Genomic DNA, 72,089 nt, shown 5'->3' with positions numbered 1-72,089 from the left:
AAATTTAACTAGACATAGTGAACATCACTAAGCCTTTAATGTTTTGTTGGTAATAATGTAATGTAGTTAGGTCCGAGGGATCCATTCAAGTACTTAACAACTTTTGAGCATATAATGCACGCCAGAGAGTAATCTAAAGGATAAGAAAAAGAGATTAATATGAAGTAACCCCTCCCCTCAAAGAGCTGATAGAGTCACCAAAAAATAAATTAAACCAAATATTATGGATTTTATGCTGGGAGTACATTCATAGCACAATGAAGTAACAAAAGAAAAATATTAAATATGGAAAGTCCAAAAATGGACTCCATTTATTTATTTATGATGTTTAAAAGCATTAAATAATGATCTCCTGTTTTCATTTAAAACTTTTATGTTAAAGAAACAAAGGACCACTAACATCAATGTGAGTATTGAATATTCAGCTAATCTTCCAAAAATCATCATTCATAAAATGAAACCGTAGCCAGGTTTCAGGAATACAGATAAAAATGTTATTCAAATGTCAGTGGGTATGTTTTAATTTGAAGATCTAGGATAAAATTATAGTCTTATCACTTTGTAGCCTACGAAATGAAGAAAATCACTTATCTTCTCTGAACTCTGGTTATTTGATGAATAAATGTAAGTATTATTTACTTACCTACTTGTCAGTGTCCTCATAAGAAAACTAAGTAAGCTAATGTATGTGAAGCCCACATAAGAATATTTGAATTCTAGTTAAGTCTATTACAGTATCTAGTCCATTGAGGCATATTATATAATATAAGTGTGGGCCTCCTTTTACCGTTAACTATGTAACATTCTTTTTTTATTTTTTGAGATTTCTGGGTTTTTTTGGGTTTTTAAAAAAAATTATTATTATACTTTAAGTTCTAGGGTACATGTGCATAACGTGCAGGTTTGTTACATATGTATACTTGTGCCATGTTGGTGTGCTGCACCCATCAACTCGTCAGCACCCATCAACTCGTCATTTACATCAGGTATAACTCCCAATGCAATCCCTCCTCCCTCCCCCCTCCCCATGATAGGCCCTGGTATGTGATGTTCCCCTTCCCGAGTCCAAGTGATCTCATTGTTCAGTTCCCACCTATGAGTGAGAACATGCGGTGTTTGGTTTTCTGTTCTTGCAATAGTTTGCTGAGAATGATGGTTTCCAGCTGCGTCCATGTCCCTACAAAGGACACAAACTCATCCTTTTTTATGGCTGCATAGTATTCCATGGTGTATATGTGCCACATTTTCTTAATCCAGTCTGTCACTGATGGACATTTGGGTTGATTCCAAGTCTTTGCTATTGTGAATAGTGCTGCAATAAACATACGTGTGCATGTATCTTTATAGAAGCATGATTTATAATCCTCTGGGTATATACCCAGTAATGGGATGGCTGGGTCATATGGTACTTCTAGTTCTAGATCCTGGAGGAATCGCCATACTGTTTTCCATAATGGTTGAACTAGTTTACAATCCCACCAACAGTGTAAAAGTGTTCCTATTTCTCCACATCCTCTCCAGCACCTGTTGTTTCCTGACTTTTTAATGATCGCCATTCTAACTGGTGTGAGATGGTATCTCATTGTGGTTTTGATTTGCATTTCTCTGATGGCCAGTGATGATGAGCATTTTTTCATGTGTCTGTTGGCTGTATGAATGTCCTCTTTTGAGAAATGTCTGTTCATATCCTTTGCCCACTTTTTGATGGGGTTGTTTGTTTTTTTCTTGTAAATTTGATTGAGTTCTTTGTAGGTTCTGGATATTAGCCCTTTGTCAGATGAGTAGATTGCAAAAATTTTCTCCCATTCTGTAGATTGCCTGTGCACTCTGATGGTAGTTTCTTTTGCTGTTCAGAAGCTCTTTAGTTTAATTAGATCCCATTTTTCAATTTTGGCTTTTGTTGCCGTTGCTTTTGGTGTTTTAGACATGAAGTCCTTGCCCATGCCTATGTCCTGAATGGTACTACCTAGGTTTTCTTCTAGGGTTTTTATGGTATTAGGTCTAACATTTAAGTCTCTAATCCATCTTGAATTAATTTTTGTATAAGGAGTAAGGAAAGGATCCAATTTCAGCTTTCTACTTATGGCTAGCCAATTTTCCTAGCACCATTTATTAAATAGGGACTCCTTTCCCCATTTCTTGTTTTTCTCAGGTTTGTCAAATATCAGATGGCTGTAGATGTGTGGTATTATTTCTGAGGACTCTGTTCTGTTCCATTGGTCTATAACTCTGTTTTGGTACCAGTATCATGCTGTTTTGGTTACTGTAGCCTTGTAGTATAGTTTGAAGTCAGGTAGCGTGATGCCTCCAGCTTTGTTCTTTTGACTTAGGATTGTCTTGGCAATGCGGGCTCTTTTTTGGTTCCATATGAACTTTAAAGCAGTTTTTTTTCAATTCTGTGAAGAAACTCATTGGTAGCTTGATGGGGATGGCATTGAATCTATAAATTACCTTGGGCAGTTATGGCCATTTCCACGATATTGATTCTTCCTATCCATGAGCATGGTATGTTCTTCCATTTGTTTGTGTCCTCTTTTATTTCACTGAGCAGTGGTTTGTAGTTCTATTCATGTAGTTTTATTCATGTAAAAAGTTAATCTTTAAAAATAGTTTATTAAAGATGTTAATGGAGTTAATGTTTTAAATTATTGATAAAGATAATATATGTAAAATATAAAATAATAAAAATAGAAAATAAATATAAATTATAATATGTAAACATATTTTAAAATATTTTTTAAAACTATCTTGACCACACCCTTTTCTGCATCCATCGTCTCTGTTTTGCATTATAAATTAATAACTAAAAATATTTGCCTACATTATGATCTTAAAACATTTTTTAAAACAATTTTGAAAAACTATATATCCACCCCTTGTACATTTCAATTGATCTTTAATTTTTTCATCATAAATGTAAGTACTTGTAAAGATCAAAATATGCGCATATTAACATTTTAAAATAAAACACCAATAATTAGACATATTGACATCATGTGCCTCTGGATACAATGTTTTGAGAAGCATGCAGCATCAGTTCTATTATATTCCTGCCCCAAATGCATAACCTGAATTTAATCATGGAGAAATATTATAAAAACCCCAATTAGGAAAAAGTGTAGAAAATAACTCGCCTATGTTCTTTAACAGTGTAAAGATAATGGGAGACAAAGAAAGAATGAGGACCTCTCCCAAATTAGAGGTAACTAGGAACATGTGCTAACTGAATGCAATGCATGATCAGGATTTAGATCCTAAACCAGAAAAAGAATGAGTCAGATAGAGGGAGCTACTTAAATAATATCTGTTGCTTAGTGTTAAATCAATGCTTATTTCTAGATTTTTATGATTGCATTTATGGTTATGTATTAGGTTAACATTAAGAAAGCTAAGAGGATACACAAGATTTGTATTTACTATTTTTGCAATATTTGTAATGTCTAAAATGATCTTAGAATAAAAAGTTAGAAAATAAATTTTGAATAATTTTAGTTTCAATTAATGTTTGTACACAATTGATTATTAATTATAAATATATTAGACATTTTGATAAATATTTTAAGAAGAGTAAAATTATTTGGAATGCAATAAAAGGAAATTCTTTTTCAATGTATATATTTTCAAATGAATAGGTTTTAAAACTGTAGGTTCAACATCAATTTTTCTGTTTTTGTTTTGTTTTGATTTTGTTGTGGTTTATAAATGCAAGCATGGACACATCATATTTAAGTAAATTAAAGGATGGGAAAAGAATTTTTTAAATCAATGAGAATTTACAAACTTTTTACTTTTTATGTCCAAAATAAAGAAGTGTTTGTTATAAAAGTATTTTTTAATAAATTAATAGCCGACAACTTTATTTTGGTTCTCCTTAAACTTGGCTAAAAACAAATAACTGAAAACACAGCATTTGGATCATTCACGCTCTCATTTTCTGTAAAAAATATTAAAAAATTTTTTATTGAAATATATCAAATTACTGATAATGAAATTCTTTAAAAAATTAAAGACAGTGTTTAAATTAACATAATCAGAAAGTGTTAGGAGAATTAAAAAGTTATTAATTTCTAAACATCAGCAGTATGTGTTTTTAATAAAATACTTTTATTGCGTGTCTTAAAATATTTTTCAATCTTGAAACTTCAGATTTAACTAGGTCAATTTTGGAAAAACATCTACAATATAACATACTTCCTAAAGCTGCTTTTTGTTGTCAAACCAATCAACCAGATCAGACTTACTTTCTGTCAGGACAAAGCAAGCATATAAAAGCAAACAAACATGTAATGTCTCAATTACATTATTGAAATTTTCAAGGAATATTATTAAAAAGTTAAATTAAGGATTGAAAATATTACATAAAATAGATTACTAAAGGCAATTGATATAATGTAATTAAGTAATGAATGTTTATTACTAGTTTTAAAACGTTTTAATAATTTAATGTTTTATGTGAAACTGTATCTTCAGTTATTTAGTAGGCAAAAGTATGATAAATAATATTTTTTATGAATATATGTACATTTATATTTTGAATTCTAGTTTTAAGTTTTGGAGGAATAGTTAATTAATCATGTATAAAGTTCAGAAATATCTCCATCAATTACATTAAATATTGTGGCAATCTTTCCTGCTTATTTAATGAAAATAAAAATGTTAATAAAATTTATTTTATTACCATGTAACTTTAGCTACCATGTAACTTTAATTTTCAGTTATAAGAAGTGAAAAAACCTAGAATTTTATAGATTAAGTAAGATGACTATTGACTGTGATTGGAATAAATATCTTACATAATTGAGAAAACAGGTTGAAACCTCTGTATTGAGTAGAACATATGTAACCTGAAAAGATCTCAGTAAAACTTTTCTATAAATTTTTACCTATTATAAATGGACATTTTTTGCCTTTTATTGTTTAGTGATCTCTATCATTAAATTGCCTGTCAGAAAATGTTTGCCAATTTTCATATCAAACATGTGTTAAGTGACAACTTTTCTGATACTGATATTAAAATTATTTTTAAACCTCATCAACTGATAAATATGTAATAGTAATGCATTGTCATACTTTTAAACTTTTTGATTTTTCTGGACATTAGATCTATTTTCTTATGTTTATTCTTCAATTTGATTTACATATATATGATAACTTGCCTATCTATGTCCCTTGCCCATTTAGTGAGTGGTTTGTTTTGTTTCTTTATTAATTCTTACGTCTCTCTCTTTGTGTGTGTGTGTGTGTGTGTGTGTGTGTGTATGTGTGTAGGCAATTAATCCTTTGTTAGTCACGTTTGTTTCAAAAAGTTTCCCCAGTTTTTTTTTAAACTTTTAATTTAGATATTACTGTGCAACTTGTATTAAAGCAATTCAAGAAATTGCAATTAATTGCTTCTATTAAAGCAATTAAAGAAAGAAGAAAGTTATATGACCAGCTGACTCGTGGTTAACTGCTACTTCCATGAGTCTCTATTAACATTTAAATTTGTCATCCCAGTTTTCTAGATCTCAGTAGGCAGTTTTGAGATGTGAAAACATTAGTTTGCTAAAGATTTTTAAATTCTGTTTCTCTTTGATTTTCTCATGCTCATATAAGGGAAGCAGTCTCGAGAAAGCAGAACTCTAGTCAATGGTTAAGAAAGTTCAGAAGCAATCAATGTATATCACAGATTCCTCCAAAGCACAATTATTGGTCTAATATCACCAGTATTAGGAGACCAAGAAGCTGTCAGGAATCCGTTCCTCCTTCTCCACTCTTCCCAGTCTAACAACTGCTTCTGTTAGAGCCAGCAGAACACCAGGGGTTCCTCATTCTCTGGAGTGAGTGAGACAGAGACACTAAGCACGGCTGAGCACAGAGACACGGAGACACTTTACTGAAAATGATGGATTTTAGTCAAGGTTTATAAACTAAATGTTTTGCTCTCAGTCCTCAACCCCCATACAGATACCAGACTAAGCCCCATGATAGTATATTTTTGAGACTTCTCTAGGGACTGACCAGCCCAAGTGGAAAAACTCTAAAACTAAAATCAGAGGTTCTGCATAGAAACGGATCGGAAAAGTCTGTCTACAGTAAAGAATCATACTCAGTCAGCACCCCCACCCCACAACACAAAGGAAGTTTCCATACATTGTTTTAGTGCTACGTTTATAAATACAAGCAGGCCGTCAAGAAACATCAGAAAATTAAGAAGACAATCTGACCTGAAAGTTTGCCTTAAGGTAGTCAAGCAGAAAAACAACTTTCAGAAAAGAGAGGCCATGCAATCAGAAACTTGGATAAAATACATTTTTGTTTTTAAATTGAGAGACAAGAAATACTGCATTCAAAAATGAAAACTGTATGAATGAATTACCAGAAAAAATAGCTTTTGGCAATTAAAAATACAAGAGCAAAAATTAAATAACTGTACAGAAGTGATGGAATATAAAGTTGAAGAAATCTACCAGAAAGTAAAATTTTTAAGAGACTGAGAAAATAAAAAGATAAAAAATTTAAAAATTAGTCTAGGAGGCCTCATAACTGAATAATATGAGTGTAAGAAAGGGAGGACCAAGAAGAGGAAGAAATTATCAAATTACTAATTCAAGAATTTCTCTTTTTCTTTTTTTTTTTTTTTTTAGACGGAGTCTCACTCTGTTCCCCTGGCTGGAGTGCAGTGGCGCGATCTCGGCTCACTGCAAGCTCCGCCTCCCGGGTTCCTGCCATTCTCCTGCCTCAGCCTCCCAAGTAGCTGGGACTACAGGCGCCCGCCACTGCGCCCGGCTAATTTTTTTGTATTTTTAGTAGAGACGGGGTTTCACCGTGGTCTCGAACTCCTGACCTTGTGATCCGCCTGCCTCGGCCTCCCAAAGTGCTGGGATTACAGGCGTGAGCCACCGCGCCCGGCAGAAGAATTTCTCATAATTCTGATATGAGTTTTCCAATTAGATGGCCCATTGATTACCCAGTAAAATGTATAAAAATAGACACATGCTAAGGCACATCATTGTGAAATTTCAGAACACTGTGGACAAATATTTAAGTCTACGTATTTCCAAACTGGAAAAAGAAATCGTTTTCATACAAAGGATCAAGAAACAGAATAGCATCAAACTGCAATGGCAGCCAACACTAGAAGCTAGAAGACAGTGGGACATTGCTCTAAAATTCTGAGAGAACACTAAATTAAATACCTAGTTAAGACATCAACTAAAAATGAGGGTAGTAAAAGATATTTTCAGGCATAAAGGCTGTCAAAGAATATGATTTAAATGAGCCCTTTTCCAGAAAGCTAGTGGGAGATTTCTTTCTCTGATAAACTTAGGAAAAGGGACATGGGATCCAGGAAAAAGGAGGCTTTACACAGGGGAAGTCTAGAAAATCCCAACATGATGGTGAAGGGACATCCCAAGACCATAATCACACCTTACGCGGTGGGAGCAATGGTGAGAGATACGTAAAAAGGATTACAAATGATAGAACATTTGTAAAAGAGGATTAAAATGATAGAACAACTAATATATTTGAAGATATTGAAAAAGAATGTATTCAAATTGGTGAGCATTTGAGATTAAATTGAAAACAATGCAAATGCATAAAACAATACAATTTACTTTGAAAAGTTTGACAGAAGAAGAAAAGTATAATATTCTGCATGGATCGGCTATAAATACATATTTCCTTCCAAGAAAGGCAGATTGCCATATACAGTACCTCATTGCTTGTCTGAAGTCTTGGAAGCTGGACTACTCTGTATTCTACAGACAGACCTAGAGAGTTTGGAGGTTCTAGCAGCAGAACGCAGAAGAAAGATCTGCATCGCTCAGGAGGGAGGGCGTCCCAGTTTCTGGAGGGGAGCATGGATATCGGTGAGGGAAAAAGGAGACACCGGCCTAGCCAGCGAGGTCATTGTAAATCTACCCTGGTGATCGCTGGAGTGACAGACATGGCAGCCAGAGCGCCTTCACATCCAACTATAAATATTCTTCAATGGAGTAAGCTGTTTCAAACACTGAATAATAATCTAATAAAAATGAAATCAGCACTATTATTTGGGGAGGATTTTGTGCCTAAGACGGGGATGGTGAAAATGTTAAATCCTAAGCTTTTATATATTTAAAAAAATCAATGAGTAATACGTAACAGAAAATCAAGAGGTACTGATATAATCAATGTTTTTAGAGAAAAAGAGGTAAATATTTTAAAATTTGTTAATAGATATGAGAAACAGGAAACTAGAGAGGCTGAATTCATAAAAGGTATGCCAACTATCTGACTTGAAAAAATTCATTGTAATCTTGACAAAATTATGACTTTTTAAAAATAAAACATAATTTCAGTAAGAGTAAGCTAAAGATAGTACTGAAAATATAAGAGAGTTTAGGATAATTTCAGGCTGAAGCTTTTGGAGGAGGAGAAATACAGAATGATACCAGAATCAAACTGTAGCTTTCATGGTGGACAGCAAAAAGCAAATGCAGTTGAAGCTGCAGGAGCTGAAAAGGTTGCGAGACTGATGACACCATGTTGGAAAGGTCAACACGCGGAAAATGGCATGAGCTCCTCCATTCTTTTGGGAGAACGCTAATGAAAAAATCCAAAGGAAAATTCAGTTTGCTGATTGATAGCTCTAATGCCTGAGGGGGTAAGAAAAAGAATCACATGATTTAAAGTTAAGGCAGTGAGGCAAATGAAAGTTGAAAATCGGTACTAAATTGTAAAAACACCTGAACTAGCAGCCCGTTGAAGTATTAAATTCTAGCATTCAAACACATTTCCCCAGGTGTCTGCTCCTCTCACTTGTATGCCCACGAGTTTATGATTCTCAGAAGAGGAGTTCTCAGGGAGAGGGAAGATTTCATCGTGGTTTACAAAACTGAAATACACTAAATAAAAGTTGGGTTTACTTTTGCATCAGATTTCATACATTTTGTGCTAATATCCTGACTTCTAAGGTGGAGACACAGCCAAGATTCAGAATTTTGAAAAAGGAAGTGACTTCCGGTCCCAGAGGGTTCTGTCTGCTCATATTTCGTAAGAGGGGACTGAGGCTCAGTCAGGTTACATAATTTGACTAAATTCACATAGTTAATTAAATAATTATGTTTTGGAGATATACATGTCACAAAAATTGAGATTCCATTAGAATCTCAAACCATACTAAATAAATAGTTTGAAATTCTTTGCCTCACACTTTGTATGCCGCATTCATGTTTTTATCATACTGATTACAATCAGAAGAAAGTATGAGATAAATGTTTTTTTATCATGATACATTTGGATAAAAATAATGAAAACTGAATAACTCACTGTAAAGCTTCATAGAACAGTCCAACTGTAGCAAAAAGAAGGCTACCGTAGGTGGATTTTCAGAGTCACTTAACTCTGTGGCTAATGTTTCTGTGGCAGCCATAATATTATGTGGGGAGAAATTATTTCCATCTTTTCTTTTTATTAATTTTTAGCATTTTAGCAAACAAGTGTAGCAAATTGCCATGGGACTAGGAAAGAGAAAAGGAGAAAACAGGATGATTTTTAGATTCTATCTTGTTTTGCATCCTGAAAATATAAACCAAAAAAAATGGTTTAAGGAGTCTTTGAGGGAAACCATATATGGAATTCCACTGTGGAAATTTTATAATCACTTCCCTAAAAATAACAACACTTTTATTGCCTATGGAAAGAAACTACATGCATAAGAACCACTGTGGAAAGAGAAGCATTGTGATGAAGAAAACAAAGAGAAATTAAATTCAAATCAGAGTATTTTCTTAATAGCTTAGGCAGTTGCTAATGTTTATATATTATACTGTGAATTATAATGCTTAGATAATGAATTTGTTGCTTTTTGAAAAGTCATGAACATTTCAACTCACAACTTCTCATACTAAACAGATATGCAAATACTGTTAAGAGGATTGTCTATTTTACAATAAGGTTAATTTTGGTAAAAGGCACATTAACTCCGTAATCATAATAGGGCTAATCAAGGCTGGATTTGATAAAGAAAGCAACAAAGGTAAATGTTAAAGAAAAAAATAGCCAATTTGGATAATTTAGGCCAATGTAATAATTTTTGTTTTTAAATAGAAGGGCTAGATTCTTTTGACCTGACCTGAAATGAAAAAGAGATAATTTCTTTTCACTTACCTTCTTTTGCAGAATTTATTAAATATATTCTGATTGTGTATTATTATAGACTTGAAGATGGTAAGGAAATCTTGAAAGTATATTACTGCTATCGAGCTAATATTGAATATATATTTTGCTCAGGAAATGTGATAAAACTTCTATAGACTATTTTCACTTCAGTTCTAATTTATTTCTAAAAGTATTTGAAGATGCTTGTATATTATAGTCTATAAAGTATTTGAAGATACATGTATATTATATTCAGTACACTAATTAGATGCTAACATTAAATGTTTATTTTTAACATTAGAAACAATTTTATTTCTTAAAAATTTAAAAAGTAATCTGTTTAAGACATCACTCCTTCTAAATCTGAATATATGATCTATTTCAAACATAGATTCAGAATTTTGAAAAAGGAAGTGACTTCTGGTCCCAGAGGGTTCTGTCTGCTCATATTTCATAAGAGGCGACTGAGGCTCAGTCAGGTTACATAATTTGACTAAATTCACATAGTTAATTAAATAATTATGCTTTGGAGATATACATGTCACAAATATAAAATCATTACATGTATTTATAAATGAGAAACAGACTCAGAGTGATAATGTGACTTGTCTTAGGACGGTAACTAAATGTTGGAAGATCTGAAAATCAATCATGAGTGTGTATGTGTATATATATATGTAAATTTTTATTTCAATAATTTTTGAGGTACAAGGGGCATTTGGTTAAATGGATGAATTATAAAGAGGTAAATTCTGACATTTGATTTCACTTGTCACTGTAGTAGTGTATATTTCCAGGAATTTATCCATTTCCTATAGCTTTTCTAGTTTGTGCATGTAAAGGTGTTCATAGTAGCCTTGAGTGATCTTTTGTATTTCTGTCATATTGGTTGTAATAGCACCCATTTTACTTCTAATTTAGCTTATTTAAATCTTCTTTCTTCTTTTCTTGGTTAATCTTGCTAATGGTCTATCAATTTCATTTATTTTTTCAAAAAAACAGTTTTTCGTTTCATTTATCTTTTGTATTTTTGTTGTTGTTGTTGTTTTTCTAACTTTATTTAGTTCTCTTCTGATCTTTGTTATTTCTTTTCTTCTTCTGGGTTTGGGTTTGATTTTTTCTTGTTTCTCTAGTTTCTTGAGGTGTCACCTTAGATTGTCCATTTGTGCTCTTTCAAACTTTTTGTTGTAGGCTTTTGATGCTATAAAATTTCCTCTTAGCACCATTTTTGCTGTACCCCAGAGGTTTTGATAGTTTGTGTAACTATTATCATTCAGTTCAAGGAATTTTTAAATTTCCATCTTGATGTCATGTTAACCCATATATCATTCAGGAGTAAATTATTTAATTTCCATGTATTTGTATAATTTTGAAGGTTCCTTCTGGAATTGATTTCTAGTTTTATTTCGCTGTGTTCTGAAAAGATACTTGATATAATTTTGAGTTTTTAAAATGTATTGAGACTTGTTTTGGGGCCTATCATGTGATCTTTCTTGGGAAATGTTCCATGTGCTGATAAGAATGTATATCTGCAGTTCTTGGGTAGAATGTCCTGTAGAGTTTGTTTATTCTAGCATGTCATTTAAGTCCATTGTTTCTCTGTTGACTTTCTGTCTTGAAGATCTGTCTAGTGTGGTTCAATGGTGTATTGAAATCCCCCACTGTTATTGTGTTGCTGTCTGTCTCATTTCTTAGGTTCGGGAGTAATAAATCTATGAATCTGGGAGATCCAGTGTTTAAAGCATATAAATTTAGCATTGTAATATCTCTTTGTTGAATTGATCCCTTTATAATTATATAGTGACCATCTTTATCTTTTTTTGCTGTTGTTGCTTTGAAATCTATTTTGTCTGACACAGGAATAGCTACTCCTGCTCGATTTTGGTTTCTAGTTGCATGGAATATTTTTTTCTACCATTTAACCTTGAGCTTATATGAATCCTTCCATGTTAGATAAGTCTCTTGAATACAGATGGTATTGGGGTTGTGATTTTTTACATTCATTGTGCCATTCTGTATCTTTTAAGTGGAGCGTTTAGGCCATTTATATTCACTGTGAATATTTAGATGTGAGGTACTGTTCTCTTCATCATATTTATTATCACCTAGATATTGTTGTTGTTATGTTATTGTTTTATAGGCCTTGTGAATTTTATGCTTTAAAAATGTTCTATTTTGGTGCATATCTGGCTTTTGTTTCAAGGTTTAGAACTCCTATTAGTATTTCTTGTAGTGCTAGTTTGGCAGTAACAAATTCCCACAGCATTTGTTTGTCTCAGAAGATTTTATTTCTTCATTTATGCAACTTAGTTTTATAGGATACAAAATTTTTGGCTGACAGTTGTTCTGTTTAAGGAAGCTGAATATAGGACCCCAATCCCTTCTAGCTTGCAAGATTTCTGCTGGGAAGTCTGCTGTTAGTCTGATAAGTTTTCCTTTGTAGGATACCTGGTGTTTTTGTCTTACTGCTCTTAGAATTATTTCCTTCATGTTGACTTTAGATAACCTGATGATGATATGCCTTGGTGAGGATCTTTTTGCAATGAATTTCCCAGGTGTTCTTTGAGTTTTTTGTATTTGGATATTTAGATCTCTAGCCAGACCAGGGAACTTTTCCTCAATTATTCAAATAAGTTTTCCAGACTTACTATTTCCTCTTCTCCCTCAGAGGCACCAATTATTCTAAGGTTTGGCCATTTTACATAATCCCATATTTCTTGAAGACTTAGTTCATTTCTTTTGATTGTTTTTTTCTTTATTTTTGTCTGATTGGGCTAATTCAAAAGCCTTTTCTTCGAGCTCTATAATTATTTCTTCTGTTTGTTCTAGTCTTGTTAAAACTTTTCACTGTATTTTGTAATTCTCTAAGTATGTATTTCATTTCCAGAAATTCTGATTGCTTTTCTTGATGATATCTCTAAAAAAATTTTAATTCATATCCTTAACTTTTTAAAATTTTTATTCAATTAAATTTATTTATTTATTTATTTATTTATTATTTATTTTTGAGATGGAGTTTCACCCTGTCACCATGCTGGAGTGCAGTGGCACAATCTCCGCTCACTGTAACCTCTGCCTCCTGGGTTTGCGCCATTCTCCTGCCTCAGCCTCCTGAGTAGCTGGAACTACAAGCACACACCACCACACCCAGCTAATTTTTGTATTTTTAATAGAGACAGGGTTTCACCATGTTGGCCAGGATGGTCTCAATCTCTTGACCTTGTGATCCGCCTGCCTTGGGCCTCCCAAAGTGCTGAGATTACAGGCGTGAGCCACCATGCCACCTGGCCATAAACTGCTTTTTAAATGTCTTTATGATGGTCTTCACCTTTCTCTGATATCTCCTTGAGTAGCTTAATAATCGACCATCCGAATTTCTTATCTGGTGTTTCACAGATTTCATCTTGGTTTACATCCATTGTTGGAGAGGTAGTGTGATGTTTTGGGTGTGTTGTAGAGCCCTGTTTTGTCATATTGCCACAGTTACTTTTCTGGTTCTTTCACATTTGTGTAGACTATTTCTTCTAGTTGTTCTTGAATTTATTTTTGATTTGCCTGTGCTTATTTGTTTTTAATTTCTTTTTTCCCCTTAAGGATAAGACTTTACTGTTTGTAGTTCATCATAGCCTAGTTTGGTTCTTGGTGCTTTCAGAGGTGAAGACTCTGTACAGAGTTCCTTGGTTATAGAGAATTTTTATATAATGTCTTTCTCACATGATGGTAGCAATGTGCTCAGTGTGTGCACAAGTTTACTGTCTCCTATGGGGTTAGAATAGTAGACGTCTATTAAAGCTTTTCTCATTCTTCCATGGCACGCACTTTTATATCTATTTATTTTCCCGCAGTATTTTATTTACTGGTTTGATGGTTCAGGCTTCAGTCCAGTAGGGGAGGTGGCAGGAACTAGTTGTGGCTAAGGCAGGTGGGTAAATGCAATACTCAATGGTGGGCAGAGGTCTCAGCCTTGATGGAGGTGGCTGGAGAAGCTCTCATGGAGTCCCACTACGGTCTTATCAGGGGGAAGGGTTGGGTCCGCCTCAGCTCCCTTGCCAGGTCAGACACTTCTATCCCAGAGCTCTAGCTATTCAGATCAGATCGGCACTTCTTTTCATCTGCAGGAGTGTTGATGTTCCAAGTAGAAACAAATGTGACTCTGTCTCTCATGCAAGCCTGTACTTGGAGGGTAGTCCTCTGGGGATGCAGTCACCCTGATGTGTCCCGGAAAGGATGTCTATGGTCATGCCCATGCCAAGCTCACATGAAAGAAGCCTCAACTGTGCCAGTGGTCGTGGGTAAGGGGGAAATACATCCTCCTCTCCAAGACCCTTCATGTGAAACAGGGTTGTCTGAATGTTGGGTTAGAGCTGAAGACTTTCCCTGCTGAACCCAGCACTGCAACTGTGGCTCTGGTTAAAGAAAATTCTCACCAGTGAAAAGATCTGGTGCTTAAGGCCTGCCGCCTAGATTCTTTTGTCCCCCAGGGTGTTCCCTTGATGTGGTGTGCTCCCTTTTCCCCTAGGAGTGGGAGTCCTTGGGAGCCAGACTACTCTGAGTGTTATTGCTCCTCTGGGTCTAGAGGCCCAGGGAATTTGCCACAGTCCAGGCTAGTGCTTAGAAATGTCTGCAGGGGATCTGGTGCTGTGACAAGTTCTCAAGTTTCCGAGCAGTGGGTGGCAGAATCAGCTCTAACTGAGATGGCAGGGGCATGACATAGACTTTATGAGATTTCTTGGTTATTGATAGCCTTAGTATGTTGGCTTTCTTGAATGCCAGTTATAATAGTAGCGAACTGGTCATGTGGACGGACTCAGGACCTCCTGGTTAGCCAGAGTGGTGCAAGCAGTGGTGATAGCTGAGATTGCACAGTCATTTTCTCCTTCCTGGGCACAGTGTTATTCTACCAGGAGATGCTGTAATGGACTGTGTTGGTTGGCCTCCAGCCAGGAGGTGGTGCTCGCACAAGAGAACCGGCTGTGGTAGTAGCAGTGGGATTTTTGCTTGCCTTATATTGCCCAGGGAGAGTATTCTAGTTTCTCAGATAATGGTCAGGGCCATATAGCACCCAAGAGTTTCTGTCTTTTGTGTGAAGCTACCAGGGCAGGTGGTGGGGCAAAGCCAGGTGGGGGCTGCATCAGGAAGGTTTGTGCTGGGAGTCTCTGCCTACAGGGCAAGCAGCAGCCCCTGTGGGTCTCAAGGGACAGGAACATTTCTCGGGCCACTGGGTTGATATTTCAGAGGGGAGTGTTGCTGCCTCTGCTGCCCTGAAGAGTTTGCACAGGGAGTGGGGAGCAGTGGTGAGTGGTAAGCCCCACATGGTTCCCACACATTTGAGGAGGCAGATACTCTCCTGTGGTGTTCCACTGGCAGAGGTGAGCTGAGTTCCAGTCAGCCTGTACTCAGAACTCTCAAATGCCCTGAGTCATAAGCTTTCCTCTGGGGACAGCAGCCACCGTTTTCAGGTCACACCCTTCCCTGTCCACTGCCAAGCTGGGCCCCTGGCGCCTGTACCCACAACTGCACCCTTGACTTATGCTCTCGCAGGTGCAGCTGGCTTTTCACTCTTTGCTGCCCCGGCCCTGTCCAAGGGAGTTTGTCACCACAGGAGGTTATGTTGTGAAACCCCATTCAGGACTTCGTTCAACCTGCGACCACTGCCTGCACTCTTTTGGCTGTCCTCTGCAGGGTCCCCTGTGAGGAGCAGTAAGGAATGGTTATGGGTTTACTTGATCCACACTAGAATCTGGGAGTGTCTGCAAGGGTCTTCTGATGCTGCTTCTATTTTTAAATTCTACAACCCTCTACAAGTCAGTTCCTGTGCTGGGTGGAGTTAGGGTTTTCCTCCATGGCCTGGACTCCCAGGGTCCTTGGTTTGGGGGGTGTATCCCAGATGCAGTCTCTCCCCCTGTCACACTGGCGACTTGCAGCCCTTCGCCTGACTCACGGTGTAGGCTGCAGCCGCCTGCTTCCGTCAAAGGGTCTGTAGATCCCTTCAGTTTTCTTGTTCAGTTCCTGTGTTGCTTCTTGAAAAAAAGTTCACAGTGTGAATTTCTAAACACTATTTTGTCCTTCCAAGTGGGAGAGGTATGCTAACAATGCCTCTAATCTGTCATCTTAAGAAAAAAGATTATCAAATATATATGTATATATACATATCAAATATATATATATTTAATAGTGCATTATCCTCTAGAGTGATTATGTGTAAAATTCATTAACATCATGCAGATAAATTTGCAACATGATCTTTTGTCTGAGTTTCAGATTATTTCCCACTACCTATTTGACATCTCCACTAGAAGTCTTACAAACATCTCAAATTTAACATGTCCAAAATTAAACCTGGGATTTTTTTCTGGTCAAATTGTGTTTTCATTCCCACTCCACAGTCTTGTGCATCTCAGTTAATAATACAATCAAGCTGTTTATGCCAGAAATTTAGCAGCAATTAAATTCCCCTTTTCCTCACCTGTCGTACTTAAGCCAGGTTGGTTCCACTTCTAAGATACAACTTGAATAATGTCTCTTCTTTTATCACTTGCCTCTGTCACCTCACTCAGTCCAGAATAGTCTCAATTATCTTGTCTTCATTACCATCTCATTACCACCACTACTGTGACATCCTTTCCATTTTTCACACAACAGCCTCAGTTATCCACTTAGCAAGTAAACGAGATCATGCAACGCCTCTGCTAAAAACCGTAAATAGATTTCCTCACACTTGGAATAAAACTAAACTGTTTACCATCGTCTAAGAGGATGTTCATGGCCTGACTTCAGCTTGTCTCTCCAATTCATCTTTTAACACTTTCCTCATGATTTATAATTTTCTATTATTCTGTCTTATTTCAATTTCTTGAACACTAAAGAGTATTTATTTATTTAAATCTCAGGACTTTGGTATTTCCTGTTGCCTGGGATTCTCTTTCTCTTACTTTTCCAAGGGTCAGGTTTAGGTGGCATCTTCTGTGGTAAATTGTGTCTAATATGGCCCCACATGATCCCTGCCTTCTGGTATGCATGGCCTTGTGTTATCTCCTTCATTTTAGTAACTTTCTTCTAGCCAATAGGATATCTCATCCCAGAGAGGTTGTCACTACTGCAATGAGATTACAAAGATCTGACTTTTTCTTGCTAGCAGATTCTCTCTCTTGCTGGCTTTGATGAAATAGGTTGTTATGTTTGCAATTCCATGTGGGAAGGATGGAGCAGCCCCTGGCCAGCAGCCATTGGATGAAGCCCTCAGTCCGGTAACCCAAATGAAACTGAATCTTGTAAACAACCACGTAAATGAACTTGGAAGAAATTCCTTTCTCAGTCGAGTTTCCAGATGGGACCCTACATCTGGCTGAAACTTTGATTAGAGTCTTGTGAGATACCCTAAATTAAAAGGACCAAACTAAGCAGATCCCAGATTCCTGACTCAGGATTGCATAAATGGTGTTGCATTAAGCTACTCGATTTGAGGTCATTTGTTATGGAATATTTGAAATACCTAATACATCTCAGGGGGATTTCACTGACTACCCTAAAGTAGATCTCTCTGTACTCAGCCTTTCATCTGGTTCCATTGCAACATATTCAAAACTTGAATTTATTTTATCTCCTCCTCTTTGGATATTTTATTTGGTTAGGCTCCCCTACGTAAGTGTGAGTTTTCTGAGATTGAAGTGAGACATACATCACTGATTTATCCATGGCCTCTACTCTATTATTGACCTAACTTCGTACTTCTTTCTAGCCTAGGGTGCTTATGAAGACTATGTGGTCATTAGAGACATAGCATTCTCGTTCGCAATGTTGGAATGCCCCTTCATCTTCATCGGATTTCAATATGTGCTAGGTCTCCTGAAATAAACCTTTCCTTCATCTCCATGTTATGGGAAGAAATGTAGGCACACTTAAGGTTTGAGGTTAGCTATCTTTCACAATATTATTAGGTTATTTAAATTGTCTACACAAACAATGTAAAGTAAAATAGTGTTGTTTGATGAGTTTGGCCAACATATATAGTATAGTAAAGCTGGATAATTCATGCTTCACCAATTGCCTGTTTCTGACTTGCAGGGAATTATTTTTTGCTTGGTTAATCAGGATAATTGCTTTACTTCTTCACTTCACTTTGCTTTTGTAGACACAGTCAGAGTCCAGAAGGGCTAAACCTGCCTTGAACCCTTCAGGTAGTTCAGAGGGCTTCCATCTTGCATGCAACTCCACAGAATATTAATTTTTTTCTTCTTTTGGGAATATTTTCAACTGAAATGACTCAATAGTTCAAGTGAAGCAGCTGTCAAGGTTGTCTGATTCTACATTTTTAAGGCATAGTCTAATTGTCATAATGCATTCAAGTCTTTTGCTCACAATTAGTTTAAATAATTATGAGCAAATTTATAGCCTTAAATCTTGATGGAAGATGATGAATTATTTGACTTACTTCTTTTGTGGACTTTTTTCTCTGAAAAGTTGTTTTTCAAGTGTGGCTTAATGACTGCTAGCAACTGCCAATTTCCATAACCCTCTGTTGACCTGTTTGTTGAGATTCTCTCTCTCTCTCTCTCTCTCACACACACACACACACACACACACACGTACACAATGCAAATGACAATGTCATTGGCTCAGTGAACATCTGAATTTAATTTAAAAACTTGGATATTGGCTCATTGATATCTCCTTTGAAATATTATACTTCTCCACATTAATTCTTATATTTTCCTTTTTTAATCTATTCGCAAGTTTTAGCAAGTGGAGTGAGTTGAATATGGACTTGACCTTTCTCTCCTTGGTGATAGGTCAGTAACTGAGGGGTAGAAATGCACATCTACCAAAATTATAGATAGTTTATTTCCAGACCCAACCATTTATTGCTTCCTATGCTTCTATTGTAAGAGAGAATGTTATGATTGCATTTGTGTTTTGATTTCATAAGTAGATTTCTGAGAAACTGTAACTGTTTCCAAGGTAATCGTCGTTAGTATTTCACATAACTAAATTGTAAGTCTGAATGTCTTTGTTGTCAGAATCCACCTAACATGTTAAAAGGAAAGAGGTAATAACTTCAAATTTACATTAGCTTCATTCAAATTTAATTTGGCCTCATTTTTCTTTCTTGAATTGTAATGAAGCATATCTATTTAAAGTTTAGTTTGAGTATATTTAAAGAAATAATTTCCCTCTGTTAAGAAAGTTTCGTATGTAGCTTTTAGGTCAAATTAATTATGTTAATAGTATGATGTGTTAGTTTCCACTAATAAGAGTGAAAAGAAAATTTGAGTCGATTTTGAATGACTTTCTGTGGCACAGCCTCTGATGCCATAAAGTCTCTGGTGCATACAGTGTCAAGAGAATTACAAAAGACGTGTATCCAGGAGCCTCTTCTGTCATGTGGATAGTTGGAATAGTGATCAAAACTATCCCAATACATTAAAAAGTTCTGTCACCAGTTGAAAAATAAATCAGAAAATTGAGACTTAAAATGTAGGGATTTGGAAAGCCAGGCATAATGGCATACACTTGTAATGATAGCTGTTCTAAAGGCTGAGGTGGAAGGATTACTTGAGGATAGGAGTTTGAAGATGGCCTGGGCAACATAGCGAGAGCCCATCTCTAATTTTTTTCTATTAGTGATTTGGGTTAAAATAATAGTGAAAAAATTTATTTTACCTAATGTAGTCATGTAATTGGTCCTGAGAAGTTTTTTGCTGTTATTTATTTATTTATGTGCCTATTATTTTGATGTTGGGAACAGTCTATCTTTTATTTACCTCAATTAGTATGAGACGCAGCCAAGTTGTAGACATGAGAAATGACCTCTAGGCAGTTCCAAAACATAAACTAAGGCACATAGAAATTTTACATAGTTTATTTGAACAGACAGTGATTCATGAATTGTGTAGCTCCAGACCACAGAGAGTTTGGGGATCTAATAAAGGGCCACAGAGGGAAGGCTTTAATAGGTCTCTGCAGAATCAGAACAAAAAAGGAAATTTTTGATTGACTAAAGGGGAGCAGTAGCCTTATTGGGAGCACTCCCAGGAAAAGTTCCTACTTAGAGGTTAATTTGCAGTTTCTGATTGGTGCAACTTCAGGAGTGGAAATTCCTTAGGAGTTAGGTGGCAGTTTCTGATTGGCCTAGAAAATGACTGTTTACATTGAATTGGATTTGGTTTGCTCACATATAAACCCAGGGCACTGGAGCCACCTCAGTCTAATGGCCTCCTAATTAATTATTTAAAAAATAGTCTTTATCCTGGCAAAGGTGGTAGGAAACAGAATATTTTTCTGCTCTGCAGTTGATATTTTTCTGTTCCCTTATGATAAAATATTTTTAGAAGTTATTCACTGTTGAACTCACATTTCCTAACATATCTGAATAAATTACTTTTCAAATAGTTTATAGCATGACCTCCAAGGGCAAGTGAGAAATTTAACATTTAGAATTGCTAAATCACTAATGATATATTAAGATAATATTATAAAAATTACAACATCCTGTGTCCTGTGTATGCTGCAAGGCTCACTAACTATAATTTCTTCTTACAGATTATATTTGAACAGGATGATAAGCTTCAATTGTTACTTATTTTTTTTCTGAAATTTTATGAAGAATTACATTATTCCTCTTTTTTTCTTTGTTCATTATAGTGTGAGAAGAGTGTTTTTCCCTCTTTCTTGGTGTTGAAACTTAGAGGGCTAGAAGATATGAGTCAGCAAGCATAAGTGATCAATATCTGGTAAAGGTATAATACTTTATTTTTCTCTCTCGAAGCTACCAGTTTATTCTCCATTTTCATTAAAAAGGAAAGTGAAAACAATACTCCTTAAATCAAACAACCCCCTTTACTTATCATAATGTGTATCCTGTTTAGTGTGTCGTCTTGCTGTCCAATCTTTCCAAGATACTTTCTTCCTACTTTTCATTTTGAAGTGTTTGGAAGTTAATGAAGCCTTCTGTGTGGCTCCCATCTTCAGAAAATGCTTCTATAGATCAGGATTCGACCGTGTCTTCTGAACTCTTTTGGTCAGCAGGGCATTTAGTTTTGCCCTCATGCTTTATTTTTTGAACATTTTTATATAGCTGGAAATGCCTAGACCCCTATGAATCTTATCAAAACACAGCAGAGTGCTTAAATGCATCATATTATTGGTATAAATATAAAAAGTTAACCATTGCAATAGACAGTGGAAAATGTTTCAAATCACAGAGAGGCTTTCTTAAGGATAAAGCTGAAAGAAAATAGGACAGCAGGAAAATAGATCTGAGGAGGCCTTCAAAAGTATGGAAATCAAACAAAGCTTTTGGTGAATGAGAGTTTTCTATTGGATTAAATTGAAATGTGTGGATGTTCGTGATATATGAGTATTGTTTGTGTGTGCGTGTGTGTGTGTGTGTGTGTGTGTGTGAAACAAGTAAAACCAAAAAAGGATAGATACCCATAGGACAATTAAGTTGAGAATTGAAGTAAACTTTGAGGGCAATAAAATTAATAAATCCAAATGGTTATTTTCTTCTTTGAATTCATTGTAAATTCCATCAGTTATTCATTTTTACACCCTGTAGAGTCCTGAACTTAAGAAGTCATGAGTAGATTTTTATCTAACTACATATTAAATTGACAAATATTCAAAATTAGATTTCTAAAGAAAATTAAATAAAGATATAAAGAAAACAGAGATTTTTACTTTAATAATTACTATTAGAATGTTCTTCATTAAAATCTTATGTTTTTAGATTGACTCTGTACATGGCCCAAATATGTTAGGCTGTTGCCAAATTCATTTAATCTAAAGGTGAAAAAAAAGGGAATTGAAGTATTTTTAATAAAATGAAACTAAAATGATAAATAGACTATTCTTTTTTATTCAGCTAGACTGTAAATTCATTAAAGGACAATTTTCTTTTTCCTTCTTGGACACCTCCTTTACTGTTAGGTATTTAGTAAGTAAACTACTATTGGTGAATGAATGAATGAAACTTTTCCAGGAAAATAAATTAAGCATCTTTCTTTCTGTTGACCAAATATAGACCCTAACTAAATGCTTAGTAAAATGCTTACATCATAGTTAAAAATCAAAATATTGTTAGACTATAGACTATGTATTGCTCAGACTTCAAGTTGAGTAAGACAGGGATAGGATTACCAGAGCCAAAATACTGTGAAAAGTGAAACAGAGCAGAAAGAACATCCAATTTTGTACCAACAAATGCAGTGTCTGACTCAGGGGTTGATCTTCTCCTAAAGTCCAGAATAAGTGTAAAGACAGAAATCTAATGGTGTCAAAGGAAAAACAGAAAGTAAAGCAGATGCTGGAGCAAGAGTCTGTGTTCTTGCTGTGCAGCCTTGGCAGAGAAAAAGTAGCGTGAGGCAAAAGACAATGAGTCTTCACAATTAAAACTTAATATTTGCTGAGTGCAGCCAGTGGTGAGCAATTTTAAAGAATTATATGAGAAGGGGGGCCGGGCGCGGTGGCTCACGCCTGTAATTCCAGCACTTTGGGAGGCCGAGGTGGGCGGATCACGAGGTCAGGAGATGGAGACCATCCTGCCTAACACGGTGAAACCCCGTCTCTACTAAAAATACAAAAAACTAGCCGGGCGTGGTGGCGGCGCCTGTGGTCCCAGCTCCTGGGGAGGCTGAGGCAGGAGAATGGCGGGAACCCGGGGGGCGGAGCTTGCAGGGAGCCAAGATGGCGCTGCTCACTCCAGCCTGGGTCACAGAGCCAGACTCCCGTCTCAAAAAAAATAAAAATTAAAAAAAAAAATTAAGATATGAGAAGGATTTTCAAGGCTAGGAGAGAACAGTCTATTAGATTTAGGCAAACATGAAGTTAATATAGGCATTTATGTATCGAGGAAGAAAAGGAGACTGAGTACAATACGTAAGGTGTAAATGAGAAATTGCATTCCTAAAGTCAATGTAGAGGAAGGATACCCGAATTTTTTAACCAGTCATGCAAATTACTTATTCTATTCAATGAGACAACTGCAGGATGCAGCCTTCCCCTTATTTCATAATCTCTATTTCATTTGATGGCCACGTCATCTAACTGCAAAGCTAAGGACCAGCTTCAACTTCACTTTAACTTTATCATTATTCAAATGCTAGTGAGCATATAGAGGTCTTACATTGAAAGATAATTTAGAGTACAAAACACAATCCTAAAATTTATATGGAATGACAAAAGACCCAGAATAGCCAAAGCTATCCTAAGCAAAAAGAATAAAACTGGAAGAATCACATTACCAGACTTTAAATCATACCATGGAGTTATAGTAACCAAAACAAAGTGGTACTGGAAGAAAAACAGACACATAGGCCAATGGCACAGCCTAGAGAACCCAGAAACAAATCCACACCCCTATGCTGAACTCATTTTTGACAAAGATGTCAAGGACAAACACTGGGGAAAAAACAATCTCTTTAATAGATGATGCTGAGAAAACTGGATATCTGTATGCTGAAGAATAAAACTAGACGCCTGTCTCTTACTGTATACAAAAACCAAGATGGATTAAAGACCTAAATCAAAGACCCCAAACTAGGAAACTACTGCAAGAAACGTTGGGGAAAAACTCCAAGCCATTGGTCTGGACAAAATTTTCTTGAGTAAATGTACGAATGAAATCGCATCAAGTTAAAAAGCTTCTGTACAGCAAAGAAAACAATCAACAAAGTGAAAAGGCAGCCCACACAATGGGAGAAAATATTTGCAAGCTATCCATCTAACAAGGAATTAATAAACAGAATATCTAAGGAGCCCAAACAACTCTACTGGAAATAAATCTAATAATCCAATCAAAAGATGGCCAAAAGATTTGAATAGATACTTCTCAAAAGAAGACATAAAAATGGCAAACAGACATAGGAAAAGATACTAACATAATTGATCATCAGAAATGCAAATCTAAACTACAATGAGATGTTATCTTAACCTAGTTAAAATAGTTTACATAGAAAAGACAGGCAATAACAAACACCTGTGAGGGTGTGAAGAAAAGGGAACGCTGGTACACTGTTGGTGGGAATGTGTATTAGTAAAACCATTATGGAAAACAACTTGAAAGTTTCTCAAAAACTAAAAATAGAGCTACCATATGACCCAGCAATCCCACTACTGCATATGTACCCAAAAGAAAGAAAACCAACATGTCAAAGAGATAGCTGAACTTCCATGTTTGTTGCGGTACCCTTCACAGTAGCCAAGATTTGGAAGCCACCTAGTGTTCTTCAACAGATGAATGGATAAAAAATAGTTGTACCTGTACACAATGGAGTTCTATTCAGCCATATAAGAGAATAAAATCCTGTCTTTTGCAACAACATGGATGGAACTGGAGATCATTATATTAAGTGAAATGAGCCAGGCACAGAAAGACAAGCATCACATTTTCTCATTTATTTGTGGGATCTAAAAATCAAAGCAACTGAACTCATGGAAATAGAGGGAAGGATGATTACCAGAGGCTAGAAAGGGCAGTGGGGGTGGGAGAAGGTGGGGATGGTTAATGGGTACAAAAAGATTAGTTAGAAAGAATGAATAAGACCTAATATTTGATAGCATAACAGGGTGACTCTAGTTAATGATAATTTAATTGTGCATTTAAAACTAACTAAAAAAATGTAACTGGATTTTTTGTAGAACAAAGGAGAAATGCTTGAATGGATGGATACCCCACTTTCCATGATATGATTATTACACATTGCATGCCTGTATCAAAACATCTTATGTACCCAGAGAAATACATATCTCTGTACCCACTAAAATTCAAAATTAAACATTAAAAAAGTGAAAAATACAAAAAGGAACCAAATGGAAAATCTATAACTAGAGACAAAAAGAAAATGTCGTATCTACTGCCTATCATAATGTGAATCACTGTTCATCTGTGGAATGGCTTTCCTTTGTTTTATCTCATTTGTTCTTCATAATCGTTCACTGGGTTGCCATGATTAGCTTTATTTTAAAGATGAAGGAATCAAGACTCAGAGAGGAGAGTTTACTTTCCTATGGCAACCAACTAGTAAATATTGTAACCAAGATCACAATCCAGACCAGTAACACCAGAAATGATATTCTTTTCTTTTGTCTATACCTTTCTGATTACTAATAACAGAAATCTTTTTTTCTTTTATTTATTTATTTATTTATTGAGACGGAGTCTTGCTTGTCGCCCAGGCTGGAGTGAGCGGCGCCATCTTGGCTCACTGCAAGCTCCGCCCCCCGGGTTCCCGCCATTCTCCTGCCTCAGCCTCCTGAGGAGCTGGGACCACAGGGGCCACCACCACGCCGGGCTAATTTTTTTGTATTTTTAGTAGAGACGGGTTTCATCGTGTTAGCCAGGATGGTCTCGATCTTCTGACCTCGTGATCTGCCAGCTCGGCCTCCCAGAGTGCTGGGATTACAGGCTGAGCCACGGCGCCCAGCCTAATGATGGAAATCTTTAACTGTAGTCGATCAGAGACCAAAGCTGATAGAGAAGCCACTATCTTGGGCCTTGAACATTATTATGCCATAGGAAAAAGAGAGCTCTGGAACTATCCTCAATGTATACAAGGGTCTAAAATGTTATGAAGTCCCATATAAGAGAATATCATTTTATTAGTGTCAATATATGAGTTTTGCTTAATTTGATTATCTCTAAAATCTACCACCAGAAAAGTGGGGTCGCAAAGCTAGATGTAGTTGAATTAATTATCAGATCAACACATTCTACCAACTATTTCGCAATAGCTAGTCACAAGGAAATAAACAACACCAACTTTGGGGGAAAAAATCACAGAAATGGAAATTCTCACTACAGATAGATAAACCTTGGGCTTTCTTAGATTGATGGCTCTTGTTCCCACTGCAGATGTGGATGCTGTCTCCTGACTTTCCTAGTATTTGAAAAAGGCCAGAACCCTGAGTATCATTCAGATGAGAGTCCTCATATTGCATTCAATTCATGGTGACAATGTAGGCGTCTACTAGAGAAAGAGAGAGGATAAATACTTATCAGGAAACCTTAACACTGATTGAAGGTCTGTGGGAAAAAAGCCTATGGGTTAAGGCACTGTATTTCCCTTACTTCTGGTCCAAAAAAATGTATGTGTTTGTGTATAGATGGAAAAATTTTAGTCTAGTTGATTGGGTAGCTTTTTATATTGAATAACTTTTATATTAAATAGATTTTTGTCATGTCACATAACCCTATAATAAATAAGTTAGACGGAAAGTCTAATTCTGGTTAGTTTCTACTTATTATGTCAAAGGTAGTGTAATCAATGTGACTCAGCATATTGTGGATCTTAGATTCCACATAATATTGAATTGATAATAAAATGCTCTCACTCAAAAGGGAGTAACACACATGAATTTTTGGATACAATTAGTCACCTGTTTCCATCAAACCACAAGATTTCCAGAAAATAAAATCCTATTATGTGTCAGGAAGTGGAGAGAATTGGGACTATTTGGCAAATACCATTAATAACTACAGTGAACCAACAATGAATTCCCTGCCTGAAATTCAGATTGAATATTGACCATGTGTGAACTCAACTTTGGCACTGACAGAAAGAGTGTTAAGAGCTAGATCATCTACCAATATTTTTTCTCATGTTACATTGCAGTTTGTTGGATTTCTGATTCCTTCTGTCTTGCAAATGCCTTGAGTGAGTCTACATGCTCTTTAAACAGTTATTTGTTCATCCTAGATAAAGCTGCTTCACAACTTTCCTAGACCAGAATAACATTGTCCAGCCATCCCTGCTGTTAGCCATGCTCCAGCATCCCCATTTCTTCCTCATCTATTTGATTCCTGGTTCCATACTGCATAGAATTGCCAAGTTGAATTTTCACAATACTGCTATTTCACATGAATGCACACACCTCAAATAGTATTCTGAAATTTCTGGCAGCAGAGTTGGCCCAAGGGAAAACACATCCCATCAGGAAGCACACACTGGGTCGCAATCATACAGCTCTGACAGAGAGGTCTCAAAGCTCGCTAACTAGCAGCGTAGATCTTATTCTCCAATTCTGCCATTTCAGTGCTTGCACTATTTTCCTGCATCCAGGAAGTAGTGGAACTTCACAAAGAAATTGATTCCATTTATAAACTGGGGCACTAGGTCAAATCTGAATACCTGCAGAAAAAGCTATTGAAAGTTTCTTACTTTCCCTCCAGTCAGCAAGAAATCTTAAGCTTTGTGAAGGCTCAAGATTGGTTCTCTATATCTGTACCTGAATCATCAAGTATTGAATTAGGTTACTGCCTATAGAATCGAGTATAGTTGTTCTTAATTGTACAACTCACTTAAGTCACTCAAGTTGTTTAGCAAATTCATCTGTAGCCTCAGTATTCAAAATGAATATAGTCTGAAATTTAAATGTAAAGAGGCATTTCAACCCATACTTTGAGAATAACAATTCAATCTTTGATTTTTAGCAGAGCACTGTCTGGTAGAAATATAAAGCGAGCTATGTATGTAATTTTCCATTTTTTTTAGCAACCACATATATAGTAAAAAGAAAGGGGTAAGTTAATTTTAATGAGATATTTTATTTAAGACAGTATATTTAATATTACCATTTCAACATGCAACCAATACAAAATTATTTGCTGAGATATTTGTATTCTCTTTGTTTGCACCAAGCTTTCAAAATCTTGTGTGACTTTTATATTTATGGCCATCTCAAATTGGAATAGACACATTTCAAGTGATCAAGGGTCTTATGTGATTATTCATGATAATAAAATGCTCTCACTCAAAAGGGAGTAATACACATATTCAGTAGTGCCCTTCTGGTAGATTTCCCAGGCATTTGAAAAAGCTTGTTTGTCACCCGTTATAAGTTATCTTTAACTTAATCTTCTTGGGCAAAAGGTCAACATGCTTACTATATGTTACAGTGCCAGCACATATCAAGGGCTCAATAAATATTTACTGAATATTTTTAAGTTTCAATTTACAAATATTTACATATTCATTCATCTGCTGCTATGTGCCAGGTACTTTTCTAAGCATTGAGGAATTCAGTACTGACCGAAATAGACAAAATGCTTCCAAGGAGTTTAACTTCTAAAAGTTTATTCCTTTAAATTGATGACAAATACAATTACGAAAATATAAAAACAAAGCATACAATAAGTCAATAGCTTGAGTTTCAGTTGGACTTTTTCTTCCCTGATTATCTTCTCTGTTCATCATTTCCACGATTCCACCTACTGCACATCAGCTATTACTCTCTGACCGCCCAGGATTTCTTACTGCAGCATCACACATGAGCTTGCCGCCTTCAAGCTTCTTACTGTTTTTCAAGCGGAACAGCTTTTTTAATGTTTCTAGGTCTCTAATCCTCTCCATCTCAGATAGCTGTTGAGTCTTCACTCATAATTCAATGCTAAGTTCAATTAATACCTCTTTCATACGCTTCTCTTTGCTCCCAATTTCAGTTTTTTATTTTCGTTTGTGGCTCACAGATGTTGCGCAGTTCTTCATTATGCCATTTATTTTGGATTGTAATTGTGTGTCAGTTCTTCCCCCATTAGATCTTTACTGATTTGCTTTAGCTCTTGTAACTTATAGAGAGACTGGCATGACAGGTGCTGAGAGAATGTGTGTGGGGAGGATTGATAATGTACCCATTTCCTCTCTTAGTCTCTTATATTCGTTGCTGATCCAAAAGAAACGGCATTCATGGACTTATGTGCCACAATGTACTACTGATATGTTTGCATCTTGTCAGTGTTCCTTCTCATGAGAATTTTAGGGAAACACTAGGAGAAAGACCAAGTCTGTTACACCATGTTGGCAGTGTTTTCCTCTTCTCAGGAAAGAATAGTGCTTGTATCTAAGTTACAGTCCATTATTTTAATTTTCCCACTTTCGTTTTTGGGCATGTTTTTGGGCATCAGTGTTTCATAGGCTTTGTGGTTTTCCAGTGCCTAATCCGGAAAGCTATTTCTTACCTATTGTTTAAATTTGAATAAAAGTAATAAAACTTTTCCCACCCAACTCTGAAGGTAGCATTATTCACACCTTCACAGAACATTAAATGCACAGATTTAAGCTTTTATCAACCTTCATTGTGATCCAACTTTATCTGTATATATTTGAGAACCTAGCTGAATGCAATTAGACCACATTGTTTGTATGATATGTTGCACTTTCTGGATTCATGAATTAGCTTCTTCTGGGGATTCAGGGAGTCTGTGTCTGTATTTCTAACACTTTACCACTAGATGATAACACAGGTTTATATACCAAATGTTAAGAGTCTGTTCAGTTAAGTGTATTGAAGATATACTAGAGACCATAATTCTGTCATTCTTTAGAAAATTATCTCCAAACTACTGAAATATGTTTTAATATCACATATATATTTAATTTATATATAAAGATCATAAACAAAAAATATGATAGAATATAATCCCTGATCTCACAATGGCCCAACAGTGCATTTTTCCACTATTATTCTCAGTTGTCTGTCTTTTTGTTTTATTTGCTTTTCTTTTCTTGCTTTTATGAGATAGAATCTCAGGTTAAATTTATAGTCTTTTCAGAAACCACAAGTGTATTTTCTATAGTTAGCCAGTTTCCAAAACTAAGATTTGAGTTTCCTGGATACAGATGGAAGATATAGACATTGGTAGAGCTTATGTAGTAGAAATAACAGAAATCAGAAATCTGCCAATTCTTGCCTTAGTAAGCAAATGAATTTAGGAAGGTACAAATTCATTTTCTGTATATTGAGGACCATAATAAATTTTTCTTAGAAATGCTGTGGATATAGAAATGAGATAGTATATCAATTAGAAAGTACATAAAATCCTTTATTTGGAGTTGGTGACAGATAAATGCTAATTCTCTTTTTAACCCACTTTTCTTTTCCGTTTTCTTAAGGATATAAAAATATTGGTTTTATGGTTCTTTTTCCATCCAGCAATTAGAGCATAAGATGTTTCTTTCAAATTTTTTGTCAGTGTATTCTTCCCTATCTCCAAGGAGAATATAGAAAATATCCAAGCCTTCTTTTGATGTGAAACGTGCCACTTAAGTCTTTTTAATTATTTCACGTTTCTTTCATATCTTGAAATATATATTTATTTTAACAAGTTCTCTTTGGAGAAAATACCTTAAACATAAGAAATTAATCCAGTAGTGGTGATTTCAGGTAATTGACTACCTAAGGCTATAAACTTACAGAAAAACTGGATATTACTATGTCTTTTGCTGTTTTCTCAGACTGTCACAGCACTAGCAACTCAGGAGAGTACTCAGAAGGCCCTCTTTAAAGTGAGTAATGAAGGAGAAAGTTATCAACTATTCCTTACTGAGGTCAGTAAAGGGAAATATTTTAAAATATGAGTCATTCCACGCAGATAAATAGAGCCACATAATACTTTATGACATCAATTTTGCTTTATCAGAGTAGTTAAGCTCATACTGCATTTAAATCTATTTTGAGTAAAATCCCTCATTCTGAACTAGAAGGAGGCATTTCAACTGTAGCATTGAACTAGATTTTTAAAAATAAAACTAATTATATGTAATTTACCACGTTTCTTTATACTAACCTATATTATTTCTACTCATACTGATATTGGACATTATGTTTATCAGATCCCCCTCAATTATTCCTTATTTGAAAAATGTCATTTTAAATGAAAGACATAAAATAAACAATGGTTGTATCATTTTCCATCTCTAACAGCAGAGTACCAGTGTCCCGATTGTATCACATCCTCACAAACATTTTGGCATTGCCAATCTTTTTTTTTTTTTTTCCATCTTAACTATTCTAATGCATCCATAGTGATATTTCATTTTAGTTTTAATTTGCATTTCCCTCACGTTTAATGATGTTGGGCACTTTTTCATGTGTTCATTGGCCACTTATGCATATTCCTTTGTAAAGTGTTTGCTTAAATCTTTTGTCTATTTTTATTGTCATTCATAATTTTTATCGCAGAATTTCAAGAGTCTTGTTGCATTTTGATTTTGTGTATAAAGAGAAGCCAATGTGCATTTTACAAGGAATTTGTTGCTTATTTTGTGTATATATTTTCCTCAAAAAAAAGGTTTAAAGGCTTTGTTTGTGCAGCATTGTAGTCTCCTATCTCCTCTCTCATGAAACCTATGTCTTCTGCTAAAAATCATCTGCATCCATCTGCTTATCCTTGAACTTTCCTGGTCTGTCCTGAGGGGCATTGACGGGAAGGATGGCATTCCATCCTGATTTTCATTCATGTTCAACAGTTTCTTGGTTAAATTAGATCACAGCAGCCTTCCCCATATTAGCAATAACCAGTTTATTTGACGGAACTGCCCATGTCTTCCTTTCAAACACTCTTCTCTAGGAGGAGTTTACAATTCACATATTTTATACTTTGTTCTCATAGCTTACAAATAGATCAATAAATGTATGTTCCCCAAAACATTTTTATGAGAAAAGTTAAATATCATTGTAAATAAATAATTTTATATTCTTTGATGCAAATAATTACATTGTTATTTAATAATTGTAATTGGACAAGTTTTAAAATTGACTAGGCTTAAAATATGTGAATGGATTAAAATAAGGTCTACAGATTAGCACATGGTTCCATTTTTTGAGAAACTCCAACTAAATGTATTCTTTGCATTTCTTTCTCTAAGGTATAAGCAATGTTGCTAAAACATGGCCATTGGCTTTGAGACTGAGGGGGATAACCTTACAAAACTCCCAAATGCTTCTCCACACTGCCTTAATAATTTCCAGTCCTGCTTCTAATTCAGGTCAGGCTGGACAGATACTAAACCTGAGATGGAAGGTGGACAAACATTTTGTTTCTCCTCCTTTGTTCCTTTAACCATCTAAAGTATGAACCTCAGAATCACAGCAGTCTTCCAAAGTCCAAAGTACAACATAAAATCCCTTGTGACTATTCATGTAAAGCCTATTGAAACAGCACTTGTTACCTTAGAAATAGGATGGCCATTGTTGGGATGCAAGGAGGGATAACTTCTACTAATAGTGAATATGTGCAATGCAATGTATAAAATTTCAAGAAAAGAATGGTAATTCCTTGGTCACTATGATGGAGCAATTAGAGCCCAGACTGTAATAGTAGGTAGCTAGTCAGGCATGAGCAGGACAGGAGAGCACTTCCCCCTACTTCAACCAGGACTTTCAGATGACCATCAGAGATGGTCAGGCGATGGTTAAACAGTCTCTCTAAAATACTTGGTCACAGTCAGCACCAGGAAAAAGAACTCTCTCAATAACTAGAAAAAATCCCAAAACTGGTGATCAGCAGCTTCCCGGTAAGATCTCAGGAACTGAGTGAATGGGCTCAAACCTGCACATTAAGAGGCAGCGTGGCGGAGTTGAATTGCTATGTGACCTTCCAGGCAGATTTGACTGGTAAGGGAAGAATACCTCAAGTGAGCATGCGTACAACTCCAGAAAACACACTGTGCATGCGGCCCTTCCCGAGCTAGCAGGACACTGCACATGCGGACAGCCACCCCGAGGGAAGAATAAGACGAGAAGGGATGCGAGGCCCTGGAAGTATGCCAGTGTGTGAAACCCTAAGTCAAAGGTCAAACGGGGTACTGGATGCTCGCAAGTCACCGAGTTGGCCCTCTTCCAAGTGTACTTTACTTCCTTTCATTCCCTCTCTAAACTTGTTAATAAGTTTTCAACCTGGCTCTGAAACTTGCCTCGGTTTCTCCTGCTGCCTTAGGCCCTTCCTTTTCCAAGGAGATAAGAATTGAGGTTGCTGCAGACACATATGGATTCACCACCGGTAATAAGACCAGCGTGACAGAAGCCCACAATGGATACAGAACAACTGAAGGAGGATGTTAATTTCAGAGAGTATAACTAGAGTTCACACAACATGATTCAAATTAGCCAACTAAAGAAAGATTCTACAGGAATAAACACTTAAATCAAAGAGCCTAATGTGTCTGCTCAGGAATTAATTATTAAATGGTTACTAGGCAACAAGCATAAATACCTTTAAAGGAAAATCTCATTCAGTCCACTCCTAGCAGCACTATGACGTAACAATTCTCATTTATAGGTGAGGAAATTGAGACTTGAGGAACCTCTGTGACATGTCCAAAAGCTCGTGGCTCTTAGAAGTTGACAGACTTTTAGAATCGTTTTAAAATTAAATTGGTGGGAATGTAAAACAGTGCAGCCAATGTGGAAAACATTAAAAATAGAATTGCCATATGATCCAGCAATTATACTTTTAGGTATATACCCCCAAAATTGAAAGCAGGGTATAGAAGAGATATGGACACACCTGTGCTCATAGCAGTACCCACAAAAGCTAACAGGTGAAACAACCCGTGTATTCACTGATGGGTGCATGGATAAACAAAATGTACTGTATACAGACACGGAATATTATTCAGCCTTAAAAACAAAGGGATGCAGGAATGCATGCAGGAAACTGAGGACATTATGTTAATCGCATAAACGACGAATACTCTGTGATTCCACTTATATGAGGCCCCTGTAGTAGCCAAATACATAGCTAGAGAAGGTAGCATGATGATTGCTAGAGGCTGGAGTTGGGTAAAGTAGGGAGTTATTTAATGGGTACAGAGTGTCAGTTTCACAGGATAAGAAGAGCTTTGGAGAATAGATGCACAGCAGTGTAGATATGCTTAACACTACTGAACTATACACTTAAAGCCAATTGAGATGGTTAATTCTCTGTTATGTTTATTTTGCTACAATTTTAAAAAACTTGACACAAGTACCTGAGTCCGTATTAGGTGACCCATAAATGGTACCATTCTTCTTGTTGTCTACCAGTTTCTTTTTAGTATGGTTAATTTTATTCAGGTCCTAGAATCTGGTGGAATTGAGTGAAATAACTAACTTGAGTTTCTGAACCATCACTCATGAATGCTTCAATAAATTGTTATTGTTTATGAATCATGTCTGTGTCTGTTAAATCTTCACCTTTTTTACTATCACCTTTTACCTCCCTCAGCAATTACACACAAAATCAGTTTTCAGCTTAAACTGGCATATGGATAAAGTTCTGTAGAAATAAATTACAGATAGCAACTAGTGGCAAAAAAAGAGTTGGGACTAAAATTGAGGATAGTATTCGTAATGTAAAATATCTAGAAAACAAACTGGGTTGTATTTAACAGCTCAAGTAGCTGGACCAAATACAGATGTGGAACCAAACATGTTTGGTTGGCAGGTCTGGTGCTTTATAAATTTACAAATTAAGAGTGTTAATTTGCCTCCTGGCTAACACGGTGAAACCCCGTCTCTACTAAAAAACACAGAAAAAACTAGCCGGGCGAGGTGGCAGGCGCCTGTGGTCCCAGCTACTTGGGACGCTGAGGCAGGAGAATGGCATGAACCCAGGAGGTGGAGCTTGCAGTGAGCCGAGATCTGGCCACTGCACTCCAGCCTGGGTGACAGAGCGAGACTCCATCTCAAAAAAAAAAAAAAAAAAAAAAAAGTGTTAATTTGTTGGTGGAACTGGTAATTTCGAGGTTTATTCAGTAACTCCTCACCAATACCCCCAGCCCCAGGCTCTTTCTTGTTAGTATCACATATTTCTGTTACCTATCAAATTCCTGTGGACATTTGATTTTGCCACCTCTGATTTACAGGTTAACCCAAGAAAGTATATTAAAAACTACTAATTGTCTATAAATATAGATAATTCAAAATATCTAAACTTTATGCAAGTTTTTGCAGAACTTTGAAATTATTCAATGTTTAGATGTTTGAATCAGACTTTAACAACTCCTCCTGTGTTCTACCATACTATCTTCTGTGTGTTGTGTTTGTACAATCAATAAAGACACACACACACATACATACACATAAGTTTAACAGGAGTTTATTGAGGTACTTACATATATCAGGCTTAATGTTTATTGTATAAATATTAGTTCACCCATCTCTTTCATCCACAAAGATTGTGTTTTATTCAACCTTTTTTACTCCATTAGTCTGTTCTCATGCTACTATGAAGAAATAGCCAAGACTGGGTAATTTATAAAGAAAAAGGTTTTAATTGATTTACAGTTCCACATGGCTAGAGAGACCTCAGGAAAGTCAAAATCATGGTGGAGGGCATCTCTTCACAGGGCAGCAGGAGAGACAATGACTGCCAGCAGGGGAAATGCCAGACACTTATAAAACCATCAGATCGCATGAGAACTGGCTCATTGTCACAAGAACAGCATGGGGGAATCTGCCCGTATGATCCAATTACCTCCTACTGGGTCCCTCCCACAACACGTAGGTATTATGGGGATTACAATTCAAGATGACATTTTGGCATTTTTTCTAATACTTTTTAGCGAAAATGTTTTAAAATACATAAGCTAACATGTTTTTTTAATCACCAACTATTTCAGAATGTATGTCTAAAAATATAAGGATATTTCCTACATAGTGATGATATTATTATCTCACTTAAAAATAGAGTGATCCCAGGAGTCACAAAAAAGTCTTGATTTATTAATTTTTAAAAAATAATGTGAGCCTCTGATGGTTTTCTGTCTCCACAAAGCATCAGTAAAAGTTCGCTGGCCTCTCTGTCTTCAGGTCTCCCTTATCTTCAAGACTAGGCAGAGAAAACAGGGCAGAGGCATCTGCACGAAGAAGCTCAGCAGGATCAGGTTTACTCTGCCCAGTGACTTTCACTTCCCTAGCCCTTATCCTATGTGAGTTTTAAGTCTGAGAGATAGCAAAAGAATTTTTTAAACAATATTTTACGTAAATGAATTGGCTAACGCTTTCATTATCGCTCAATAGACTGAGACTCTTGTCCTTTAAAATACTCTTAGTATTAGTAAAACAGACTCCCTTGATACTGAGTTCCAAAAGATGTTCTTTAAATAAAAGGAGAATATTAAACCAGTTGATGTTTCATCTTGCCTTCTGCTACGGCCTATCTAAAGCTAGTAATTTTAGAACGTCAGAGCTGCTTCCGCCGCAGAAACAAAGTAGTGCCCGGCCCCTCTCAGTCTGTCTTCAATCCCTTTTATTCTTATATTTGAAATAATGCAGACTAAGAAAGAACCATTGGAGAACTGTATGTTGACTTCAGATTTTCAGAGGAAGAGATATTCTCATTTGAAATCACACATTTATAAAGAAAAAAGGGAAATAAGTCTGCTTTTCTTCTTGTAAGATTGATAGGAGCTAACCCTCAAATTCTGGTGGTAAACAAAACTAATTACAAATGGGTAAATTTCTCTTGATAGACATACTGTGTTATGTGGACATTTGTTAATTTATCTGTAACATATACCACATTAGTTGATTTATGGTTAATTGAACGAAGGTCAATTAATGAGTGGAAATGCAGAGTGTAATTAAGAAGTCTTTTCTTTACTCTGTTTCTCTTCAAGCTAGAGAACAGTTCTGAATGCTGATGAGACAGCATCTATTACAATGCCATCTATTTGAGTTAGGTAATTAACTCTGAATGAAGCACATAACAAAATATCTTTGATAGAGGCAGAAGTCTACATAAGACCAGGTAGCAATGAGAAGAACTGAGTGTCACAATTACGGTAAAAAGTATCATGGGCCCAGTTCTGTTTTGATCCAAATAATAAAAGTATTCTCTAAGAATGGAATGCTGTACATCTGACTAGTGTTAGTATATAGGAACCAGGAACCAAGCACCTTTTTTTTTTTTTTTTTTTTTTTTAGCCAATGAACTCATTTTTCATAGTGGTCATAAATAAATATTTTAAAGAAACAATTGGTTTTCTATGAATGCTTTGGCATAGATCTTACTTTTAAAGGCCAAATCTTCATATCCCCTGAGGATGAATACATACTGAGTTTTTGTAGTATGTTTTGCAAATTGCTGTTCTACTTTAAACTCTCTCCTGAAAATAATGCACACAAGAAATTTATGCCAGACACATTTTCTTTAACCCAGTAAGTTAACTACAATAAAGAATGTTCTCCCCACTCTGAATTTACATAAGTCGCTCATTTTGAATCACTTCTGATTGAACCTACAGCAGCTTCTCAAAAAACTGTATCAAAATCAATGAAGCACTTGTAAAAAATGTAAATGCACTGGGTCTTTCTCAAATCTACTAAGTCAGAATCTCCGAGACAGTGTATTAGTCTGTTCTCACATTACTATAAGGACATACCTGAGGCTGAGTAAAAATGAAAGATGTTTAATTGGCTTACAGTTCTGCAAGGCTCAGGAGGCCTCAGGAAACTTACAATTATGGCAGAAGAGGAAGCAAACATGTCCTTCTTCAAATGATGACAGGAAGGAGAAGGGCCAAGCAAAGGAGGGAAAAGCCCCTTATAAAACCATCAGATCTCATGAGAACTCACTCATTATCATGAAAGCATCATGGGGGAACCAACCCCATAATCTAATCAGCTTCCATGAGGTCTCTCCCCGAGTACATGAGGATTACAATTCTGATGACAATTCAAGATGAGGTTTGGGTGGGGACACAAAGCCAGACCATATCAGACAGGTCAAGGAAATCTGGGTTTTTAACAACCAGTAATTATTTTACTCATAAATATTTTTAAAACACTGACCTATGGGGGTTTAGAGGTATAGGAAATTCCTAAGCTATTTGAGTCATATGTTTACATATGGAAGAGGAAGCCTTTTCAGTGGCTTCCTCAAACAAGTCAGGTACTATTTTACCATTTACTATTCCCTCTGTCACTCAACAAATCATTCATCAGCTAGCTTCTGAGTGTCTACATTTTGTTTCTAGATGGTAAGGATAATACAGCCAACAAAAGAAAAGTCACTGCCCTCCTGGAGCGTTTATTACTGGTAAATATATATTTATATTTATCATATGTAAATATATATATATATTTATATATGTAAATATATATTTATATTTATATATGTAAATATATATTTATATTTATATATGTAAATATATATATATTTATATATTTACATATATAAATATATGGGGAAGAGTACTAAAATATTAAATGGAATGTTTAGAGTAAGACACATTTACCAGTAATCTTTCAATAGAGATCTGATGGATCACAGAGAAATAGCCATGTAGCTATCTGGAGAAACCCAGGAGGAAACAGAAAAAGTGATAGTCTAGATAAAAAAGAGAGTCCAGCAAGTTTAAGGCAAGAAAGCCAGAGCTGCTGGAGTGAGATGAACGAGGAGTGGTGGATGGTGGGGATGGATCACATAGGGCTTTCAAGATGATAATTGATAATAGCTTATCTCTGTGTCCTCACCCAAGTCTCACGTTAAATTGTGTTCCCAATGTTGGGGGAGGTACCTGGTGGGAGATGATTGCATCATGGAAGAGCAGATTTCCCTCATGCTCTTCTCATGATAGTGAGTTCTCATGAGATTTGATGGTTTAAATATATGTGGCATTTCCTTCCCCTCACCTCCTTCCACCGTGTGAAGAAGGGTCTTGCTTCCCCTTTGCCATCCACCATGATTGTAAGTTTCCTGAGTCCTGCCAATCATGCTTCCTGTTAAGTCTATGGAAATGTACTCAGTTAAACCTCGTTTTTTCCCATAAATTACCCACTCTCAGGTAGTTCTATATAGCAGTGTGAAAACAGAATAATACAATGATTTTTTTTTTTACTTTGAGTGAATTGGAAAGTTAATAACATATTTTGAGCAAGTTGCATATGACTATTGTGAAAGGAAATAATTTAGGAGGCTTTTGCTAAAATTTGGGCAAGAGATACTGGTGTTTGGGGCATGGGAAGTTGGGGGGAATGGTGAAGGGAAGGAGAAACATAGCCATCCTCTGAATACAAAAGGAATGAATGAAAGAGGAGAATAAAGGATGACCCTAAGATTTGTACCCTGAGCACCTGAAACAAAAATGTTGCTGTTAATTAAGGAAAATTGAAAAAGGAAAAGGTTAGGGTAAGTATATTCTCAGTATATTAAGTTTCAGATGCTATTCTCAGTATATTAAGTTTCAGATGCTATTAAACATTCAAGTGGGATTTCAAGTAGTCCTTTGATACATAAAGTTTAGTTAAAAAATGAATTTGGAATTATCAACATGTAGTTGCTATTTAAAATAATAAAATCAGTTGAGATAATTCAGGGAATGAGTGGAGATAGAACAAAGAAGAAGTTCAAGGATGGAACCCTGGATTTCTCCTATATTTAACATGTAGGGACATGAGAAAGTACCAGCAAGTGAGGCTGAGAAGGAGTGACAAGTGAGGTAGAAGGAAAGCTAGGCTGGTGGGATACCCTAAAAGACAAGAAGAACAAATATTTCAGGAAGAACAAAGTGGCAGATCATGTAAAATGCAACTACTAGGCCAAGACTGAAAACTGACTCTTGGGTTTGCTATACAAAGAATATTCAGGGCCGGGTGTGGTGGCTCACGCCTGTAATCCCAACAGTTTGGGAGGCTGACGCGGGCAGATCATGAGGTCAGGAGATCGAGGTCATCCTGGCTAACATGGTGAAATCCCCTCTCTACTAAAAATACAAAAAATTAGCTGGGCATGGTGGCACACACTTGTAGTCCCAGCTACTCAGGAGGCTGAGGCGGCAGAATGGCTTGAACCTGGGAGGTGGAGGTTTCAGTGAGCTGAGATAGTGTCACTGCACTCCAGCCTAGATGACAGAGTGAGACTCCATCTCAAAAAAAAAAAAAGAATATAAAGAATATTAAATGGGATGGGACAAAATCTTATTAGATTAGATTTAAGAGAAATGGGAGAAAAATAAATCAGAGACTGATCAAAAACAGCTTTTATCTTAAATAAGAAATGGGGCAAAATCTCAAATAAAGGAATAGAAATGGGGTTAAAAGATTTTTGTTTCATTTTGTTTTATTGCATTAAAAGAGAAATAAATATAAGTCTAAATTGGGATGGGAATGATCCACTACAAAGATAAAAGTGGCATGACTGAAGGAAATAGAGAAAATTGCCAAAGCAATTTACTGTGCAATTACTCAATAAATTGTGATATCATTTATTATGGAATTCTGAGGGTTGGCCTCAGCTTGTAGCATCCAAATGTGACAGGAGTAAAGGCAGAACATTGTGGCATAAAGACTGGTTGGTGGATAGATGTTGTGGAGGAGGTTTATAAGGGTTCTCTTCTGATTGATTCTGTTTTCTCAACGAAGAAGAAAATAAGGTGTGATGGTTCATATTATGTGTCAACTTGAGGACCTCAAGGTGCCAAGATATTTGCTTATACATGATTTCTGCCTGTGGTTGTAAGGGTGCTTCTGGATAGGATTAACATTTAAATTAGTAGATTGCATAAAGCCGCTTGCCTTTCTCAGTATCAGTGGGCTTATCCATCTGTTGAAGACTTGAATTGAATAAAAGGCTGAGAAAGAAATAATTCTCTCTCTCTGTCTCATGGTCTTCAAGTTGAGACATTAGTCTTCTCCTGCCCTTGGACTTGAACTTGAAATGGAACTTACACCATCGGTGGATGTTCTTGTTCTCAGGTCTTCAGACTAGGGATGGAGCTATACCATCAACTCTTCTGGGTCTCCAGCTCACTAACTACAGACCTTGCTCTTCTCAGCCTCTGTAAATATATAAGGCAATATACTTTTCTATTGGTTGTGTTTCTATGGAGAACTCATACTAATACACAAGGTCAGCAACCAAAAGGGGCAGTGGAGCATTGCTGGAAGCTTGACTAAGGAATCTCTAAAATGGTTAGCTAGCAGAGGAGGTGAGGGAATAGACTCCTGTGATTTTCTGTAAGTATTGAAGGTCAGTGACTATATATTTGAACTAAATCTATTCTTCATGATTTAGTCACACTTTGAATTTTTGATTTTTTAATGTTTGGTTTTGTTTTACTTTTCTCTACTATGTTCACCAGCATAAGGTCAGGAATGTAGTAGTATGGAGAGCTGGATTTAGTCAGGGCTATGACTTAGCCACACAAATACAAAAAAAGAGAAGGGAAAAAAACTGAGAGCATATTCAAAGGAATAATTATGATTGGTCATCTGACTAAAGATAGGAAGGAGAAAATAAGATGGAGATAGAGATAGTGAAGAGTTGCTAGTATAAAAATATTGAAGGTCCTGGTAGGGTAAAAGGAATATCTGAGTTGGAGTATAACATGTAAGAGGTTGATTTGAGAAAACTGGGTGTGTCATTTAGCTGTTTTGAGACTGAGATTCTGGAATACTTATAGTTATTAGTAACTATAACTACAATATCCTAAACTATCAGTTCTTTAACCGTTTACCCTATTACATTCTTTACCCTGTCTTAGCCACTCAGTCACGTGGTCATTTATTATTAAAAGAAATGACACATTATTATTCAAAGAAATGACCACGTGATTGAGAGGCTAAGGCAGGGTGAAGAACATTAGAGGGTAAAGGGTTAAGGAAGTGAAAGTTCAGGCTATCGAAAGGACTGTTTTATGAATCTGAATTCATTAAGAATTATGATGGGAGTAGCAATGGAATGGGTGGCAGTGGGCCAAAGATCTATAATTTTCAAAGAACAATGTAGGGGTGTGATGTGGTTGGTGAAGTAGATTATGTGTCAAAGTAGAGTGCAATTTAATACATGAAATTCAAAACCTGAGCCTGTAAAGGGTAGTCAAAGGGACACTTCTGCACCCCTTGTGCCCCATGGTACAAAAAGCACTGGAGAGAAATAGCTGCCATTTTGGGAGGATTACAGGGGAATCAGTATCCTCAGTGGGCGTAGATGGTTTTGCTAGAACATGAAGGATAAGAGATGGTTTAGAGAAGAAAGTTAATTTAGAAGGGATTTTACAAGATTTCATCTTGAGTTCCAAAAGGCATACTAAGAAGGTTTCAGTAACTGGGGAGGAGTGGGAGCTTGAGTAAGAAAAAAAAATGAACAGAGTCATACGTGGATTAGAATTCAATGGCTTAGGGTTGACCTGAGAGTCTTGGTCTTTTTTCAGTGACTGTCGTGGGCAGAGATGAGGGCTTCATGACAAGTTCAGATGGCCTCTGGCACAAAATGACAGACAAGCTATGAGTGAGAAAAGTGCAGGAGAAGAGGGGAGTGCAGGCATGTCCCATCAGTAGTATAAGGAACCAGGAACTCTCATGTGTCTCCTGCTGATGGAAACATGGAATTTGATTAAGAAGTGATCTTATACCAAGTCCTAAAGAAAGATGGTTTTCTCAGGTATAATAACCATCCTTTGTCAGTTGCTGAATGGTGACCAACAAAACAATATTGTATTTAAAAGAAAGCTAAATAAATAAACAGAAAAAACCCTTTCTGCTGTAGATTTGGTGTTGTATTTTAAATCTATCCCATGCAAATAGGTCACACAAGCCTGTATTACACTGATATATACAATTTGGTTTTCCTAAACATTAATGTGATTTGTAGACTGTATTAACATTTTTATAGTATTTCTTTGGAAATTGGCAGGAGATAAGTAATGTATATGTCAGATCTTGTGCCAGAGTAACTAAAATGAGAAGCTTTCAGTTTAGGTCAGTGTGAGTAAATATTGATAGATTATGGCTTGTTGAATGGAGAATATTATATTTAAAATGCAGAATATTGCATTTAAAAATCATAACAGGCTATTATTCTTTACCTAAACATGAATGTCAACTATAGTTTGTGGATAATTAATAGCTAACAAAAGAAGAATAAAATCAAATCATTATACACATAAATGAATGGAAGGTAACATTTAAAAATACAGCACAACATGGGACATTTTATTAGATTGGACAACTGAGAAGCGACATTTACAATCCTCTCTCTATAAAGATATTTTTCAAGAATCACCATAAACAATACCCCAATAGTTTATTGAAAACACTGTTCAAAGACCCCTAAAAAGGTTCTAAATATATGAAATATTTGAGGCAAGAGTTTTTAAGTACAAGTATTTTTCTTGGCTTCTGATCAGGACAAACTGTTCCCTAAAAGGGCAGTTCCTCCCAGGTGCTGAGAATACCTGTTAGTCTCATGTGAACCAAGTGTGCTTTCTTCAATTCACCAAAAAGTGCTGTTTTTCTTGGAAAACAAGGCATACAACATTTTTGAGTTGGCTCCACATCTCTTAAGAGGTACAAATTGTGTTTTGGTTGTCAGACAAAGAAAATCTGAATTTTGACCATATAGGTATTATTTGGAGAGACTTGCTTGGGGAATTTAAAGAACGGAAACTAAGAAGATTGTAGTATGGAATTCTGTTACCAACAATTTTTACTTGTACCATTTATCAAAAATATTGTATTTTTAAAAGCTGTATGGCAAGTTAGTGTTCCATTTATTCCTACATGGAAAATTGGCTTTATTAATAGTAGTGATTAATACATATGTATCAGTTTGACAACCTATGCTCTGAGTTAAAAGATTGACAAATTTTAAAAGTCAGAAATTGGAGGAAACTGATATGAAATCAAACATCTTTTATTATTTCCTTTATTGTTTCTTGCATTCAACATTTATTTATTGTCTCTTATTGTTCCTGGATTCATACTATGCATTAGACAGACAAAGGTAGGTACAATAAATATGGTTGCTGTGTTAATGTACGTACACAAGATAAAGAGAAACTAGAGACAATTACCATTCTGAGTGGTAATAGGAATTATAAGGACAGTACAGGGTCTGGCACATAGAAAATCAAGTGATTTGTTTTTAGTAGTTTAGAAGACTTCAAAGATGAATGATTGTTGTTGAATCTTAAATTTAGAGGATAAAAGGAAATTACAGTGGGAAAATAGCAAGGACATTGTTTCCATGCAGAGAATATCACAATATTTTATGATTGTTTGACTGCAAGTGACAGAAAAACATGTTGAATATTATTTTGGAAAAAAAGAATTTATTCCCTTATGAAATCCAAAAAAGGGTTAAACAACTAAACTTTAGAAAGTGCAGGAATGCAGTTGGGAGTAAGCTGGGACCCAGGCACAATTCTTTTTCTTCTTTCTTCTCTGTATACGTTGGCTTCGTTTTCTTTCACTGCAAACTAACTTTTATTTCAAATGGCAGTAAAAAGCCCACTTGATGTTGGCTCTATAAATTTAAAGTTCTACAATCTGGAGATAGAATAATTGGTTAAACCTGTGTCTGGTTCCCATACCTCAATGAAGAAACTGTGGCCAGAGTGATGGGATCAGGTAAGAATTTTCAAGTTCCAGACTGGTTAGTTGAGATGAGTTGTTGAGTTCAGAGGAGTATTTAGGGAAATAGTCCTAGGTGGCAACAACATAGATGTTTGTGATTTGGCATTTCAATTATGAAGAGTTTTCTGATAATATTTCGAACCTTCTGTGATTATATCTAATATTTCACTCCAAGTACTAATATAAATGAATAAATAGAATAGTATTTTCTTCTTCAGTATGTAAAATTTATTGTATTTATTCTAAAAGCACATCTATCTCACCATACATACACACACATCTACACAGAAATAAATAGTGAAGATATATTTAATAATATGCAGATAAATATATACATATATTAAGGCCTGTTTGTGCAGGGTAGATTGAAAATGTAAGCTAAAAACCACAGCAGGGAGGCTTTGTTTCTGTTTATTTTGCTTTTTAAAAAGTGTAATACTCAGCCAGGTGCGGTGGCTCACGCCTGTAATCCCAGCACTTGTGGGAGGCCGAGGCGGGCAGATCACCTGAGGTCAGGAGTTCAAGACCAGCCTGGCCAACATGGCGAAACCCTGTCTCTACTAAAAGTACAAAAATTAGCCTGGCACAGTGGAGGGTGACTGTAATTCCAGCTACTCAGGAGTATGAAGCAGGAGAATCACTTGAACCTGGGAGGCAGAGGTTGCAGTGAGCTGAGATCACGCCACTGTATTCCAGTCTGGGCGACAAGAGTAAGACTCCATCTCAAAAAAAAAAGAAACAAAAAAGTAATACTCTCTTGCAGGCCACCAGTCAGCAGTAATAAAATTGGCACATATCTGTGCACACGCTTACGTATATGTATAGGTGATGTGTACATATGTTTATATATTTGTATACATGTGCATATGCCTTTCATATAATGTATTTATCTTATCTAACTATCAAATTGATTTCTATATAACAAGATAGATAGTTTGGGGATTTAGTACTGAATTCTGCAGGAAATAGATCTTCATTATAGGAAGTCAGTGTGCCTCAGAGCATACTGCACTGAGTATGTGGATGAGAGTACTCCTGGCTACCTATACCACTGGCATTTGGCCCTCACTCTGCCTAGAGATAACTGGGAAATGAATTTGGATGGGAACCAAATCAGGTAAGGATCATAATGTTTTCCACATCCCTGGTTGGGTATAGTTTAGTAGTCAGTGTCCAAAGTATTCTAGTATATTAAAAAGTTATGCATAAAGTTAACATAAAATTCTACTACATTAAAAATATAGTGATACAGAAAGTTATTGTTAACTTTAAACAGCTTTAGTTCATAACTTCAGAATATTGGAATTCAGGTTCAGGTTAAAGGTTTCTTCTCAGAAGCCTTTACCACATATGTTCTGAGATTTGGGTATGAGGGTAATGAGCAAAAGCTATAAACTAAACCAGATGTCCATGTAGCTTCTGTCATCTTTCAAGTGACTATTTCCTAGGTTCTTTTATCATGAGACAACAAAATAAAATATTCATGTTGAACATAGAAGTCAGAGCTGTGTTGCTAAATGTAGATTTGCAATAACAAATTAACATAGCACATCAAACTTTTTGCTTCAATGTTATAAATGCAAAGGAACTCTGATTTTTTGAACTTCACATATTGCACTCATACATTTTGTTAATATTATTTTCTCAAGGTCTCAGATGTTTTGAAGAATTTCCTCAATCTGAAAAAAATGTTATATAAGTTAATAACATTTGTATAGGATTTTATACACATTATTTAATATAAAGTCTTGGATAAGAAAAGAGAGTTTGAATTTAGTATCAAGACTGTTCTTTATTTTGTACCACATAACCTAAAGATATGTAGCTAGAAGTATATATAATGGGTAAGGACATAAAATTAATTTGAAATTAGACAAGTCATTATAAAATATGGAGAACACATTTTTGAACCAAAAATTGATGCATTATTCTGCCAAAGTCAGCATATTTTACAATTTGCAGTTTTATTTATGAAAGAGGCTATAAAGGAACAAAAGCTATGTTTGCATTTTGATTTACATAACTGTATTTGTTGAAAAAAATATAGTTTTCTAAAGTACGCTTCAAGAAATTCTAAGAAGCAGAAACATGAATCTTTTCCTAAATCCAGATAAGCTCCGGATATTCAAATATTATTAGAACAGGTACATTGTCCCAGTAACAAAAATGGACCTGAAGAAAGGCAGGCATTTATAATATTATGGGGAGTGGGTGATAGGTGGGAAAAGTACTTAAGACACAAAGGAGAATAATTGCCATCTTAGTAGCCAAAGAATAAAAGGCCCTTGCAGGGAAAATAATAGTTTTCCCAGAAGGAAAGAACCCTTCTACACTTAATTCTATGATAAACAACATATGCTACTTGGTTTGTGATTATGACTCTCATATAAGAAGGTCATACCTCCTCGTGATGTATTTAAACTGATCCTTATCCCTAACTTTACTCCTTACTATGCACTTTAGATAATAAAATAAAGCCATCAAACATTCATATGTACTGGATATTCAGTACTCAGCAATGTTACAATCTCCTTCTGTTACCCAGTTACTCAAATGTACAATGTTAATTCTGCCAAATTATAACCATTTCTAGTGAAAGAACTTACAGAATTTAAAGCATCTTTAGATAGAAAGTTACTTCCTATAAAAAAGAGAATATAGCTCAATGGGCACAGAAGTAGAATTTAATAAGAATGTAGGCTTATTGTAAGTCACTAGCTTCTCTACTGTTCTGTGATTTCTAATCCCCCAAAAGTTTTAGTGTATAGTTTGGTGGGGACACTGTGGACCTCTGAGCTTCTTTTTAACTAACAATTTTCATTAGAGATTCATGGATTCTTATATTTTTAATAATACAACCTTGTAGCCTCCAGACTCATGAGTGCCTCTCCATACACACACACCACAAGTCCTATACCCTGATATTCATACCTTTTTGTATTTCTCTCTCTTTGGGTGTGACTTGCTTATAAATAACCAGTTATGGCAAAATTAGCAGGCTGCATGTGATCACATATATGGGATTACAGGATACATAAGATTCTACCACCTATCTTGCTGGAGTTACTTCTTCTTAGCTGGCTTTGAAGAAGTAAGAGGCTTTATTAGGGGCTGCCTATGTTGGGCTGCCATATGACAAGGAGCTGAAGACAGCCTCAAGAAACTGAGGATAACCTCTGGCTGACAGGCAGGAAGAAACTGAAGCCCTCAAGTGATAAAGCAGCTGAACTGTGCCAACAAAAACATATTCTTCCCCAGTCAAGCCGCAGATGAGACTGCAGATCCAGTTGACTCCTGATCACAGAAACTGTGAAATAATGAATATGCTTTGTTTTAAGCTCCAGACTTACAGTAATTCGTTACACAGCAATAGATAATACAGGCCTATTCTTGAGTATTAGATAAGAGAAAATAAGTTTAGACAGAAACTATGGCAATTTAGCAGAAATATGGTATAGTCATAGTCCAAATTACCCTTCTACCTACTCTGCATCCTTGCGGCATTGTTCAAATGTCTCCAAACTTGTAGAGCAGGCTGATTGGAGCTGGGAGGGTCTTTGGCAATGTGGTTGTAAAAGTTAGTTTCATAAATATTGACATGGCAATAGAAAGACGGCAAGGTCAGAATCTAAAAGGGATATATTGGTAGTTCAAATTGGCCACACTAAATTTGTCGATACATTTTTATATTTGTGAGCCTAATGCTGTGGATCCTTCCTAAGATACTTTTAAGGAGATTTGACAGAATATTTAAAAGGGTTAGTGGAGATAATACAACAATGTCATGTTTATGCTCCAACTTTCTATGACGGTGCAACAAACCGGTTATTCTTGCTACTGTACTAGGATCATAGATTGTGAGGCAGAGACTGGTGCTCTCACCTCTGCTACATACAATAATCATAAACTTGATAAAGTTATTTAGCCAAATATTGCATTCTTCCCACATACCAGCCATTAATCTGGATATTTCACACCTACTATACTGTATTTTTCTCATAATAATTTCATGCATTATTATTGTTGGCCTCATTTTATGAATGAGGAAAAAATTCAATTAGCTTACAAAGGCCATAGAGGTAGGATTCATGTTCAGATTCATTGGAAGCCAAAATCCTTTTTATTTATATTATTTTACACTCTCACTGTAAGTGATAGTTCTCTGTCTTTTCAAATTACAATAGTTTGAGATGGAGAAAATACATGAAAAACTATTTTGCACATAATATGGGCTAAGAAATCGGCAGCTTGTTTATCATTGACCTCCTATTCTCACCCACATCATAATTGTATCCAGTAAAATTAGAGTGCAGTGAATATCAAGGGCATTCTTCAAAGTGAAAAGAAATCAGAAAATAACAGCTGTCTATCTTACAGAGGCATAATAGTCAAATCCGAGTATCTCTAACTCTTGGCTATTTTTTGGAAAAAAAAAAAAAAAGTTTTTTAGTACTAATGACCTTAGTTTTTCTCCAAGTCTGTTGAATCACAGTTGAACAACAGAGATAAAGTGAGATCCAAAAATAGGAACCGAGGGCAAGTGGTCCAAATCCCCAAACCTTTCAGATGGTTCAGGGATTTTCTTCCTTCAGATTTCAGCTTTGTAGCCTCTTTTGTGTAGCAGGGGGCTCCAGAGACTTCATCCCTCCTGTATACTTTAAAACAAAAGTGTCCACAGTATTCAATTTCATGGGCCAGGAAAATTTCAAAAATAAACCTGGAATCTGATATAGGTTTGTCAAGCAAAAAACAACAAAACAACACATGAACATATAAACAACATATAAAATTTACCATTTATTATCACTATAATCGCACAAGTGAAAGAACATTTTACTTTTAAAAAGTAGGAAAAAACAGAAAAGAGAAAAGTCTTAAATCAATAAATTTAGTTTTATAAAAAGCACATCGTATTTTCTTTCTTTTTTGTACCTTTTTTTTCTTGCATTTACAGCCAACTTCTAAAGACTTTGACATTGATGGATGCAAGTCCTCAGACTGACTTTTGGGAGCCTCAGACCCATAGGACTCCCGAGCCCACCCTGAAGTGGAGAGTGAGGTTAGAGTTTCCAGTGACTGCACTGACTGTGTGCATGGACTGTGCTGTGCACTGTAAAAGCTTCAGTTACTCAGCTCCTGGCCAGTCACACTGCGGTGAAAGGCTTCAAGTGGACACCATGTTGTGGTTTGCTGTTTTACAACCCCTGGAGTCTTGTGTGGTCCAAACTGGCATTCTCCAGTGGCCCCCAAAGGACAGAAAATTGCCCAATTCCAATGTTACATTATTTATTTATGTAGTTATCCTTCCTCTTCTTCGTGAGGCAGAAGAAGGCCAGAGTGGCCACTGATACTATTTGTATAACACACTGTCCTTTGGGATCTGAGGGATTGAGTCAAATGAATACCAACTGTGAAGGAAAACTGAAGTCAGGAAGGGATCACGTTTGTGGTTTTCCACAGTTCTCCCCAACTGTGTTTTCACCTTTCTTCCAGTCCCAGTTTCCCTGATTTCTCACGGTTCTGAGACAGAACAACGCTCAGGAACGCCAGCGTATGAAACATCACAGCCTTTGAGACCTCCAGGCCAGCGCCATGAACATACACGTGGAGAATCTGGACCTTGAAAGACACATATTTTGCAGAAGTCACACAGCAAGTTAGTGGCAGGGACCACCATAGGACTAGAACACCCACTCTCTTTATGGAGAAAAAAACACTCCCCTTCATTTAGCCGAAGCACAGTTAAACTTGTTCGAAAGGAGCTTTGCAAGTAAGAAAAGAGAAAAAAAAAACACAATAACTACTCAAATACGGAAATAAATGAGTTTGTAGAAAGCACATATTTCTGAACATTGAAAGGCAACAGTGCCTGCTTAAAACAATATGGAGTTTGACATAGGGCTAAATTCCCTCTCTGCCATTTATAAGTAATGGGATTCAGGGCAAAGTAATACATTTGTGTCTTCACATAATAAAATATAAAATGAGGATGAGAAAATCAACCTTCTAAGGCTGTAGTATTCCTTAAAATGGCTTTCAAGGCACCTCCAAAACCTCTATTTTCAGCCTTAGGACATTATCCTTTATCTATTTATTTACCATTTCCCCCACAGCCTGTGGGCAGGCTGGCTGGAATTGTATCCTCCCCCATCAGCCAAATACAGAAATTTACTCAATGATAAATTTCTCACAGCGAAACCAACTTCTATATGCCTCCAATACTCATCAAAATACTGTGGGGAAAGTGATGAAGTTCTTGAATGTCTCCTTTTTGTGGGAAATAAAGGAGAATTCTCTACATTCCAAGGATCTTCAATCTTGGGACTTCTCGAGAATCAGCTGTATGAACAAAATACAGGTTTGGAGAAGCTCATTTAAATCACAGTGTTCCTGAAGTATAATACCCTATTCATATTCTTGTAAAAGCTAATCATCATAAGAGGGACAAAAAATCAACTTCTAATTTAGTTGTCTGGCAACATATTTTAGTCTATTGTGTTTAGAAGCCTATTATCCAGGCTTCTAGTGTTTTAGGGTTCCAGCTCCAAGCTCCCGAGGCAGGTCTCTGGCAGGGCTGAGGCTGATCCTGGATGTTAAAACCTAGCATCTGAGGCACTCTAGATTTGAAAATGGGGGCGGTGGCGGGGGGGGAAGAAGTTTGAGGAGCAGCACTTTTAAGTGCTTTTAAGTCCAAGATTCCTTCCTAGTGATCCTTGCTCTTCAATTAGACTCAAAGGGCTTGCCTGTTCCAATTTCCTGTAACTTGTGTCAGGTCTTTTCTTCTCCCCCCTTACCTATAGTCTGTAAATATAATTAGGTTTTTCCAATACTTGCTTAATGTTATTTATTTACTTATTTATTTATTTTTTAAGAGACAGGGTCTCCCTGTGTTGCCTAGGCTGGAGAACAGTAGCTGTATACAGGTGCAATCCTGCAGCTGATCAGCACTGAATTTGCTTTTTTTCTGGAGACTGAGTTTCGCGCTTGTTGCCCAGGCTGGAGTGCAATGGCACGATCTCGTCTCACCGCAACCTCTGCCTCCCAGGTTCAAGCAATTCTCCTGCCTCAGCCTCCCGAGTAGCTGGGATTACAGGCATGAGCCACCACACCTGGCTAATTTTGTATTTTTAGTAGAGATGGGTTTTCCCCATGTTGAGGCTGGTCTCGAACACCTGACCTCAGGTGATCTGCCTGCCTCAGCCTCCCAAAGTGCTAGGATTACAGGCGTGAGCCACCGCGCCCGGCCAGCACTGAAGTTTTGACCTGCTTTGTTTCCGACCTTGGCTAGCTCACCCCTTCTTAGGCAACCTAGTGGTCTCCTGGCTCCCAGGAGTTCATCAGATTGATTCCAAACTTTGTGCAGATGCCCATTTGACATAGCACATTGCAGCCCAGTACACCTAGGCTTGAGCAGTCCTCCTGCTTCAGCCTCCTGAGTAGCTGAGACTACAGGAGAGTGCGACCATACCTGGCGACACTTGCTTATTCTGAAAGGAAACAAAAACACTAGATTTTTGGAAGGTTGGTCAATGTCATGATGAAAACATAAATCCATTTGTAAAAGTTACTTTTATCATAAACTGTCTCTGCCTTCGATTCCCACCACTGATCCACTCCCTGTGGGATCTGTGACTTCCCTAGACAACATTCGCATGCATTTCATATTAGAGGAGGGCTGGACACACTACAGGCAGGGATAGATTCATCTAGATTTTTGTGGGGAAATTAGACCAGGCTGTTGTAAGAGCTGCCGACGGCCTCTCTGACGTAAAGGTCTGTTTGAAGATGGGGCTGGGATAGGGTCAAGACTTGAGATAATTTTGGACTTGAGAGATTATGCAGACAGGTCACTGAGAGCTGAGAGAACATCTCTGGATAGGAACAGGCGACGGTACAGGTCTGAGTAAGGGCTAGAAAGTCTAAAAGGTAACAGTGGAGACAAAAGAGTTTCCATATGCACTGGGCCACCCAGATGTAAACAGCTCTTCCTGGGTGATAAAGGTATGTCAGCGGATATATTTTCAGTGTATGTGTGCATGTGTGTGTGTGCACGTATTTAGTGGTGTGCAGTGTCTTCAGGGAATAGAGTTAAGAGAAAGATTGTTAGAATATCAAAGACACCGACGCTACCAGTTTTTGCCACCTTTGCCATTGAGAGGAATAACTGTTTTTCGTATTTGTAGAGTGAAAATATTAGCCGACATCTAGATACTGAGTGCTGTCATTTGCTGAAAGAATTTTTCTTTTGGCTGTAAGCCACAGTGATTTCATGTGTCTAAATATAAATAACGATGCTTCTTAAAGTTCATTTTATGATTGGGGAAAACTAAGTCAAAACTTTTGTAGGTAAATCTCCTTAAACATTTATTACCAATTTCTTATTGAAGTTAACTGTGATTCTCCTTAGAATCTCCTGTGAGACAAGGCAAATCTCAAATTATGAAATTGACCAGCTAAAATAATTTAAACATGATTGACATCGCAGGTTAGAGCTGGTTTTAAAAAGGTAGACTAATTACTAGAAATCTAATTACTAGGGTAATTAGATTTAAAATACTAGTTACTAGGATTTTCATAAGAAAAAGAAAAAGGAAACAAATTGAGAATGGTTGTTGAAATCTCTTTTCTTTGTAGCATTCAGTTCTGGTCTTCACAGCGTGGTTTCGTAGTAATCACATTTCTTTACTGATAATACTGCTTCGTAAAATAATGGATTGTGCAAAGGTAAAACCATATACTATCTTGTGAAAACGGCTAGGGGTGTTATTCACAGGCAGATCACAAAATAAAGAGAGTTAATTTCCTATCCTTACTGACTCTTAGAACATTTCTCACAGTGTTTCTAAAAATGTGAATTTTGTGTTTATGTTACAATGAACTTGCAAACAAAATAAAAGAGAAAAGTCTTATAATAATGTGAGTACAGAAATTCTCAGACACATATGAATATTATCTTTGTGGAGCGCTAAGTAAGGGTTTAACCCAAAATTGATGTAGGAGTGATATATTTACCATTAAATACAAGGAAATGTTTTTCAGTAAAGGCTATCCTTTTAATCTCATAAGTGATCTGCTTTCATTTTGGGTAAAGGACAATTCACTATTTATGTGCAAGAAAAATGATGGCCACAGCCTCCATGAGATCCCAAAAGGATGAGTTCTTAGGAGCCAAGGAATTTGGAATTTGGTTAACATAAGAGAACATGTACATTTTATTTGAAAAGAGATTTAAACTATGCTTAGTGAATAAGAAAATATGATAAACCTTAGAGTAAAGTGTAGAGAGGTAATATGAGGAATGTCGTTAGAGATCATTGTTATGGTACTTGTGAACCTGACCCCAGAGCCATGGAACACTGAGCCCAGTAAAAAACATAGGCAAAGAAACCAATTCAATTCACAAAGGAGGCCTTTTGTGAGTGCTGCCATATGCAAAGTGCTTGATATACATCATCTCCGTAAAGAGAAGAGCACAGTTTACACAACACGGAGCTGGGTGATCTTTCTTCAAGAAACAGCCGACATTTAAACGCGTCGTTTGCCTCAGTGCAGAGAATCCCACACCAAAGAAGCCATTTCCTCAATGCCAAGAATCCATGAATAACGGAGGAATACAGCGCCGCATTAATGCACATGTGGGTGGTGAAGCAGTCAATCCTCAAACAATGGAAGGAATACCTGGGAGCATATTAGTGAACAAACTAGCATCAGGCAACACACGCAGACCCCAGGAGGCAAAAGTGACAATTCTGGGGTGAATTGAATACAGACTCGTAGTACAGTGAGGCCTAAGTGAACGTTTGCTTTAAATCAGTGGCTCTGAGCCCTGAATACTCATTAATATCACCTGGAGAGCTTTAACATCAACCGTACACCGAAGGCCTCACCAGAGACCAATTAAGCCCAAATTTTCTGAGGGCAGGGCCCAAGCAGCAGTCTATTTTAAAACACTCCAGATGATTACAATATGCAACTAGAGTGGAGACACATTGCCTTAACGCTGCTGACCCTACAGAAGAGGCCAAGGAACAGGAGGAGGAATTCCTCGCCTTCGGGGCCAAAGGATTTCTGCAATCACATTTTGACTAGAGGTAAGACTTCGTATGCTCAATTGTGTAATGTTATCTCTTGTCTTCCTGATGTTTATTCTTCCGCTTGCTGGATCAGCAAGACATTTTTTGAAATGCTATAGGCTTCTGTTTGTATGATCTAGAGAGAAGACTGGCCTAACAGAAATCAAGCACAGGAAAGTGCTCCAGGTGGAGTGGATTTGTGATGTGGGCCTCTGCCCTGTTGTAAGATTGCCTGAAATGACTGGGACTGGATTTTCTGTCAAAATGAGTTTTATGGAATTGAGATATGATTAGAAGGCTAGAAAATAACATTAGGAATATATTTCTTGTTTTGTTTATCTTCATATTTCTATATTTCTGTAACTTTCAGTACTCCTAAAGAGACTAGCTATTGTGTACAAAGAAGCTACTATTATTAGATATTACCTAGTTTTACAGACATAATTTATAATATAATAGCCCTGCTAAATAAATACTGCTATCTTTTTTATGGCATCGAAAACTAAGGCTTAGTGAAATTAAAGTAGTATTTTTAAAAATGTCAAATGTGTTTAGAGTGTGACCGAGAAGTAAAACTCAGGTTTGCTTTAATTCAAAGCCAGTTATTTCAGTAAATTCAAATTCATGTGAAATAACTTCTCTGATGCCTAATAGTATGCTAAGTGTTTATTTGACTTAAATAAATGATCTCCTGTGTCTTACTTCTTAGGAAGAGTGATGAACTGAGACTGTAATAGTAAGAGACTATCTAAAACCAGTGGGAAGGGTGTTGGGGGACAGTTGAATTAGCTTTTGTATGTATTTTTCTTTATTTTGGTTTTTTTCTGCAGTTTAATATGACATGCCTAGATGTATTCTGTTGACATTTCTTCTCCTTGGTGTTCTGTGAACATACTGGATCTGTGATTGGGTGTCTGACATTAATTTAGGGAAAATTCTCTATCATTATTTCTTCAAATATTACTTCTGTTCCTTTCCCTTTCTCTTCTCATGGTATCATGACATATATGTTACACTTTTTGGAGTTGTCCCAGAGTTCTTGAACATTCTGTTCTGGGTTTTTGGGTTTTGTTTCATTCTTTCAGTCTTTTTTTTTCTTGGATTTTCGTTTTCGGACGTTTTTATTGACATATCCTTAAGTTCAGAGATTATTTCCTCAACTGTGATGAGTCTATTGAAAGCGTTCTTTATTTATGTTACATCATTGTTGTGCTGGTGGTATTGTTGCTTTTTTTCTTTTTTTTATCTCTAGCATTTCTTTTTAATTCTTTCTTAGACCTTTCACCTCTTTGCTTACATTATCTGTCCATTCTGGCCTTTGTCTCATTCCATGAGAGCTCTTAACATGAAAGTTGTTTTAAACTCATGGTCTAATAATTCCAGTATCCCTGATAGATCTGTGTCTAGCACTCATGCTTGCTATGTCAGTTTAAAAAAAAAATTTTTTTGCCTTTTAGTATTCCTTGCAATTTTTTTTTTTTTTTTTTTTCTGAAAGGGGACATAATATACTTGGTTAAAGGAACCGAGTAAAAGGAATGTCGTAAATAGGCCTTTAGTAATGTAGTGGTAAGGGTTGGAGAGGGAAAATGTTCTAAAGTCTTATGATTAGGTGTCAGTCTTTTACAAGCAGTTTTCAGTTCTTTCTTTACTTTTTACCCCCTACACTCTTAGGTAGTACAGAATAACTAGAGAGGGCTAATGTTGGATATTTATTTTTCTACAGGCTGATTAGGGTCTGGTAAAATCCCAGTAGTTTGAGCTCTAGTAAGAAACTATTTCCTGAGGGCAGGCTTTGTTAAGAAAACCAGGATACTCTAGTATATTTGAATGGTTACTTTTTTCCCCTCTTCGTGCTGGAAGTATGAAGGGGATTCTTCTCCAATATTTACTGTGAGAACCTGGTAGAACTCCCAGAGGTAAAACTCACAGAAGTGTAGGATATCTCTCATAACAGGGTGCCCCTGGAGTTTTTAACTCTTGGATTTATCCCCAGTGAGTCTACAATAAATGGTCAATCACTAGTTCAGGTTTTCCTATCCACCCAAGTAGTTGTTCATGCAGGGGTTTCTGCTCACCTAAGTTGTGATTTTCTCTATCTACCTGTCTCTCTAGCTTTAGCAGCAGTGGTTTGGCCTACGACCTCACTTACCTGATTAATCTAAGAAGAAGTGTTGATTTTCCATTTGTTCGGCTTTTCACTTGTTGTTAGCATGGGGTGGTGACTTCTAAGCTCCTTACATGCTGGACCAGAAACTGGAATTCTCTTTAGCGTATTGTTGTTCTTATTTCTTTCTTCTTTTCAGCAAAAAATGCAAACTAAAGTATAATAAAACTAAAAAAAAACTAAAACTAACTAAAAGAAAATGGAAACAAGCTCTTATTTCCTGCTGAGTTTGAGAGAAAGTATTATCAATTTGTGCTACCTGCACTGTCTCTCCTCATTCTTGCTTCCGGGCATAGTAAGCCTTATAGCTTACAAGTTACAGGTGATCTTATTTATCTTATTTCAGCTCAACATTCCAGCTTAGCAGCACTTTCGAGTAAGTTCTGTGATGATTCATACTGAGTGTCCACTTGATTGGATTGAAGGATGCAATATTTATCCTGGGCATGCCCGTGAGGGTGTTGCCAAAGGAGATTAACATTTGAGTCAGTGTGCTGGGGAAGACAGACCCAACTTTTGGGTGGGCACCATCTAATCAGCCACCAGCCAGTAGAAAGCAGACAGAAAAACATGAAGTGATGAGATGGGCCTAGCCTCCCAGCCTATATCTTTCTCCCGTGCTGGATGTTTCCCGCCCTCGGACATTGAACTCCAGCTTCTTCAGTTTTGAGACGCGGACTGACTCTCCTCACTCCTCAGCTTGCAGACAGCCTATTGTGGGACCTTGAGATCATGGAAGTTAATACTTAATAAACCCCCATATATCCTATTAGTTCTGTCCCACTAAGTGAACCTTAATACAAGTTCTTATGTTAAAGTCTATTAATTACATTAGACCTGAAAATATTTATTAAGCAATTTCTGTGTGCCAGGCACTGGACTAAGAAATAAGATAGTCTCAGTTATAAAGTCTTATTGCTGTTAAAGCTTTGCCTCTGACTATTCAATGCCCATGTTTCTTCTTATTGACTACTGAGTCTATTGACTTAAACTGTTTGTCCTGCCTGTTGATACTTATGACTTCTAGTTCTTAAGTATTCCATTAACTACTAATTAATAGCCCCAGTTTCTTTACACCAAGCTGGGTATTTGTTATGTATGTCTTTAATTTTTAAAACCTACCTAGGTTCTGACATTACTTTATTGTGACCATTCACTAAGATACATTCTGATCAGTAGTAATCCTGTGTTTGGCCACATCTGACTTACACTCCAAACAACAGAACTCTTGTATTTTTTATAATTTTAATTCCTTACTTAGCTCCAGTAAAGGTTGCCAAATGCCTTATCTGATGAGGAAAATTGAAATGACTTCCCACTCCACCCTTGCTGATATGTGTAAAGAGTCAGATCATTCTTCTTGACAATGATTAATTCAAAGTGAGCAGGTCTTGGTGATTTGAAACCATCAACTCAGAAGTGGTTTGCTGGAAAATTTAGAGAAACAGTTTCCCACAGTTAAGAGAGAGTCATTGGAAGCCAGTCTTTGCTCATTTTTTAATTGACAACTAGGAAAGATGTTCTCTGGATTGGTACTGGGAGCCCAGAGAACAATGATAAGAAGATAAAGATGAAGTGGACAAGAAGTCTGAGAGATGAAAAGAACCTGTGTCTGTGACATTGCTGAACCACTTCATCAGCCAAACCAAGACCCCTTGATTGGGATTTTTCTTGTATGTGAACTCTTTCAACTTGTATATTGTTTATTTCAAATAGTCTTATGCATCAGAGTGAGATAATATGGTAAGCAGAATAATCGTTCCCCAAAGATGTACATGTCCTAACCCCCAGAACCTGTGGATACATTATCTTACATGACAGTGAAGACCTTGCAGATATATTACGTTTAAGAACCTGGGTATGGCAAGATTCGCCTGTATTATCTGGGTTAGCCCACTGTCATCACAAGTGTCCATGAAAGTGGGAGGAGTTAGCAGAGGTCAGTGGTGGGATGTGAGTAGGACTTGACCTGCTGTTATTGGCTTTAAAGATGGAAGAAAGAACAAGAATCCAGACATGTAACTGACCTTTACAAGCTAGAAAATTCAAGGAGACAAATTCTCCCCTAGAGACTACAGATGGGAAAACAGCCCTGCTGACACCTTTATTTTGACTTGTATTGGACTCCTGACCTACATAAATGAAAAACAATTTTCTATTTTATGCCACTAATTTTGTGATAATTTGCTATGGCAGCACAGGAAACCAATACCACAGAACAAAAACCACTGCAGATATCAAGGAGCTAACCTGGTGCTCACAGATAGAGCTCGATGTCCTGCTGAACACAGTTTATCAGAACATCAACATTAGACAAGGCCATTCTGTGAGTGTGATAGAGTGGAACAAACAAACAAAGACCATGCTATAATCATGTCTGAACACAGACAAAATTGTGAATCACATACCTAAGTCATAAAAGTGACCCACCATGCTCCTTATTCTGGTTAATATGTTACAGCTTCTCCTTTTTGAATTATTGTGTTAATTTTGCTTAGCCTTTGCTTCTAGGTAAACTCAATTAAGATGTTCAAAAAATTGTACTTACTTCATGACAGTATGCTATTCATAGTAAAGTCACATTTCTTTAAATGTTCCCCCAAGTCACCTAAAACAAGCTCAAATCTGGTAACAAGTCCTTTCTTACACACTTACTGAAATGTCTCGCAATTGTTCATGAAAGTTGTTTTACTTTTCTGGAATAAAAAACAAAAACAAACAACAAAAAAAACTTGTTCAACTACAGGTGTGATCCTGGAGGATTTTGCCCAGAGTATATAGGCAAGATATATATATACATATATATACACACACACACACGCAATACATATGCATTTTAAAGCAAGTAGGTTTTTTGGAATTGATTTTTATCCTATAATTAGAGGTCGAAAAAGTAACAATTCTGTTAACCAAACTTCATAAAGAATAGCAAGAGTTTTCTTGTACCTACTTTCTTCCACTCATGCCGATGCTAGTTTTGTATCACCAATGGTGAGTATGTTTGGAGTACACTAATCTAATTTATGGATGTGTCCTTATCATGGGAAAAAAAACCCCTAAGAAACTGCACCTATGAGAAGCCACAGTTGTAACTCAAAAAGTGAAGACATGTTTAATCCTAAAGTTGAAGTAAATAACGGTGCTAAAGGCAGCCAAATACCAAGGCCACTGAGCAAGAGAGTAAAGTGCTGTGGATGAGGTTTGATGTGGGTGTTGCATTTACTTTATTTGTTCAAGCTGAGAGAGAATTTACAAAGAGAGGTTGCATATCTGTGTGCCTGGTGATATGGTGCTCAATAAATGCTACTGGGATAAGCTCTACTGCTCAAGGATGTCAGGATGATGGCCTAAAATCCTACTGTGTGATATAGGTATCCATTGTAGAAGTCAGGTATCCCTAAATTCTTATGAAAGTATTCATCAGTCCAGTAGAAAAGATTCTGTGTAATATAAAAAGTAGATAATAGGCTACTACTGCTGATTAATTGCAGTTCATATCTCATGTTTAATAAAGTGCCGGGCCGGGCGCGATGGCTCACGCCTGTAATCCCAGGACTTTGGGAGGCCGAGGCGGGCGGATCACGAGGTCAAAAGATCGAGACCATCCTGGCTAACACGGTGAAACCCCGTCTCTACTAAAAATACAAAAATTACCCGGGCGTGGTGGCGGCGCCTGTGGTCCCAGCTCCTCGGGAGGCTGAGGCAGGAGAATGGCGGGAACCCGGGGGGCGGAGCTTGCAGGGAGCCAAGATGGCGCCGCTCACTCCAGCCTGGGCCACAGAGCGAGACTCTGTCTCAAAAAAACAAAACAAAACAAAAAAAGGAATGTGCCCTAAATGTTAACTAATTTGTATTTATCAGTAATATCAAATGTTAATACAGTGTATGCATAGTTTTAAGAAAATGTGTCATACCTCAAATTCAGCTATTTTAAAGAAAAAGATCAAGAATAAATACATTTTGAAAATATACAGTGGCTTGAACAGGACAGCCATTTATTTCAGTGACATACCAAGGGTAGGGGTGTATGAATGGTATGCCCTGGTGGGAAGAAGTAGTTTTCCTCACTGGCATTTTTTTTTAAAGGCAGGTTGGATTTTAGTTGATTTTATTGTTTAGACATTCACTGCAAAATATGTACCCCCTTGTACCTACACTGAGCAGACTAAACCCAATGCTTACCCCGTCAGCATCTCACTGTCCATCTGTTTTGTGGAAAAGAGCCAAGGTAAATAGGCCAAGGTGGTGGGAGGTTATGGCCCAATTCAGGGACTAAGTTTATTCCCATCTAGTTGCTTCTTCATCCCTTAGGGCGTTGTCATCTGCATGATAAAAGCTTGCTCTTATATATAGTGCAGGTGGGAAACTAAAATGGTACAAGCACTTTGGAAATTGTTCTGAGAGTTTTTATAATAGTTAAACATATTCTTATAGCCCAGAAATTCTACATATTTATTTGGGAAAAGTGGAAACATATGTTTCTACAAAAATTTTAACAAGAATACAGTATAGTAGCTCTTCTCATTAGAGCCATAAACTAGAAACAACCCAAATTCCCATTAATAGGGGAATAGATAAAAATACTCAAGCAAATAAACAAAAGAAGAACCTACTGAAACATGAAACAAGGATGAAAAAGTGACATAAGAAAATTTTAGAAGTAATGAAAATGTTCTGCATCTCAATTGAGTGATAGTTAGATGGGTGTATATATTTTGTCAGAATGCTCCATTTAAAATTTATACATTTTACACTACACAAAATATACCTCAAAAGCCAAAGCTAGATCATAGGCACATTATTGTTCTACCTTATAGAAACTGAAAAGAATGCAGGCAAGACCAAGCAATTTAAAACTTTTCATATATATTTAATTAAATGAAGTCATAAGTCCCCACTTAGCTACCAGGAAGTGTAGGAAGAGTTTCTCTAGCTGGAGAACATATGTCCAGAGTGGACTTTATTATCTTGGAAAAAAAAAATGACAATTTTAGACAACTACAAAATCTAGTAACTATACATTTATATGTGTGTAGGTTTGTAAAATCCTCCGTTGACTTTTTTTTGTTGTTAAAATAAGGGCAATTTGTTCTAAGAGACCAATAGTGATTCATTTTACCCTAAATAATAATTTGTATACTAACCACAAACTTTTATCTATTTAAAGCAAAGAAATTTCTAAATGCCTCATAAGTTAAACACTATGCCCTAGAGATCCTGTTAAAAAAACATCTATTTAAGTTTTAGCTTGTTTCAACAACTTTAGCTACTATTGTTTTAATAGATATAGTTACCTTCCTTTACTTCGTGGTGCCAGAATTCTGACATTTGCTACTTTTCAAAAGACTATGAAAATAATATTTATAGTGATTTGAGTTTAACTATGTTCAGGTAGGTATCCTAAATAACTCTAAAGTTTTGTCTTCAAAACTGGCAAGCTGAGTATCTACACTTGTGTGTAGCTTTTCCTTTGCACAATGGGAATTCTTTTACAAAACTGGCCTCTACTGTTTTTATAATATTTAGAGAAAATATACAGAAAAAAGAGACTCAGAAAGTTTTGATAATTATGACTTTATTTTTATACTTTAAATGTATATTTCAGATAACCTCATTTTAATTTCATAACAATGAATGTTCATCCCTTTGTTGCTTTTTGCATTAGCTTATTGAAAGTTTCTTCTTCTGTGAGCTGTCGTCACTTCTTAGTCTTCCTTCCTTTCCCCAGTGCCTTGCAATCTGCCTTCTGTTTTGGTCACTCTAAATAAACTACTTTCCGTAAGTTGCCTGGGAAAACTCTTTTAAATCTAAAGCATGCTTTTTTAGTAATTTTTCTTATTTCAGTTGGTAGCATTTAACATTTTTTTAAAATCTGTCTTTAGCTTCTTTTACTAGCACTCTTCCTTTCCTCCTAGCTATCAGAATCTTTCTGAAGATTCTTTCTTTGGCTTTCCCTTCAGTCTTTAAGTGTTGTAATTCTTTAGGATTTTATTTTTGGCCCATAGCCTTCTCTTATCCTCCACATGCCCCTGACTTTCTTTCTGATATAAACGTGGTTGACCCCACAGCATCACCCTTGACCAGCTCTTGACCACCATCATCTAATACAGATGTTTCAAACTATCCCAAGGTAATCTTGAATCTAAACTGGTTTTCTTCATGTATTTGTTATCCATGCTAACTACATAATTTTCTCCTAAGTGTATCAACTAAAAGTCTTGAAATATCAACCCTTATTTAACCTCTAATCAAGATCTACCTAAAAAACTACCTTTTTTTTTTTTTAGCTGCTCGCTGTTCTCATTACCTCTGTGCTATTTGAGGCCCTATTATTTTGTTTAGATTATTGCAACAACATCCTGTTCTGTACTCCCCAATTTATTCCTCAAAGTATTAGAGCTATCTTTCTAAGATACAAGTATAATCTATCACAATCCTTAAAGCTGTTACTCAAAGATTATACATTTTAGGAAAATATACACATGTAGTCATGTTTATTTGATTAAGATTAATAAGAGAAACAGGTCAATAATGCCACAAGAGTCATTAAACTCCTGTATCTATTTTCCTGGCAACACTTGAACATATTTCTTTTTGGATTGAAGGCTGCACCATCAACCATGAAGACATTGACAGGCAATGTGCCTCTTGACCCCATGTAAGAATGCTTCTGATCTCTGCAGCCTGACAGAGAAGAGAGAAAAAAAGGTCAACATCAAAACTTCTGAACTGTACTTACTGGATTTATAAAACACTCGGCATCAGTAAACCTGAGCTTCAGCAATGGGTAAGCAAATTTCTCTTTTTGAAGAAGACAGCAAAACTCAGAGACTAGGTCACAAGAGAGTTTGAGGCTAGCCAGAGGTTATATGTTAAGTATCTTACGTGTGTGTGTGTGTGTGTGTGTGTGTTACAGGTTATATATTATCGAGTAATCATATGTAAGAACATATAACCTGGCATCTGGCACACAGTAGGATCTCCAGGAGTACTTACAGATCAGAATCTGAACAGGAAAATGAAAAATGGTGATCTTCTGTTTTCATTTCATTTCATGCAGCTATGCATAAAAGGGATCTGGTTAACTCATTTCAGAAAAGAATTCCAGCTCTGGGAAACTCTTGAATCATTAGGCTATAATTGTCTTCAGAAGCCTGTGAAAATAAGCCAGAAACCACTGTACACTGGCAAGTAATGTCTCCCTTATAGGGCACTGAAGATGATGTGCATAAAAGTATGAACTAATGTGTAGGGTCAGTTAAATGCTATAAATTTTACATCAGCTAAACCTCAAGTACGAAGCAGCTCTGACAGACAGATTTACATGCTGAAAACAGCATTTTATCAGAATAGAGAACAGTGCTCTACTTGTGCTAATACTTCCTAGATTGGTAACAATAGGCAAGTCTTGTTTTTCTACCACATTTCACTTCACGTCGTGAAGTGTGGATAGAAACAGAGTTCTTTTGAAGATCAAATGAGATAGGAATATGAAAACATGCTTTGGAAAACTTTGGAAAAAGGAATGACTGTGAACTTGTCCCATGTATAACAGTAAAGCTTGCATGTCTTTAAGGTGATTAGTAATGCAGAGATGATTTATAATCCTTTGGGTATATACCCAGTAATGGGATGGCTGGGTCATATGGTACTTCTAGTTCTAGATCCTTGAGGAATCGCCATACTGTTTTCCACAATGGTTGAACTAGTTTACAATCCCACCAACAGTGTAAAAGTGTTCCTATTTCTCCACATCCTCTCCAGCACCTGTTGTTTCCTGACTTTTTAATGATCGCCATTCTAACTGGTGTGAGATGGTATCTCATTGTGGTTTTGATTTGCATTTCTCTGATGGCCAGTGATGATGAGCATTTTTTCATGTGTCTGTTGGCTGTATGAATGTCCTCTTTTGAGAAATGTCTGTTCATATCCTTTGCCCACTTTTTGATGGGGTTGTTTGTTTTTTTCTTGTAAATTTGTTTGAGTTCTTTGTAGGTTCTGGATATTAGCCCTTTGTCAGATGAGTAGATTGCAAAACTTTTCTCCCATTCTGTAAGTTGCCTGTTCACTCTGATGGTAGTTTCTTTTGCTGTGCAGAAGCTCTTTAGTTTAGTTAGATCCCATTTTTCAATTTTGGCTTTTGTTGCCGTTGCTTTTGGTGTTTTAGACATGAAGTCCTTGCCTATCCCTATGTCCTGAATGGTATTATCTAGGTTTTCTTCTAGGGTTTTTATGGTATTAGGTCTAACATTTAAGTCTCTAATCCATCTTGAATTAATTTTCATATAAGGAGTAAGGAAAGGATCCAGTTTCAGCTTTCTACTTATGGCTAGCCAATAAATCATGCTGCTATAAAGACACATGCACACGTATGTTATTGCGGCACTATTCACAATAGCAAAGACTTGGAATCAACCCAAATGTCCATCAGTGATAGACTGGATTAAGAAAATGTGGCACATATACACCATGGAATACTATGCAGCCATAAAAAAGGATGAGTTTGTGTCCTTTGTAGGGACATGGATGCAGCTGGAAACCATCATTCTTACCAAACTATCGCAAGAACAGAAAACCAAACACCGCATGTTCTCACTCATAGGTGGGAACTGAGCAATGAGATCACCTGGACATGGGAAGGGGAACATCACACACCGGGGCCTATCATGGGGAGGGGGTAGGGGGGAGGGATTGCATTGGGAGTTATACCTGATGTAAATGACAAGTTGATGGGTGCTGACGAGTTGATGGGTGCAGCACACCAACATGGCACAAGTATACATATGTAACAAACCTGCATGTTATGCACGTGTACCCTAGAACTTAAAGTATAAATAAAAAAAAAAGTAATGCAGAGATGAAAGTTGCTATGGAATTCTGCACTTTAAACAAAAGATACTCTGTGATTTGATGAGCAACAAAGAAAATCAAAGTGTTAGCACATTCATTCACCTGTAGGCAGGGAGGTAGCGGGTAAAGTCTTTACTATACTAACAATAAGCTTAAAATAATTGCCTAATAACAATGCCTGTATTTTGAACCTATCATAGTAGCTGTTTGCAGTTTCATAAGTAGATGACCATTATTTCCTTCAAATGTTACATTACCACCTACATTTACAATGAACTGAAATCTTAAAACACAGCCAGATCACGGTGACCAAAGAAGGGAAGACTGAAGTTCTTCTGGGTAAGCTCTGCTGTGTATGTTCAGAGTCTTGACAGCGAGCTGAATAATGAAAGGCACGCTGAAGCCCAGCAGAAAAGTCACAGCATGATGGGAGCCATGGCAGCGTGCAGATGAGTGTCATGGGAAGCAAATAGCAATACACCTTTTCTTCAACAAGAAAGGCAATGATGGGCCAGGCACAGCGGCTCATGTCTGTAATCCCAGCACTTTGGGAGGCCCAGATGGGCAAAACACTTGAGGCCAGGAGTTTGAGACCAGCTTGGCCAACATGGCAAAACGCTGTCTCTACTAAAAATACAAAAGTTAGCCAGGTGTGGTGGCGCATGCCTGTGATCCTAACTGCTTGGGAGGCTGAGGCAGGAGAATCACTGGAACCTGGGAGGTGAAGTTTGCGGTGAGCTGAGATTGTGCCTTTGCACTCCAGCCTGGGTGACAGGGCAGTGAGCCGCTATCTCAAAAACAAAACAAAAAGAAAAGCAGCATCTGCTGGCATTCCCAAAGCAGCCAATGAAATTACTGGAAATTTGGCATATATCCATTGTGTTCTGTTGAGTGCATTTAGGAGAAGAACCTCTCCATTTTTACACATATTTAGTTCTCCACATGGTTGTAACATTAGGAAGGGAGCCTGCCACAAAGAAAGCAGTAGGCCCAAATCAAAAAAATTCACTTTTATACAAAAATAGAAGTCTTATTTTGTGTTTTATTTTTCCATTTATACCCCCAGGTGGGTATCAAGTATCTATCATCTAACATACTTATCTTCTAATGTTATATGTTGACATGAGTAGATAATCTCAAATTTTGATCAATAGAAAATTGGATCAAGATCTTGACTATAACAGGAGTTGGATTGAAATTTTGGCTGTTAATATTTTCTTCATGCAAATTATATCTTAGAAAAAACACTCAAAAACTTAGCATTCAAATATATTTCATAAAATATGCCATAAGATATGTTTAAAGGGTGTTTGAAGAACTTGGAATGTATACCAGAAATGTATGCAAAGTCAAGGATCAATTGTTTTATTTGAGGTAAGAACTAATGTGGTTCTAACCTTTTGAACCATTCTGTAAAAATGTATCAACACAATACTAAGATTCTGCCATGCATGAGTTTCAGATTCAATTTGAATTTTATATACCTCTAAGCTCCCTCTTATGATAAAAATTATGTTTTCAAACTTTTGTCCCAGCTATTTGGTAGTGAGAATGTTGCAGGATAAATAATATGTTGTAAAAACACTGAAATTCCCTGGTATCTGTATTTCCTGACTGATTTCAATTACTTTCAAATTCCCCCAAGTGCAAATTATTTCTTGCTTTATAGATAGTCTAACACCTCACTCTCGAACTCCAGCATCACCCCAAATTGTAACATACCACTCTAAAATAAACTTTCCTTGTCACGAGTCTTTTTATTAATGGCACTTCAGTTTAAATTGCAGTTAAAACTAAGTGCTATAGCAATTATCTGGGCGATAACTTGAATTTACTGCAGCTTTTCCTCATTTGGTAACCTTTCAGCACATACAATAGATGGATGGCAAATCTGGTCAATTAAAATTGAGACAATTTTTGTTTTTTTGCCTTTTTATAACTGAAATAGACTTTGCTTGAAAGAGGAATGCTAGCCTTAATTCCTGCCATTGCTTACTCAGGACATAGCAAATCAAATTTCAAAGAAAAAACATAGGTTATAGTGAAAGTTTCCAGTTTTCAAAGTGGACTGGACCTGTGCCTTCTATAAGCAGGTGGGGCTCTATGCAGGGCTTCTTCTAGCAGAATGTGTGTTTCTACAGCTGCTGGTCTTTCACACCTGTCAAATGGTTCCAACATTGCTAAAGTTTGTTCTAAAAGTAAATGAACACAATGATCAAATATCGTCCACCACATAAATCTTTCTTTATTCATTCTCAATGTGGTAATATCTCAAAAACTCTCTTGGAGAGCAAATTCCCAAGCAGAAAAACTTGGCTGTGAGAATTTTCTTTATTGTTAAAAATTTATTTATTTAAAAATGTTTAGTTTTATCATTTTTGGATTGAAGTTAAGAAAATTTGTAGAACCCATTTGCCAGATTATTCCTACGTTTTCTAGACAAGGCATAATAAAGAGGTTCCCTGATTCAAAGGTATTCTCCTCCTTATGCGAGGAATCATAGTATGTTGAAATGTTTTGGAAGCACTAACACTTTTCTAATTCAAACGTGTGTTTTCAAAGATGACAAAAGTGAGTCCTGGTTAGAATGAGTGACATGGCGGTCAGTGTCATACAGACAGCTTAGACTGAAACTTCGTCCTCTATGCCAGCTGCCTCTCTAATGAGTGTAATTTAGGTTAATAATCTCCTTGTTTTAAAATAAAAATAATTATGGGGTAGTTGAGCCTATCAGCCAGTCATTCTCTAATATGAATGAATTTAAATTATTTTCTTCTCAAATGATATCAGTTGCAGAAATGAGAAGACTAGCAAGCACTTTCCACATGAGGACAGGGTTGTTGGATCTTCAACAGAGAAAGCAGTGTCGAAAGTCAGAGGAAGGGAAAAAGGTTGGAGTTTAAAATCTGTCATCTATCAGTCTATATGGATATCTATATCTGAGTCTATCCATCTAAAGCTATATAGATAAAACATTGGCAAAATTGCAGAATAGATCCATATCTATCTATCTAGATAGATAGATCTAAAAAGGAAGGGGCCAGCCGAGGACACCCAACACAAACTTAATCTATTTTGCAATTTTGCCAAAGGCTCTGATGGAAAACATATTTTCTGTTGAATCTTATATGTCAAATTGCTCTAACCACATGCTTGTCTTATAATGATACTATACAATACTAACAAACACATTGTCCTTCTTAGGAAAGGGTTTGGGGAGGCAGGCGCAGTTGCTCACACCTGTAATCCCAGCACTTTGGGAGGCTGAAGTGGGTGGATCACTTGAAGTCAGGAGTTCAAGACCACCCTTGCCAATACAGCAAAACCCTGTCTCTACTGAAAATACAAAAATTAGCTGGCCATGATGGTGCATGCCTGTAATCCTAGCAACTTAGGAGGCTGAGGCCAGAGAATAGCTGAGCCTGGGAGGCAGAGGCTGCAGCGAGTCGAGATTGCACAACTGCACTCTATCCTGGGTGACAGAGCAAGACTCCGTCTCAGGAATAAAAAAAAAAAAAAGGATTTGGGAGAGAGAGGTGTGGACAGAATTAGGAAAAAATGAGAGTTCATGACACATGGACACAGGGAGGGGGGGGGAACAACACACATCGGGTCCTGTTGGGGGGTGGGTGGTAAAGGGAGGGAGAGCATTAGGACCAATACCTAATGCTGGGGGACTTAAAACCTAGATAATGGGTTGATAGGTGCAGCAAACAACCATGGCACATGTATACCTATGTAACAAACCCACATATTCTGCACATGCATCCTGGAACTTAAAACAAAACAAAATGAGAGTTCATGGTGGCTACGGTTGAGTGGATAGGGAGGATTGGGGATGGCAGTGGAGAAGTACTACGTATGTGGCGGGGCTCAGAACATAATACCTCTGATGTGGTGCTTTGGCATGCTGAGTGCTTTGAGTAAAGGACTTCAGAAGCAAGAATTTCTCTCTCACCTTTTCCCCGCCTCCTTTTGTCTTGTCCTTTCTCCAATTAAGTAGGTTGTAGAAACTAGAATTCCCCTTTCTCAAGGGGAGTCATAAAAAACTAGAACTCTTTTCTTTTTTTTTTTTTGAGACGGAGTCTTGCTCGGTAGCCCAGGCTGGAGTGCAGTGGCCGGATCTCAGCTCACTGCAAGCTCCGCCTCCCCGGTTCACGCCATTCTCCTGCCTCAGCCTCCCAAGTAGCTGGGACTACAGGCGCCCGCCACCTCGCCCGGCTAGTTTTTTGTATTTTTTAGTAGAGACGGGGTTTCACCGTGTTAGCCAGGATGGCCTCGATCTCCTGACCTCGTGATCCGCCCGTCTCGGCCTCCCAAAGTGCTGGGATTACAGGCTTGAGCCACCGCGCCCGGCCTAGAACTCTTTTCTTCCAAAGCAAACCATAAAACCAGGAGAGGTCACTCTCTGCCCTACCGCCCTTGAATACTTTCATTATTATAAGGCCACATGACCCTCATTACTCATTTCAGAAGAGTCCTGTCCCGTGCTTGGGTAATGAATACTACACAGGCCAAGAAGAATCTGAACAAATAGGCCTTACTGAGCTTCCCTCAGTTTATCATCATTAGAGCATATACTTTTTGTCCAGCCACATATCTACATAGCTGTCCATCCTTCATGAAACCTAAGCACAAAAATAGTTTTCCCTGGGTCTTTGGGTCTTAGTTTCTAAAGGCTTTGGTGGCATACAAAACTTTATTAAGTCAATTTGTTTTGCTTTCTTCTGGATAACCTGTCTTTTCTTATCTGAGTGTCTACCATGACTTTTGTAATGGGAGAAAAATATCCCTTTATTATATACCTATATGTAATAGCAGACCCTGAATTCTGGCATGTCTACATCTCACAAAAATCTTAACAGAGCAGTTTAGAACAGTATTTTTCTTTGCATGCTATATTGAACAATTAGTATTAATTACTAGCCAATTAATAAGTAACACAGAATCTGCTACAAAAGTTAAATAAAATTCATAAATTGAGTTTGGCTCAAATATTCCTGTAGTGGAGAAAAATGTTTTCTGAGAACTCCAAATATTTACCAAAGCCCTGATCTGTCTGCTTGTTGGTTTTAATTTTCAAAACCTATTTAGTCTCCAATGTAGATACAACCACAGATAAGATTTTTTTAACTTAAAGGATTGTTTGTGACTATTTGTGTTTATGTTAGTGTCTAAAGAAATAACTTCCTACCTATGTCAGTTAGCATGTGTTTGACTGTAAGTAGCAGAAAGTCAGAGGAATGGTAACTGATGTTAAAAGTTTTAACTTATTCAAAACAGCCATTTAATTACTTAATAAATAAGGCCATGGTTGGCAGTCCAAAGCAGGCCTTTCTATTCATCTACTCCTCTATGCTGGCCATGTAGGCATTTTGGGCTTGTGCTCGTCTCTCTCCTTATAAATAAAAGATGGTGACTCTGGCTCATGACATCAACATTTCATCCATAGGTGGCAAGTAGGAAGCAAAACTTTTCTGGAAATGAAAAGTCTCCTAAATGATTTCCTCTTGAATATTGTTTGCCACACCTAGCTATATCTCCAACTCTAGACCCATCACAGGCAAGCAGCATAGGACCATAGTACTGATGGTTTTAGTCTAATTGTAAATCATTCTCTGAAACTGGTCAAAGTTAGGTTCTACCTGCTTCAAAATTAAGATGTTAGTAGAGAAGAAGACAGAGGTAGATATAACCCTTTATTAAGCCATGACAGTATTTACCATGTTATTACTGAAAGGAAAAAAAGTAGTAGTCATGGTAGGAAGTTTACTGTGCTTTGAAACAAATAGAATTAAAATAAATGTATTAACATTTGTAGTTTAAATTCAATTAAGCAATATTGATTTATCAGCAGGTTGGTTTCGACATAGATAAATTATTAGAATATATAAAAATGTAAAAACAATTTGAAGACTGGCACTGCCTAAATATTTTATGTATCTTCAGGGATAGTTGATTGTAGCCTTGTGTATAAATAATTTAAATAATTGTGCACAAAAACAGCCTAGAATTAAACTGTGCAAGAATTACAACGAAAGGAAAGAAGGAAAGAGAGATGTGTTGTAACTATTGTAAGAAATCATGCCTCCCAGCTGTGGGCCTGGAGGTGGGGGTGGGGAGAGGTGCAGCAAAGAAACAAATTATGACAAACTTGTTGATTTAAAACAACACAGGTTTATTTTCTTCCAGTGTTATAGAACAGAAATCACATTTAGATCTCACTGGGAGAAAATCAGCATTTTATCAGGACTTTGTTCCATCCTGGGTGCTCTAGAGGTGATACAGTTTGGCTCTGTGTCCCTGCCCAAATCTCATCTCGAATTATAATCCTCACATTCCAGGGGAGGGGCCTAGTAGGAGGTGATTGAATCATGGGGGTGGACTTCCTTTTTGCTGTTCTCATGATAGTAAGTGATTTCTCATGAGATCTGGTTGTTTGAAAGTGTGTTGCATTTCCCCCTTTGTTTTCTCTCTCTCCCATGCTCCACATGGTAAGATATGCTTTTGCCTTTTTTGTAAGTTTCCTGAGGCCTCGCAGTTATGCTTCCTGTTAGACCTGTAGAACTGTGAGTCGTTTAAACCTCTTTTCTTTATAAATTACCCAATCTTAGGTAGTTCTTTATAGCAGTATGAGAATAAACTGATTTATGGGGAAAGTCTGTTTTCTTGCCTCTTTCAGGTTTTAGGGGTTGGATTCCTTGGTTGGTATCCTTCCTCCTCTGTCTTCAAAGCAAGCAATGGCAGGTTGAGTAATTTTCAT

The 72,089-nt window shown here is 36.7% G+C and overlaps 1 long non-coding RNA gene across 1 annotated transcript; it reads left to right on the top strand.

The window, feature by feature from the left end:
* The first annotated feature begins 13,403 nt into the window (after positions 1-13,403).
* LOC103880841 lies at positions 13,404-64,154 on the top strand. The gene is made up of 3 exons (XR_004181996.1): positions 13,404-20,861; positions 30,354-30,404; positions 63,082-64,154. It is a non-coding gene; the product is annotated as an uncharacterized LOC103880841 (long non-coding RNA).
* The last annotated feature ends 7,935 nt before the right edge of the window (positions 64,155-72,089 follow it).

Source organism: Papio anubis, chromosome 2 (genome assembly GCF_008728515.1).
Source record: "Papio anubis isolate 15944 chromosome 2, Panubis1.0, whole genome shotgun sequence".
Classification (NCBI taxonomy): Eukaryota; Metazoa; Chordata; class Mammalia; order Primates; family Cercopithecidae; genus Papio; species Papio anubis.
Note: the sequence above shows the minus strand (reverse complement) of the source record. Positions and strands in the feature narration are given on the sequence as shown.